The 72,089-nt window shown below is 41.7% G+C and overlaps 1 protein-coding gene across 1 annotated transcript; it reads left to right on the top strand.

Moving 5' to 3' along the window:
- Positions 1 to 26,236: 26,236 nt before the first annotated feature.
- On the top strand, positions 26,237 to 27,905 carry LOC145089032 (uncharacterized). Its single transcript, XM_079027531.1, has 3 exons — positions 26,237 to 27,044; positions 27,116 to 27,367; positions 27,421 to 27,905. Exons 1-3 carry the CDS (start codon positions 26,237 to 26,239, stop codon positions 27,903 to 27,905), a joined length of 1,545 nt encoding a protein of 514 aa, XP_078883657.1.
- Positions 27,906 to 72,089: the final 44,184 nt, after the last annotated feature.

Here is a 72,089-nt window from a genome sequence, read left to right on the forward strand (position 1 = left end):
CGTGTCATCGTTCCCACCATCAGTGTTGTATCCCCTCATCTGAGATACATCGGGCACCATCAAGCATCTTCCTCCACTGCTCTCTTCTTTCGCCACATAAGCCTTTCCATGAGAAGGCTTCCTCACTTCATCATCTTCAGAGTCGGGTGACCAGACCTCCACGCCTCCAAACTCATCATCAGCTACCGAACCCTGCACAATTAACGCATTCATAGAAGGGTTAGCAGTAGATTTCTTCTTCTTGATTTCATCTAGCTTTTTTTGCAACAAAGCTTCTTCATCCTTTTCCTCATCCTTCTCTGCCATCTTTTTGAGGACACAATCCTTTGCATAGTGGTTCTTTCCTCCACAATAGTAGCAGCTTACTCCGGAATCTCCTCCAGCCTTCAGTTCCTTATTTGATTCTTCAGCCTTCGGTTCTTCTTTGACTTTTTCTGAGCTATAACTCCCCTGCCAGTTTCGGTTCTTGTTAGTGGGGAATCTCTTCTTGATGAACCTCTTGGGGTTCGATACCATCATAGCAAAGTCCTCAGAAGTGAGGTCATAGTCCTCCAAGTTGAGGTCTTCTTTATCCATCACAGCTTTACTTTTGGACAGGAGGGCCAATGAACCTAGGCTAGAAACCACACTTTTCTCCTGTAGCACGATCTTTTCTTGAGATTTTAGGATGCCCACCAGTTTCGCCAAAGAATAGGATTTAAATTGCTCGTGGGCTTTAACTGTGGACACAACTGCTCTCCACTCTGATCTGAGACCGTTCAAAAATGTAACCTTCTACTCAATAAGCTTCCTTTCGATGTCGTGTTTGATCATCTTGCTAAGAAGATGATTGAAGCGATCGAACGTTTGAGTCACAGTTTCTTCGGCTCCTTGCTTGAATTCACCAAACTCGGACAAGAGTAAGGTTTGAATGGAGTGTTCAAGATCTTCATCTGTAGAGTACAATTCTCGTAACCTGTCCCATATTTCTTTTGCCGTCGTGCATGAACTCACCAGCCTGAAAGTATCGGACTGAAGGGCGAATCTGATCAACCTTAACGCTTTGATATTGCACTGAAATTTATCTTTTTCGTCTTGCGCAATATCTTTAACATCTTTCAGAAGATCATTATACTCCTTTTGAGTTTTAATAATCCTTGAAGTTGCTGAATGAGAAAAGGGTCTAGAAACGATTGCTTCCCAGATGAGGTATCCATTATCCTCAGATCCTATAACATAATCTTCAAAGTGATGCGCCCAGACTTCATAATCATGGGTGTACAGGATGGGAATCTTCGTTGTTGATCCAATGTTGTTCGAAATATTAATAGGATTGGATTGCGACTGTTCCATAATTGATCGAATAACCTATTCAAAGATCAGACTTGTAATATATCAAATTAGGGCAAAAACAATAAATATCAAGATACGTCAATTATGAGATGATGGCTCAATAAATATCAATAAATGCGGAATAACCCTAATCGAAACCTTTTTCACAAAAAAGAAGTGTATTGATTACACAGAAAAGAAGTGTATCGATTACACAGCCTCCCGCATGGTAAGTTGCAGCCGTTGGAGGTTCCCGAGCGGAAGTGGGAACAAATTACCATGGATTTTATCACCAAATTGCCAAGCACTGCTAGGGGAGTCGATGCAATTTGGGTGATTGTGGACAGGTTGAGAAAGAGCGCCTACTTCCTTTCTATCAATGAGGGCTCTTCCGCAGAGAAGTTGGCAGAGATATACGTGAGGGAAGTGGTATCGCGACATGGAGTGCCAATCTCAATTGTCTCAGACCGAGATGTGTATTTCACTTCCAGATTCTGGAAGAAATTTCATGAGGAATTGGGTACTAGGCTGCATTTTAGTACCGCATACCACCCCCTGACTGATGGACAGAGCGAGCAGACGATTCAGACGCTCGAGGATATGCTCTGGGCATGTGTGTTGGATTTCGGCAGGAGTTGGGACACGTATTTGCCCTTGGCAGAGTTTTCCTACAACAACATCCATCATTCGAGCATTGGTATGCCACCCTTTGAGGTGTTGTATGGGAGAAGGTGTCGGACCCCCATTTGCTGGGGAGAAGTCGGGCAGCGTGTGATAGGTAGTACATAGATCGTGCTTCAGACGACTGAGCAGATACAACAGGTCAGACAGAGGTTATTGACCGCTCAGAGTCGTCAGAATAGTTATGCGGACAGGCACCGGTCCGAGCTCGAGTTCCAGGTTGGCAAATTTGTACTCCTGAAGGTCTCTCCTTGGAAATGAGTGATCCGATTCAGGAAGAGGGGCAAGTTGGGGCCTCGATATATCGGTCCTTTTAGGGTGATCACGAGGGTAGGCAGGGTAACCTACCGGTTGGAGCTACCTGCAGAGCTGGGTCAGATTCATGACACTTTCCACGTGTCGCAGTTGCGAAAGTCTATAGCCGATGTGTCAGCAGTAGTGTCGTTAGACGATATTCAGGTGGATGTGGGCCTGAACTACGTTGAGAGACCGGTGGCAATTCGGGATCGAAAGATCAAGGTTCTTGAGACTCGGCGAGTAGGGTTAGGGTTTCACATAAATTACTTAGTGAGTAGAATTGCCGAGTTGGGGGACGACTCAGTGAGTCAAAAGGGGTTAGAGGACTAGAGTTCAAGGCGGTACTCACCGAGTTGTTCTTGAGACTCGGCGAGTTGAGTCAGGGTGGCCCCGTGATTCATGCCTGGTATGACTCGTCGAGCATAGGGAGGGACTCGGCGTGCCAAGCAAGACAAAGAGTTAGTGGACATGTGTGAACTCGCCAAGTCACCAGAGTGCACTCGGTGAGTAGGGTCAAAGTGTGACCGTTGACTTTTGTTGACTTTTAGGGTTTGGTCAACAATGGAGTCCTTGTGTCAAGAGGGGGGTAAAATAGTCTTTTACCATTCTGAGGGTGCCAATGGAAGGTTGAGTCTAGTCTCGAGAGTTATATTTAAGAGAGTATTTACTTTATGTGAATAGCAGAGGCTAGGCAATATTTCTACCGAGTGAGAGATTTACCGAGAAGCTTGAGGTGAGTCTTCTCACTATACTTTACCTAGAGTGGCAACAGGGTTATGTGTAAGTTGTGACATCCCCAAAATCACGGCCAGAAAAGACCGGTTTTGTTTATACTTTATTTCAAAAATCAGAGTAATCTTTTAATAAAAGAGTTGCGGAATTTGTCCCAAAACAATATTATGATAAAGATTTATCAATAGCTTTTCCTTAGAAATGTATTTCATTAAAAGACTCGAGATGTCATGTTCGATACAGTACATAAGTATAAACAATACAGTATAAGCCTTACTACATTATTTCATATCTACAAGCCTATATCCACAATCCCTCGTCCAAAACATCACATCTATGCTCATGCGCCACTACCTGTAATACAAGAAACTGAGTGTGTCAGGCTTGGGAGCCTGGTGAGCACATAGGGTTTTCAACCCACAATAAATAATTTTATTAACTTTATCAAATCAAACAAACTCGATTACCCGTTCCCGTTATCCTCACTTTACGTCCCTAAAACATCTAACACAAGGGACCTAGTCTAAGGACTATCATCGGGATGGACACTACTGCTAAGGGGATCCCTCAGCAATAAATGTCCTTAAGGCAACCAAGTGGGGGATGGAGTACATTTGGTGAGCACACAGTCAAATAAACACACAGTTCGAATAAACACCTACAGGTAGCGAGCCTACTAGTGTTCCACTGGACTGTCTAGAATAGTCCGTGGTCGTCATCAATACTCCGCTAGATGACTAGATCATCAATAACATCTATAATGAGGCCTCTCATTATTTCATTTTATCACACAGCAACTAATACATCTACCCATGTTTTACCCCAACATTTTCGTAGATATAAAATAAATCTACAGTTTAAATCATTGAAAACATGTATAAAAATGTTCATCCAGCATAGATAGCAAGTATTCAGGTAATATGCAAACTGAAGAGTTAAGAAACTCTTTGATCCTTTAGATCTTTGAACAGGTTAAACACAAAAACTTTAAACAGTAATATCAAGCACAAGAATGAATCAAAATATGTCGAATGATTCAATAGATTCAAGCCTCAGCAGAACTCGACAAAGAACTTCTGCTGTAGAGGCTGTTAGGGTTACAAGTAATAAAGATAATATCTTTCAAAGAATTGACTTCCAAATCTTACGTACTAAGATGCATGCAAGCATCTATAAATACTAAACCCTAGAAATAACTCACGGATTGTGACAACCGTCAAAATTCGAGTTAGTTCTAGATTTGAATAAACTTTGTTACACATATAGGCACTACACATATTAGACTTAGTAACTAGCAGCTAAGTTATAACCTAGTAGAATCTTGGAAATAGATAGAGACAATGGATAATGTGCTTGGATTTCACATTGGTATGTGAATTCTACAACTACTTAATTGTAATGAGTATCCATATTCGGGTTACTCTTTGACTCAAACAACATTTCATGAATCATATACACACATCATGCACTTGACCTAGAAGTAGAAGTTAGTTCAAAGTCTCATAGAAACTTAAGTCAAAGTTGAAGACTAGGACTAGTATACTTGATTCCTTAATTTCGCTTGAATCTTGGAATCACCACATAGAATGCCAATAGACCGATAAAAATAAATTACAAACATTATTTATAACTATAAAAGAGTTATAATACCATAAGATAATTTGAAGTCTCAAATATTCAATTTATTTTGATATTCAAAGTTTATTAAACTCCAAAGCCCTAAAACCTAAATTTTATAAAATTTGACATCAAGAATTCTATAAAAATAGTTATGAAACTTATAATATTATCTTAAAACAATTAAATTCAGGGAAATATAATCAAGAAAAATAAAAATTTAAGTCATTAACATTCATCCTTAATTTATAAGTCAAAAATCAAGGTTTCATGAATAAAAACTTGATTTTAGTGCACATTTTATATAAAATTTAGATAGTTTATAAAATAACTTAAATTTTATAAAACAAAATGAATGAGAAAGGGTTATTATACTCAAAATTTCGGACCCCTCTCTTCCCATATATCTCTCTCACACTCTCACTCTCCAACACACACACACATCTCTCTTCTTTCTCTCTCTAGAAAACTCTCTCTACCTTCTCTCTAATTTTTTTTCTCCAAACACCACAACCATAGCCTCTTAACCACGAAATTATGGAGATTCATAAGGTTTTTTCAAGCCACAAATAAATTTATGGTAAAGAACATACATCTGTTGAAGATCCACAACAATGATTTAAGCTATGCATGTGCATTTTACTTCAAAAACCGACTTCTACTTCTTCATCTTCTTCAAACTTGTTTTCTTTTTGTTAAAATGGTTTTTAGAACATCATGGATGTGTTCTAACACCATGCATGTATGATAAACAAGGTTGCATGTTCATGATCTTAGTGTAAAAATCGATTTTAAGGACTAAAACATCAAACTCAAGTTAAGAGTTTTTGAGAAACAAAATTTTGTTCATAAATGCATGTATACATTTTGATAAGTTTTAATCTTTTGATCTCTAGAAACATGACTAGAATATGAATTTATCATGATATATTTAAATTATTTCAAAATATTTACTCAAGGAAATGATGAAAACTCACTTTTCTAACCAATCATCATGCATGCAATCTGCCAGATTTCTTTACCTTACATTAAACTGTCATATCTCACTCATTTCTTAACCAAAATTCGTAATTCTTTTTCTGAAATATAATATTTTGAGTTAGCTTTCAAACCCATCTGACCTCACTGGAAAATTCAAATATTTAGATTTTTTGCAATTTTTACAAAACCGTTACTCAATCAGCACCTTTTTGTGAATACTAGTTTTGTATTGCATGTTCAAAGATCTTATTAATAACTAAAAATCAAGGAAAAATTTATTTGAGCACTTAACATCATGTATTAAGAGGTATAAAAATATCTTGATTCAAAAGCTTTTGAAACATGTTGCAAAAATTCTCAAAGTATCATCAATAATTTTTACCAAAATCACAAGAATCAAGTTTTCTCTATAATTGTTTCAGTCTTTAGGCATGTTTTTCGACATCAAAAATAAGAAAACAATTTTTCATTGTTATTAAATTGCTTGAATTTGCATTCTGGAAATTTTCAGCTCAATATATATTTTCTTTATTATTATATGAAAATAATAAGAAAATAGAGTGTTAACTCATATAAAATACTTACACTAGCAAATGAATTCTGGGAAAAATTCTTGGATGATTATTTAAGTTAATAAACATCTCCCATGAAGTTTCAATGACTTTTGTTACTTTTTAGTATGGTTTTTAATTTTCTTTTTATTTATCTCTAATAAATCATAAAACAACTTTAGGGAAAGTGAAAATATTATTTCTTATTTTTCGCAGCTTTTACCCTGTATTTAAGAGTCAGAAAAATATTTTGGGCATTTTTCACAATGTATATCTATTTTTCCATGATTTTTGTGTTTATAATGGACTAAAAACAGGAAAAATAGTTCTACTCTTCCAAAATTCATGAAAATTTACCAGAACACATTGTAGTACATTAGGATGCTACATAAATTTTTTTTATGATTTTTCTCTTCTGTATACTATTTGTCTCCTATTTTCTAAGATTGAATACATTTAAATATACAAAATCGGATTTTAGTATATAAAAACCACACTTGGTATTTTTCCAGCATTATTTACTCAGTAAATGAAGTGTAAAAAGTTTTTGGTAATTTACTTTAACTATTTAATAATTATTCTCCAATTAGTGATTATTTAAGAGGATAAAACAAAGAAAAATAGAAAGACTAATTGAAAAATAACTTTTATATTTTTCACAGCTTCTACATGTATAATAAAAGTGTTACGAAAACATTCGGTAATTTTGGAAACTGTTTCTTATTTATTTCAATTTTTATTAGAATAAATGCTCAAAAATCATACAATTTGGTTAAACAGTTTATAAATTCATTTTAATATTTTTCCCAGCTTAATTATGTGTAATTACATTACTATAAAAAGTTTGGGGTATTTTACAAACTGATTTATATTTTTCATGAATCTGTATCTATTTAGAGAATTAAATATAATAAAAATGGTTATGCATATCTATAATCCATGAAAATTTATCTGGAAGTCTCTTAATGTAGTTAGAAGCAAAATCTGAAGTTTGGTAAATTTTATTAATTGTGTAGTATTTTTCATTATTTTATGGTTATTCATGAAACTAAAACCGTGAAAAATAGTCCGACAAATCAAAAATTCAAGAAAATTAATCTTGAGGTCTTTGACTTCAATTAAAACTAAAATCCAAACTTTGGGAAGTTTTAGAGCTAAATTAATTTATTGTTTGAATATTTAATCATTGGAACATCTTTTAAAATGATAAATATTAGCATTTCAATAATGGGAAATTTCCACTTAAATTGCTATATAACAAATGATTCATTGAAATTAAATTTTCACAGAAAAATGTTTGTAACTTTTCAATATTAAATTTTGACACATTATTGGCATAATTCTATTGTAGTAGGAAGTATACTAGTGTTAGATTTCGATCAGAGACTCACTAGCGAATATCATTATTGTAGGAAAATGATAGTGGTACGAGTGGAGCGTAGGTCAAGGCACCATTTGCATCACCTCAATGCATTGTGAGTATTCACGCACTCCCCTATTTTCAGTTTTTATGTTCTAGGGTGGAAAAGCATGTCCAGAAAAACTAGTATTTGCATGTTGTATTTAAATTGATTTGTATCAAACACGATTGCTATTGTATTGCTATGTCTCTCTATGTATGTCTATGCAACACGGAACAAGAGAAATTATCGTACTAAGGCCTTTCCCTTATCTCTAATCATTAACTCTTTGAGCCAATGGTCATTATGGATACCGCTATTAGGAATTGACAACTCCTCACTCGTCCTATTGCTGGAATGCATGATACCATATTCATCTATGGAACGATAAGCATAGATCTCGATAGGGCTTCAGTCATAGGTTTGGTTGAGACTCATTGTTTTCTCATACACATACAAACTCGTTTCTCGTTATAGCAATAAACTTGTTATCAATAATAGCAATCAACTTTGTTTCTCATTAAAGCAATGTACTTGTATTTATGAAAAGCCTTATTCTAAATCTTGATTTTATAAACTTGTGAACTCACCAACTATTTTTATAGTTGACGCTTGTTTTACATGCTTTTTCAGGAATCATCGAGTAAGTGGCACTTAGGGACACTTCACTTTTAGGAGCATTCGCATGTGTTGTATTTCAATTTACATTGTAATTTCTTTTAAAAGTTGTTCAAACCCATTGTAAATTTATAATGATTTTTAATACTATGGTTGGTGTTGTCTTTAAACTTTTGCTATGAAACCCTTTGTACTGCCACGCCTCGTGTTTCCACTTTAGCGGGGTGTGACATGGATGGACAGGCCCAATCCGGAGACAAAATGGACTAAAGAGCGAGCCCAAGACGCAACACCCATCGGACCCTACAATCTTCCCCTTTGTATCAATTGGAGTGAGATTTCTACTTCGGCTTACTGGGTCCAGCTGCAGGAACTTTCTTTGTGGTTTCAAAAAGACGTGGAATGAGAGCAAGGATCGTCTGTCTGAGGCGAATGTACCACTGGATCATGTCGTCAAAATATTTCTTGTCATCTGCTGAATTCTGCTTGCATCGATGAATGATCCACATAACATGTTCCAAGCACGCGGTGGTGTATAGGTGCTTATCTGCCAAGTCGAACAGCCGTTTTTGGCCTTCATTCCTTGTGAACAAGACAGAGTTCCTCTTCGGGTCTATTCTTCCCATCTTCATCATATTTAAATCACTTGCAGAACCAACAGGAGAGATAGTACGCTTTTTCTTGAAGATACTTGCAATCTCCTGATCAATCTTGGCAACCTCCATGATGTAGCATACAAGCATCCTTTTGAAATGATCGATGATTTTCCCATACTCAGCTTCGTTGGTGAGGAGGATGTTATGCAAAATAATCCAATCATGTGGATTCAGGTTGGGACGATCAGCCAGCAATATACCATGTTCAGTTTTAGCAGAATCCCTCAGCACTTTGAACCGAACGTTCGTGAAGTTCCCCTCACGAAACGGTTTGAGGACCCGAACATTGATGATCTTCTGAGCACTCCAAGTCTGATACTGAGGTTGAGCAGACCTCATATAAAATTCGACAAGCTCCCTATCAACCTTTGGGTGAGGATGAGGGACATCAGCAATATTATCAAAAGCATGGAAGATGAAGGCCTTTCGGGTCAGTGGCATATCGAACTGAGAGTCGACAGAGTTGATCCAATCCAAAGAAATCACTGGTTCGAGCCACAAGATGCTGGGAGTTTCAATTGCTTCTTTTATAAGCTTCTCAAGAGTCCATGGAGGAAAAAGAGTTTTTCTACTCTCAAGAAGACCATGAGCCTCCTTCATTTTTCGTTGATTCGCCTCGGCCTCTCTGGCAACGCGAGCGCTCATGTCAGCATCCTTTTCCCGTTCTTGTTTCTTCAAGAGATCAGCGATGGTCTCTTTATCATCATCATCACTGTCTTCAGCAATCCTCTTCCCTTTGTCTTTGACACCCGAACCTGAGGCTTGACCTGCTGGAGGAGGTTCGGTTGCTTTAGTTGCTGTGGATGGGCCACAAACTCAAGAATCCCTTCAAGTTTGCTTAGTAGGGCAAGGGCAAGAGCAAGCTTCTCTGCTAGAGTGCGCCTCACTGAGTAGTTCAGGATAGGATCATGTGCTTCGATGATGTTGGAGAGGGCAGCATGGACATCCGAAACACACGATGAGATAACCGCACGCTCAGATCGAAGAGATGCAACTTCTTTTTCAGATTGGAAAAGATGAAGAGTCTTGACCTTAAGAGCAGTGGTCTTGCGAGCAAGAGCATCCATTACGGAGTTCTCTGAAGCGAGATCCTCTTGCAGCTTCGTTAGGCGCTCCTCAACAATCGCCTGGAATGATTTGTTGTCATCGTTGAGAGACTGACGAAGACTAGCAAAGGACTGCAGTTCGGAGGCAACTGAAGTGGCCAGCTTCTCAACAAGAGAGTCAAGCTTCGTGTGACAACCCGAAATTCCATTTGTACGAACCTCATCTATTCAATAGAAGCTAGTTCAGTTTCAGTGATTTTCATACTTTTCCAAACAAGTCTGTGTACATTAGGGTTTATGTTTTAGACGATATCAGGAGAATGGATACTCCTGGTTTTGTTAAACTTGGGCATTTCAAGTTTCATAATGTTACAGTCCAATATCAGGAATAAAAATATTTTCTGCCAAAATATTCCAGGACTATAAATAGTTTTCTGAATTAAATTAATTCATTATTCACAATTCCAAATAGAGAAAAGCCATATTCTCTCTGACGGATCTTCGGGTTTTCATCCCATATTGTGAGTTTACTTTTCTATATGTGCTTCAATACTTGTTAGGTGCTTATTAACATAAATTACATGTTTAGATTACAAGATCCGGGAGTTTACCGCCCAAGAACGTTCTTGGGGAGTAAACTCCAAAATGGAACTTTAATGCTTTCTAGACCCATCCCCATGTTAGGCAACTTATCAAGGACATTGTGTATGATCTTTATAGGCTAGAAATCATCCAAGGAACACAAGTTATTGTAGTTTACGGCCAAGGAACTTCCTTGGGCCGTAAACCCCTTTTGAAGGGCAATTAGTGCCCTAAACTTCCCCAAATGCTTAAGGACTTAAACCTTCAAATGCTTGTGCTTATTTAAGACATCAAAACCCTTCAAAATCATAATTTTGTAGGAGTTTACGGCCAAGAACCCCTCTTGGGCCGTAAACCCCTTTTTCTAGGGTAAAAAGCATTCCAAACTCACCTAAGGCCTTAAGACAATGTACCTTGAACACATGAGACTTGAATGGAGAGTTAAGCACATAATAATCACTCCTTGAAAGGAGTTTACGGCCAAGGAACATATCTTGGGCCGTAAACTCCAAGTGAAGGCACAAAAGTGTGCCTCTTGTCCCCATTAGCCTTAGATAAATTCATGGAAGACATCCTTGATGTTTAAGAGCCTCAAAACAATTAAAAGCCATCACCCCATAGGAGTTTACGGCCGTAAACTCTAGGGTGAATGGACTTTAGGCCGTAAACTCCACTATGGAGCATTCTAGGGACTTAAACTACTTCATGTGTTATTCCAACAAAGCTAGGAGTGTTCTAGGACCAAGATTGCACCACAAAACACCCAAAACCACCATTTGAGGAGTTCACGGCCATAAACCCATGAGTTTATGGCCGTAAACTCCAAGGTGTGGGGTTTGTTGGATGGTGAACTCCTATGCAAGGCCATTTGATGTTTCAAACCCTTTTGCCTTGTCCCGTAGCAACTTAGATGCAACCATTTGAACCTTAAACACTCATAAGAGTGTTTACATGTTTTCTAAGTGTCTTAAGTTATTTATTTAAGTTATTATTTGTCTAATTAGTTATATATATTCTTATTATATGATAACTAGGCTCGTGCGTGTAAACCAGTCTCCGTTTGCCACCTAGCACGGTATCCGACACTGCAATTCAAACGGCTCACCACAAGTGAGTTCATACCCCTTGAATCAACCTTTGAAATGATTTTAAATGTTTTAAAACACTTTATGGGGGGGGAATACAAGTCAAATACTTATAGTTATTGTTTCAATCACGTGTGATTGCATTTAATCGCATGTGATTAATAACTAGGAAAACAACGATTTTTACCACTATTCAAACTGTTTATCAAACTGCTTTACTTTGAAATGTTTTACAAACTGTTTTACTATCCAAACTTACTTATAGACTGTGATTCAAACAAATGCTTCTTATACTTAAATTGTTTTGTCAACTTATGCCTTCAAATTGTTTTATAGATCGATATCAAGTCGATCTCCTCTGGAAATTATATTTATGCTTCAAATGTTTTATGAAAACTTATTTATGCTTTTATATATCCAATTGCAAGCCCATATATGTATAGATATATAAATAATGTTCACTGGGCTTAGGAAGGCCATCCGCCCTATTTCCTTTGTCTCGATTTGGATGTGGTCTGGTGGGATTTCGGGTGACCATCCAAAGGTCGTTTCCATATTACTTATATATCAAATATACATGTATATACATAAAAGTACATATACAGATATACTAGAAACAATACATATACAAATATACTAGAAACAATACATATACAGATATGCTAGAAACAAGTACATATACAGATATACTAGAAACAATACATATACAGATATACTAGAAACAAGTACATATAGAGATATACTAGAAACAATACATATACAGATATACTAGAAACAAGTACATATACAGATATACTAGAAACAATACATATACAGATATACTAGAAACAAGTACATATACAGATATACTAGAAACAAGTACATATACAGATATACTAGAAACAAGTACATATACAGATATACTAGAAACAAGTACATATACAGTTATACTAGAACGAGAAACATTACATATACATAAATACGTCGATAATCGTGATCCACTGTGTCGGAGCATGCCTTAAATGTCATGGCCCGATTTGTAGCCAGAATTCTCTTGGAGGGAGAGCGTGAGTTTGCGTATAGATCTATATTGGATTGACTATCCTACACCTTGCTGCTAGCTACAGCCGGACCTGCAGGTCTGCGGGTGCCAAACGTCATTTCTTTTATTACGACCAATCATTATGTCATTGTTACCAGTCGATAGCATGGTGCAATTTATCACATTATACCTTAATATAAATCCGGTTTAAGGTAGTAGTATTTAGTACCATAGTAGTCTTATTATACAAAGCTACAATACTACAATGATTTACCCATTACATATTTTAGTGATAACCTCACTTAAGCATTAATGTACAAACTATATTTTTATCAAATGATAGTTATACTTGGGAAATTACACACTTTTACAACAGACAAGTTACAAAACAGTTTAGCCTTGGGAGAAGGTTACTTTAATAGAAAATATAGGTTTTTCCGAGAGATTCAAACTTTTACAAACACTTTCAAACATTTACTTACATTTTCACAAACTTATACATTGAGACAGGTTCAAACGTTTTTACAAGAAACATTGACACTAAAATACTTATGAACTCACCAGCTTAATGCTGATAAACTCTTTCAAAATAACTTGTATTCTCAGGTCATCAGTAGACAGGTACCGAGGCCACCTTTTGAGAAGATGGAGTGCATTCAAGACTCATCTCATATTATTTTGTGTTACATTATTTTTGGTGTCTATAACTATACAGAACACACTTGTATTAAAAATATATATTTAATGCAATGGATGATGTTGTTTGCTTATTTACATTTACTGTGTTGTGATACTATACATGACGTCATCCGCCCCAGAACGTTTCCGCCGTTCTTGGTTTTGGGGTGTGACTGATTGGTATCAGAGCATTGTTTATAGTGAATCAAGTATATCAACCCATAAAGGATATACTAATCTATAAACCCAAATGGGATTAAAACACTCTGACCAAGAATCTATACTTTAAATAATAAAATATTTAATTAAGTATACTAGTCTGCATTCATACTAAAATCAGTGTCATAATGACAAGAACAAAAGTATTACGATTGTTGAATATCACAAGTGAGCTCGGGGATGTATGGTCAGTCCTGGGAATGGCATAGCCTGATCAACTATGCTGGTCCTAGGAGTGATTAGCATATGCCCTAGAATGGTTGTGATATGTTAACAAGTCTAAAAACTTACCAACTATACCACAAGAAGATCAGTAGAACTTAAACTTAAAATACTATAGGTGTATTTTGTGCTACTAGTTACACGTATACTATATTCTTATACCTCTCTTCTCGCGTAGATCTAAATGGCTGGATTCCATCATGGCGACCCGTACTTTCCCAATGAAGGCAATGCCGGGGGGATCGATGAAGAGCCCGAAGATGATCATCCAATCCCTTTGGATGATCACCTCGCAGAAGGCTTTTCAGATGGATCTGACCCCGAGCCAGAAGTCAACAACCTACTGCTTGTAGGTCAAGCCCCGAACAACAACCCTCGACCAGCGTTTCCAGGTCCTACTCCCATGTGGGCAAACGACTTAAATCGCTGGAGTGATGAGCAGGGTCAGCCCTTACCATACTTCTGGGACCGAACCTTCTACAACATTAGCGATGGTGGCTCTGCTGACAGGGCGCTGCCGGTAATCATCCGCAGAGTGGCTCGTAATGTAGAGCAAGGTCGAGCAGCCATCGACCGGGTCATGGAGGTTGATGCCAACTCATGTGTCAATACAGTCCGCATCCACCGTCTTGAATAAGACATGGAACGGACCCGGAGAACCAACGAAACTCTGCAGCAACAGCTGGCTGCCTCCCGTGCTGAATTCTTAGAACTTCGAGCTCGTCAGAGAACTCAGGACCGACACCTTCAAGAGGTGTTTCGCCAAGTGTCCGACCTCAGGGCTCGCCCGAGGAATTCCCATCGCCATTAGATGATGTCTAGTACATCTCTGTCTTTTGATTTAGGGATAGCCTTGAACTTATGTGCTCTAAGTAGCGCTTGTTTGTAAAATATTCCTAACTTTCGATACTCTAATTAGGAATCTAGGACTGTCAGTCTTGTCCTTATGGTATGATGTAAGACCTACTGTTAGGTCGATTTTCCTTGAACTTATTACATCAGTAATACCCGTACTATTGAAATCTATCTAATCTGTGGGAAAAATTTGTACACTTGTGTATTCCTACTAATGTTTCTTATTGTGATTTCAAACACTCATTCAAACTGTTGGGCTATGGTTAGTTAGTCCATGGGTCACTCTCGCGTTGCTTACAAATTGATTCTTACCATCTTTCTTATCTTTATAAACTTATAGCTGAAGGATGCCTCCTCGCAAATCTCCCAGGAATAGGAATAATCCTGCACCTCCACCGCCTCCACCACCTGCGGTCATCGATACTGCAGCTCTGAATGCTGCCGTAGCTGCAGTAGTCGCAACTGCCATGGCTCAGTATCACTCATCAGATGCCAGCAGAGGTGGAACCCCTGTTGAATCTATTCCAGTCAAAATCCCGGTGCGCTCAAGGGAGTGCTCTTACAAGGATTTCACAAACTGCAAGCCGAAGCCTTTCTATGGCACCGGCGGAGTCATTGCTCTCTCGCAATGGTTCGAGAAGACTGAATCAGTCTTCGAAATCTGTTCGTGCCCTGCTGCATTTAAAGTGAAATATGCCGCATGCACCTTCGAAGATAAAGCCCTAACGTGGTGGAACGGCCACGTCAAAGCCCTAACTCTCGTTGTGGCTAACAGCATGGGCTGGGAAACGATGAAGGACCTCATGACTGAGGAATACTGCCCGAGGGGCGAAGTCCAGAAGTTAGAACATGAACTCTCGAATCTGACCATGAAGGGCACCAACGTGATCGCTTACACTGCCCGCTTTAGCGAACTGGTGGCCCTATGCCCCAATATGGTTCCCACTGAAGGGAAAAAGATTGAACGGTATGTATGGGCGCTAATGCCTCCGTACCAGGGGAATGTCTTAGCATCCAACCCCGCTACCTTCGACAGTGCCAAGCGACTGGCACAAAGACTCATTGACCATGGAGTCAAGACCCCTGCAGCCACAGCCACCCTAGCCACCCCAGAACCCTCCAAACCCGCTAGCACCAAGCGGAAGTTTTGGGATGAGAAGAAGAGGCAGCGAGCTGCGAAGAAACAACAAATCGTGGCAGTGCATGCCGCGGTAAACCCTACTGCTGTTACTGCTCCGGGGAAGCAGTATGCTGGAAGTTTGCCGAAGTGCAACAAATGCAACTTCCACCACAACGGCGCCTGCCGTGAAATGCAGTGTACTAACTGCCACAGAAAAGGACACACCGTCCGATTCTGCAAGTTCCCGACGCAACCGATCTCCCAAGTTCCTGGCTCTGGCGCGAGCCCAACTTGCTATGGATGTGGCGAAGCAGGCCTCTTTAAAAGGGACTGCCCCAAGGCGAGGAATACTGGAGGAGCAGGGAGGATACTAGCAATAGGCCACGGGGAAGCAGTCGCTAACCCGACAGTGGTGACTGGTAAGTTCCTCCTTGATAACTCCTATACATGCATTCTGTTCGATAGTGGAGCGGGGCGAAGCTTTGTAAACCACAACTTTGCTCGCATGCTTAAGCAACAACCACACGCACTTAATGAACAATTCACAGTAGAAATGGCCAATGGAAAAACTGAAAGTACTAATAGCATATACTTAGGTTGTTTTCTAACCTTAGATAACCATTCATTCCCAATCGACCTTATGCCGGTCTCAATAAAATGTTTCGACGTTATTATCGGCATGGATTGGTTAAGTCTTCATCGCGCCGACATCATGTGCTACGAGAAAGCAGTCCGGCTAAACCTCCCGTCTAACGAGACCCTTATAGTCTACGGCGACAAACCTGGTGCGAGTCTTCGCATTATATCTAGTATTCAAGCACAGAAATATCTGCACAAAGAATACCACGCATTCCTTGCTCACGTCGTCGACACGAACCTAGAAACGAAAGAACTAAAGAGCCTCCCAGTAGTGAGCGACTTCCCCGACATTTTCCCAAAAGAACTACCCGGGTTACCTCCGCAATGACAAGTCGAGTTCAGAATCGACTTAGTCCCAGGAGCTACCCCAGTAGCCAAGTCGCCCTACCGTTTAGCACCGGCCGAGATGCAAGAACTCTCTGGTCAACTTAACGAACTGCTCAGCAAGGGCTTTATAAGACCAAGTTTCTCACCTTAGGGAGAACCGGTCTTGTTCGTTATGAAGAAAGACGGATCATTCTAGATGTGTATTGACTACAGAGAACTCAACAAATTGACGATCAAAAATCGTTACCCTCTGCCACGCATAGATGATCTATTCGACCAACTGCAAGGGGTGAACTATTTTTCCAAGATTGATCTGAGATCTGGATATCACCAGTTATGAGTGCTAGAGGAGGATGTACCGAAGACAGCCTTCCGAACTCGTTACGGACACTACGAGTTCGTGGTGATGCCATTCGGATTGACCAATGCGCCCGCAGTCTTCATGGATCTGATGAATAGAGTATGCCGACCTTACTTAGATCAGTTCGTCATCGTTTTCATTGACGACATCCTGATCTACTCCCGAAGTAAGAAAGAGCATGGTGATCATCTGCGACAAGTTCTAGAGACATTACGAAAGGAGAAACTTTATGCGAAGTTCTTGAAATGTGAATTTTGGATCCGAAGAGTCGAATTCTTAGGACACGTGGTAAGCGAAGAGGGAATCCACGTGGACCCATCCAAAATAAAAGCCATTGAGACCTGGTCAACACCAAAGACGCCTACAGAAATTCGTCAATTTCTAGGTCTCGCTGGCTACTACCGTAGGTTCATTCAGAACTTCTCACGAATAGCGAAGCCTCTTACGACCCTGACCCAGAAAGGCGTGGCCTTTGACTGGGAAGAGAAGCAAGAAAGAGCGTTCCAAACGCTCAAACGAGCGTTGTGCACCGCACCAATACTATCCCTTCCAGAAGGAATAGAAGACTTCGTAGTCTATTTCGATGCATCCAATCAAGGACTCGGATGTGTTCTGATGCAGCGAGGTAAGGTCATCGCCTACGCCTCGATACAGTTGAAGACACATGAGGTTAACTACACGACCCACGATCTTGAACTAGGAGCAGTAGTGTTTGCTCTGAAGATATGGAGACATTACTTGTATGGAACGAAGAGTACTATCTTTACCGACCACAAGAGTTTACAACACATTTTCGATTAGAAGGAGCTCAACATGAGACAACGACGGTAGGTCGAGCTACTCAGTGACTACGAATGCGATATTCGTTATCATCCGGGTAAAGCCAACATAGTAGCAGACGCCCTAAGTCGGAAAGAATATTCTGGTCGCAAGGTCAAGTCATTATCAATAACCATCCATTCACACCTGACTAAGCAAATTCAGGCGGCTCAACTTGAGGCCATGAAACCTGAAAATGTGTCGAGTGAATCCCTTAGGGGAATGGACAAAAACTTCGAAGCCAAGGGTGACGGAGCTTTATATTTCATGAACCGGACATGGACACCAAAACACGGTGGTTTCCGAGACTTGGTCATGACCGAGGCGCACAACACTCGGTATTCCGTCCACCCAGGTTCAGATAAGATGTATCTGGATCTTAAAAAGCTATACTGGTGGCCTAATATGAAAGCAGATATTGCTACCTTCGTAAGTAAATGCCTTACTTGCACAAAGGTTAAGGTCGAGTACCAGAAGCCCTCTGGTTTACTGCAACAACCAGAGATTCCCGAATGGAAGTGGGAGCGGATCACTATGGATTTCATAACCAAGTTGCCCAAGACGACGGGTGGACTTGACACCATATGGGTCATCGTTGATAGATTGACCAAGTCTGCACACTTCTTGCCTATCAAAGAAACCGACAAGATGGAGAGACTTACAAAAACATACATTAGGAAAATTGTACGGTTGCATGGTGTACCTATTTCCATTATCTCCGATAGAGATAGTAGGTTCACCTCAAGATTTTGGCAATCACTACAACATTCCCTAGGAACAAGGTTGGACATGAGCACAACCTACCATCCACAGACCGACGGACAGAGTGAGAGGACCATCCAAACACTGGAAGATATGTTGCGAGCCTGTGTGATTGATTTTGGAAAGGCATGGGATACTCACTTACCCCTTGTCGAATTTTCCTATAATAATAGTTATCACACGAGCATCAAGGCTGCTCCATTCGAAGCTCTCTACGGCCGAAAGTGCAGATCCCCTCTGTGCTGGGCTGAGGTGGGTGATACCCAATTAGCAGGAGGGCAAGCTTCCGACAGTACTCTCACCAGTCCGGAAATCATTCGGGAAACGACAGAGAAAATCGTTCAGATCCGTGAACGATTGAAAGCCTCTAGAGACCGACAGAAGAGCTACGCCGATAAACGGAAAAAACCTTTGGAATTTCAGGTGGGAGACCGAGTCCTTCTCAAAGTCTCACCCTGGAAAGGCTTGATACGCTTCGGCAAGCGTGGGAAGCTTAATCCGAGGTACATAGGGCCTTTCGAGATTCTTGCCAGAGTCGGCCCCGTAGCTTACAAACTCGACCTACCCGACACACTCCGTAACGTACATTCTAAATTCCACGTATCTAACTTGAAAAAGTGTCTGTCTGACGAGACTCTCGTAATCCCACTCGACGAGATCGAGATCAACGAGAGCCTCAACTTCGTGGAAGAACCTGTAGAGATCATGGACCGTGAGGTCAAGCAGACGAAACAAAGCCGTATCCCTATCGTGAAGGTTCGCTGGAACGCCAAGCGAGGACCGGAATTCACTTGGGAACGCGAGGATTAGATGAAGTCGAAATACCCTCATCTTTTCGCTTAATTGTTTGTAACTTTTATTTGCTTAAATTCTAATTTCGGGACGAAATTCCCTCTAACAGGGGGATGATGTGACAACCCGAAATTTCCATTTGTACGAACCTCATCTATTCAATAGAAGCTAGTTCAGTTTCAGTGATTTTCATACTTTTCTGTACAAGTCTGTGTACATTAGGGTTTATGTTTTAGACGATATCAGGAGAATGGATACTCCTGGTTTTGTGAAACTTGGGCATTTCAAGTTTCATAATGTTACAGTCCAATATCAGGAATAAAAATATTTTCTGCCAAAATATTACAGGACTATAAATAGTTTTCTGAATTAAATTAATTCATTATTCACAATTCCAAATAGAGAAAAGCCATATTCTCTCTGACGGATCTTCGGGTTTTCATCCCATATTGTGAGTTTACTTTTCTATATGTGTTTCAATACTTGTTAGGTGCTTATTAACATAAAATACATGTTTAGATTACAAGATCTGGGAGTTTACCGCCCAAGAACGTTCTTGGGGAGTAAGCTCCAAAATGGAACTTTAATGCTTTCTAGACCCATCCCCATGTTAGGCAACTTATCAACGACATTGTGTATGATCTTTATAGGCTAGAAATCATCCAAGGAACACAAGTTATTGGAGTTTACGGCCAAGGAACTTCCTTGGGCCGTAAACCCCTTTTAAAGGGCAATTAGTGCCCTAAACTTCCCCAAATGCTTAAGGACTTAAACCTTCAAATGCTTGTGCTTATTTGAGACATCAAAACCCTTCAAAATCATAATTTTGTAGGAGTTTACAGCCAAGAACCCCTCTTGGGCCGTAAACCCCTTTTTCTAGGGTAAAAAGCATTCCAAACTCACCTAAGGCCTTAAGACAATTTACCTTGAACACATGAGACTTGAATGGAGAGTTAAGCACATAATAATCACTCCTTGAAAGGAGTTTACGGCCAAGGAACATATCTTGGGCCGTAAACTCCAAGTGAAGGCACAAAAGTGTGCCTCTTGTCCCCATTAGCCTTAGATAAATTCATGGAAGCCATCCTTGATGTTTAAGAGCCTCAAAACAATTAAAAGCCATCACCCCACAGGAGCTTACGGCCGTAAACTCTAGGGTGAATGGACTTTAGGCCGTAAACTCCACTATGGAGCATTCTAGGGCCTTAAACTACTTCATGTGTTATTCCAACAAAGCTAGGAGTGTTCTAGGACAAAGATAGCACCACAAAACACCCAAAACCACCATTTGAGGAGTTCACGGCTATAAACCCATGAGTTTACAGCCGTAAACTCCAAGGTGTGGGGTTTGTTGGATGGTGAACTCCTATGCAAGGCCATTTGATGTTTCAAACCCTTTTGCCTTGTCCCGTAGCAACTTAGATGCAACCATTTGAACCTTAAACACTCATAAGAGTGTTTACATGTTTTCTAAGTGTCTTAAGTTATTTATTTAAGTTATTATTTGTCTAATTAGTTATATATATTCTTATTATATGATAACTAGGCTCGTGCGTGTAAACCAGTCTCCGTTTGCCACCTAGCACGGTATCCGACACTGCAATTCAAACGACTCACCACAAGTGAGTTCATACCCCTTGAATCAACCTTCGAAATGATTTTAAATGTTTTAAAACACTTTATGGGGGGGAATACAAGTCAAATACTTATAGTTATTGTTTGAATCACATGTGATTGCATTTAATCACATGTGATTAATAACTAGGAAAACAACGATTTTTACCACTATTCAAACTGTTTATCAAACTGCTTTACTTTGAAATGTTTTACAAACTGTTTTACTATCCAAAGTTACTTATAGACTGTGATTCAAACAAATGCTTCTTATACTTAAATTGTTTTGTCAACTTATGCCTTCAAATTGTTTTATAGATTGACATCAAGTCGATCTCCTCTGGAAATTATATTTATGCTTCAAATGTTTTATGAAAACTTATTTATGCTTTTATATATCCAATTGCATGCCCATATATGTATAGATATATAAATAATGTTCAAAGGGCTTAGGAAGGCCATCCGCCCTATTTCCTTTTTCTCGATTTGGATGTGGTCTGGTGGGATTTCGGGTGACCATCCGAAGGTCGTTTTTATATTACTTATATATCAAATATACATGTATAGACATAAAAGTACATATACAGATATACTAGAAACAATACATATACATATATACTAGAAACAATACATATACATATATACTAGAAACAAGTACATATACAGATATACTAGAAACAATACATATACAGATATACTAGAAACAAGTACATATAGAGATATACTAGAAACAATACATATACAGATATACTAGAAACAAGTACATATACAGATATACTAGAAACAATACATATACAGATATACTATAAACAAGTACATATACATATATACTAGAAACAAGTACATATACAGATATACTAGAAACAAGTACATATACAGATATACTAGAAACAAGTACATATACAGTTATACTAGAACGAGAAACATTACATATACATAAATACGTCGATAATCGTGATCCACTGTGTCGGAGCATGCCTTAAATGTCATGGCCCGAGTTGTAGCCAGAATTCTCTTGGAGGGAGAGCGTGAGTTTGCGTATAGATCTATACTGGATTGACTATCCTACACCTTGCTGCTAGCTACAGTCGGACCTGCAGGTCTGCTGGTGCCAAACGTCATTTCTTTTATTACGACCAATCATTATGTCGTTGTTACCAGTCGATAGCATGGTGCAATTTATCACATTGTACCTTAATATAAATCCGGTTTAAGGTAGTAGTATTTAGTACCATAGTAGTCTTATTATACAAAGCTACAGTACTACAATGATTTACCCATTACATATTTTAGTGATAACCTCACTTAAGCATTAATGTACAAACTATATTTTTATCAAATGATAGTTATACTTGGGAAATTACACACTTTTACAACAGACAAGTTACAAAACAGTTTAGCCTTGGGAGAAGGTTACTTTAATAGAAAATATAGGTTTTTCTGAGAGATTCAAACTTTTACAAACACTTTCAAACATTTACTTACATTTTCACAAACTTATACATTGAGATAGGTTCAAACGTTTTTACAAGAAACATTGACACTAAAATACTTATGAACTCACCAGCTTAATGCTGATAAACTCTTTCAAAATAACTTGTATTCTCAGGTCATCATTAGACAGGTACCGAGGCCAGCTTTTGAGAAGATGGAGTGCATTCAAGACTCATCTCATATTATTTTGTGTTACATTATTTTTGGTGTCTATAACTGTACAGAACACACTTGTATTAAAAATATATATTTAATGCAATGGATGATGTTGTTTGCTTATTTACATTTACTGTGTTGTGATACTATACATGACGTCCTCCGCCCCAGAACGTTTCCGCCATTCTTGGTTTTGGGGTGTGACACTTCGTTGCATTGGAATCAGTGGCTCCCTGTAAAGACTGCAAAAGAGAATTAGCATCAACAAATAGTTTTTCGACTTTTTCGGTCGCAGCAGCACACGCCTTGGTAGAGGCGTCGATAGCAGCAGTAGGAGAGTTGATAGAAGCTTCATGAGCCTTGGTGAACGTATCAATTAGTCCCTTAATAGCAGCCTCTGAGATAGTGGACCAAGAGGAAGAGGAGGAGGAAGCAATGAGACTATCTATTTTCTCATGAAGTTCCTTGAGATGCTTCTTGGTGACTGGAACATCATCGTCATCATCACTTTGTACTTGATACGGACTGTAGTAGACCGAGTCAAACGTCATGTCCTCTCCTCCAAGAAAAGGTTCTTCATCTTCTGCTGAGTGATGGGGAGATGAAGGCGAGGGTGGAGGTTCGGTTGTGGTAGTGGGTTCGGGTGCGGATGTATGTTCGGTAGTGGGAGTGGGTTCGGGTGCTGAAGTAAGAGCCTCGGTATCAGATACGTTGGTTCAAACGTCAGCGGTGGTCATTGTGGTAGCTTCTGTGAAAATAGGAGGTGGTACAGGGATAGAGGTGGGTGGTGTTTGAGTAGTGGAGGTTATGGGGGAAATAGAAATAGAAATGGAGATTGGGGGAGGAGAGACAGGTTTAGAGGAAATAGGAACCTCAGGTGAAGGCGAACGTGGAGGAGTATTACCTCAAAGTGATTCTTCTGAGTCTGAACTCTCTTCCTTAGATTCACTAGAGGAGGAGGCAAGAATGAGTTTACGCCTGGGCTGAGTCTTCCTCTTCTTTGGTGGAGGGGATTGAGATGCCTTGGAAGGTTTGCGCTTCTTTGGAGAAGGACCATTCGCTCCTTTGACAATGTAACGTCCCGGGTTTTCTCGGTACGTTTGGTTATTTTAATTTAATTATCCTTGTAACCTTGGGTTAATTTATTTAACCAATGTCTGATTTCTTATGTTATTGGACTCTTTTGATCATCTTGTAAACTCCTTTTATTGAAGTCCATGGGCTATGGGCCTATTTGCAAAGTCCATCTAGTTAATAGTACTTAATGTGTAAATTGATTCATTTGGAAGACACACAAGGGGCTGTTTGGAGCTTAATTCTTGTTCATTTCCAGCCTTGATTCGTATTGGTATGAACCTCCTTATCCTTTCTTACAACTTGATTCATAACCTTGTTCTAGTTTTATGATTTCATCTTCACATCTTCTCCTTCTTATTTTATTTGTAATTGTATGTTATAAATCATCTCAAGATCCTATCTTCACCCCATATATGGTGGATGATGGATCTAGGGGATTACATGTGGCAAAAGATCATGGAAACCCTAAAAGGGAGAACGACGATTTTATGTGCTTATGTTTATTTTCATGTTGATTAGTATTACATCCTTGTGGCTAAATGAAATCCTAATGATCCCTAACCCTTTTTAGTACCACCATTATCATGGGGACTGAATTGGAATGATGAACACATCTTAAAATGTGTTTCAAAAGGAGAAGGATGGATAAGCCAAAAAGGAATCACGGGTGGCTACGATTCTGTTTTCCATCAGATCTGTAGTTATTTTGTAAAAATCATAACTGGAGCTCTAAAACTCCAACGGACACCAAACCAGTTCCAAACGTTCACAAATTGAGTTGGATAACTTTCTTAAGAAGGCCAACCTCACTGATAAGGGCTTTATCTATGTGAAAGAATGGGATCTTTGCTGTTAGGTCTTATCCGGGTCTGTTCTGATATGTCATTTTGTCTTCATCATTTCTAAGGCTTGGAAAAGGATCCAGAGTGATTCCAAGTTTCTATATGTTCCTTATATTATGAATTTAAGATCTGGAGAATATGGGGTGTTATTTCAAATTATAAATTGGTTAGAATGGATCCACACTCCAGGTCAGTGGGCAGTTACCAGCTTTTGCTAGTGCTGTGATTGTCCACAATGAGAATTTTATATCTGGAGTTTGAGAAACGATTTTCATTCAATTCCAACTCTGAGACTTTCACTTGTATGTCCTTTACTTCTCTTAATTTTCTTTTGGACTAATTCTACTCACAAGTTGGGTAGAATTGGCCAACATCACTTGACTATATTGTTGGAGATAGAAGTGATACACCTTTTTGTAAAATTCATATTTAATTCATCTTTTGGAGTTAGAATGAGTTCTTTATTGTTGTGGAATGCAGATCAATCATAGTTTCCTATAAAATTTAGTTAAAGCTATGTTTCTGTTTTAGATTTTGGAGTAAATCCGTTTTGAACAGCAGGTCTGTTTCAGAGACCTTGCTGTGATTACTCTTTTCTCAACTCATAGCTTCATTACTTCTCCTTTCTAACCTTTAGTCCTTCTTCGGTGAGGTCTTGAAGTTTGCTCAATCTTGGTAGCATTATTTAATTGTTAGCCATCCTTAATACTCACTCAAGGTGAGTTCTCTCACACTGTTGTATTGATGATTGTGTTTGCTAGTTAGCTCGTGTGTGATTATTTGAATTTATTATAAAAGCATGCTATATAAGTATTGTTTTAATTCGTACATGTGCACTGTATGTAACTTATTATGGATATGGGGACACCACCAAAGGATACGGATTTACCGGTGCGGTGGGTAGGTAAGATCACCAACGTAATACTCTTCGTGAGGTGCGGTGATTAGGGCCAAATGATACGGGATCTTCTCGGTGCGGTTCAAACCTACAAGTCCTTCTCGTAATATAGACATTGATTCGTTCTTTGCCTTTATCATTATAATTGGAAAATGGATTAGGGCTAGTAAATATGAATGTTAGTACAATGTCTGTGTTTGAATTCACTAAGCTTCGTGCTTACGTTTTTCCCTTATAACTTTTCAGGTGTTAAGATTAAAGAGGCTAAGGCTTGACGTGGAGCATCGGGACATCGCTAGTAGTTATTTTGTTGGGACCTTATTATTATTATTACTTCCACACTTATTTTATATGATTATTAAGTTGGTGGATTATGTTATGACTATTTCAGTTGTTTTAATTTAGTTTAAGATGGGTTTTAATAGTTTAAGTCGGCCAGCCAAGTAAGCCTTATTTCTTATGTTAAATGATTATGTTAAATTGTTGACTATGAATTGGATTCTACTAGTCTTAAAATGCTAGATTACACATTTATTTAATGTTAACACGTGAGAGAGATGTAAAATTAACGGCTAGAGCGAGTTGGAAATTTTGAAACTAGACGCGATTGCGAAATTGGAACTTGTGTGGAAGATAGTAGAAGGGCCCCTACTATTTGAAACATCGGTGCCGGTTTCGGGTCGGGGCAAGGTTGAGAAATTTTCGGCAAGCTGAGTGTTTCGTCTTCCTAGAAATATCTAGGCTGAATTATTTCTAAATATTTTCCTCTTCCTACGGATACAGATGGCTCCGCCTGCTTGCCTTAATCAGCTCCAAATGGAGCAAGTTAGGAATATTGTCGCTGAGGAATTCAATAACGCTTTCAATGAACTAATCCCGGGTGTGACCAATGACATAATCAACCAGGTCAAAGCCCTTCTGGATGAACGCCTCGCAGCTATTCCCGGGGGAGCATTATCGGCTCCGCCCGTTTGGGATTCGACATACTACTTCGAGAAGTTCAGCAAGTGTAGCCCTCCTCTTTGGAATGGTGAATCCGACCCAGTTGCTGCTAAGCATTCGGTGTCAGATGTTGAGGGCGCCTTCATGACTGTTGGGTGTCCGGACCAGTGCAAAGTTGTGATCGCCATGAATCAGCTGCGAAAAAGGGGAAAGACATGGTGGAACACCATCACCGCTCTATTAAACGAGGAAGAAGTGAGGGCCATGTCTTGGGCCCAATTTGTGGAGAGGTTCGAGGCACAATATGTGCCCAAGGTGGAGCAACAGCGGATGCAGCAAGAGTTCATGGCCGTACAGCAAACTACCGAGTCTGTTAGCGACCTGAATGCCAAGTTCTTGGAGATGCTATCTTTTTGTCCCTCATTTGCTGGGAACGAGGCATGGTTGGTCAGCCAATACACTACCATTCTACGTACCGAGATTCGGGAATTCGTTAGCATGCAGGAGTCCCGACTTTATCCGCAATCATGGATGCAACGAGGAGGAGGGAAATCGAGTTGCAGACCCAGACCAAGAGGAAGGCCAATGATACCTACTCCAAGACATCCGGAGATGCCCAGAAAAAGCAAAATCAGGGTGGTAAGTCAAGGTATGAGTACAGGCCGTCTTCAGGTCAGGGCGAGAAAAATTCGTTGATATGCTACAACTGTAAAAAGCCAGGGCATCATTGGAAGAATTGTAGGGCTCCCCCTGCGAGTGCAGTTCCTCAGATTACTTCTGCTGCTCCCGTTTGCTATCACTGCAACGAGACGGGACACAAGAAGCCCAAATGCCCGAAGTTGAAGGCTGGTAAAGGAAGCGGGGGTACAAATCCTGCAATTGCATCGTCTTCTAAGGGACCCACTATGGTGACACGAGGTCATGCTCACCAGATGACTGTAGATGAGCCGGTGATTACCGCGACAGTGGCAGGTAAATTTCTTTTTTTTTTCTTTTCTCTTCTGCCATTATTTAATAAATGGTAGTTAGAATTGTTTACATGATTGTATGTGGTAAATCAAGCACTTATTTGCTAGATTCCGAGCCTGCTGTTGTTATGTTTGATAGCGGTGCTACCCATTCTTTTGTATCTCGCACGTTTATTAATCGTCTGGGGTGTAGTATCGAAAAATTGGCTCGCCTAATGGTTGTCGAAGTTGCCGACAACCGCACTATTTATGTCATCGATGTCTATCGGGGTTGCACTCTCGAGTTTTCTGGAGTTGAATTCCCTATTGATCTTATCCCTATTGCGATGCGAGAGCTCTGCGTTATCGTAGGCATGGATTGGCTTGATGCATTTGATGCGGAAATCCACTGTCGTAAGAAGCAAGTTCGTGTTCGAAACCCTAGAGGTGGAGAACTTATTATTCAGGAGGACATTCCCCGCCTGGCTATGGCTTCTTGCTCTTCTGCTATAGCACTAGACGACGTTCCTATCGTTTTCGACTTCAGCGATGTCTTTCCGTAGGAACTCCCTGGCTTGCCACCTGTTCGGCAAGTGGAGTTTCGCATTGATTTGGTGCCTGGTGCGACTCCGGTAGCGAAATCTCCTTACCGATTGGCACCACCTGAAATGAAAGAGCTCCAAGATCAACTTCAAGAACTAAGTGATAAAGGGTTTATACGGCCAAGATGCTCGCCTTGGGGTGCTCATATTCTCTTTGTGAAGAAGAAAGATGGATCCCAGCGAATGTGTATTGATTATAGGGAGCTAAACAAGCGCACGATAAAGAATAGGTACCCGTTGCCACGTATTGACGATCTTTTCGATCAGCTTCAGGGAGCATCTTGGTTTTCCAAGATTGATTTACGTTCCGGTTACCATCAGATGTGTGTTCGTGAAGGAGACATTGAGAAAACAGCATTCCGTACTCGATATGGGCACTTTGAATTCATGGTGATGCCTTTTGGGCTCACCAATGCACCCGCAGCGTTTATGGATCTCATGAACCGGGTGTGTAGCCTGATGCTTGACCGTTCAATCATAGTGTTTATAGATGATATCTTAGTCTATTCTAAGAGCAAAGAGGAGCATCAGCAACACCTTCGGGAGATTCTGGAAACTCTGGCAAGAGAAAGGCTTTATGCTAAATTTTCAAAATGTGAATTTTGGTTGGAAGAGGTTCAGTTCTTGGGGCATGTGGTAAACAAACACGGTATCAAGGTCGATCAAGCCAAGGTTGATACGGTTAAACAATGGAAGATTCCGAAAACACCTTCTGAAATTCGCAGTTTCTTGGGTTTAGCCGGTTATTACCGGAGGTTCATTGAAAATTTCTCTAAAATCGCCTTACCACTCACCCGATTGACCAAGAAATCAATGAATTCGTTTGGGGCCCGGAGCAGCAACTGGCGTTTGATGAGTTAAGGAAACGATTGTGTGAAGCTCTGATTTTGGCCTTACCTGATGGGGTTAGGGATATGGTGGTTTACTGTGATGCATCGCTTCAAGGTCTTGGTGCCGTGTTAATGCAACGAGATAGGGTGATAGCCTATGCCTCCCGACAGCTGAAACCCCACGAATGAAACTACCCCACTCATGATTTGGAGCTTGGGGCTGTTGTTTTCGCTCTTAAGATTTGGAGACACTATCTCTATGGAGTGAAGTTTATCATATACACTGACCATAAGAGTCTAAAATATTTGTTCGAGCAGCGGGATTTGAATATGAGTCAGATCCGATGGTTGGATGTGGTAAAAGATTATGATTGTGAAATTCACTACCACCCCGGTAAAGCTAATGTGGTAGCTGATGCTCTCAGTCGTAAACAATCTGCCGAACCGATTCGAGCTAAGTGTCTCCGAATCATGATGGTGTCGTCTTTGTTAGATCTAATCCGGGACGCCCAAAAGACGACAATACTGGAGGAAAACATCAGGCATGAGAAGATTGGGAAAGATTTGCCTAAGATGGAACGAGACGGGCGGGGTTTGTTGACTCGCTACGGTAGGGTTTGGGTTCCATATACCGGGGGAAATCGGAAAACCCTAATGGATGAGTCTCATAAGTCAAAATTTTCTATCCATCCTGGTGCTACTAAAATGTATCGGGACCTTCATAAGGCTTATTGGTGGCATGGAATGAAGAATGATGTGGCTCGATTTGTGGAAGAATGTATGACCTGTCGGAAGGTCAAGGCGGAACACCAGAAACCGCATGGGAAGTTGCAACCATTGGAGATTCCTGAATGGAAATGGGAGCATCTAACCATGGACTTCATTAGAAAACTTCCTAGAACTGCCCGAGGATCAGATACGATATGGGTGATTGTTGATCGTTTGACTAAGAGTGCTCACTTTCTGGCTATAAAGGAGAGCTCATCGGCGGAGAAATTAGCCGAGATCTTTGTTCGGGAGATTGTCTCATTACATGGGGTGCCCGTTTCTATCGTCTCCGATCGAGACACCCGATTTATCTCTTGGTTCTGGAGGAAGTTTCAAAAGGAATTGGGCACACGATTACATTTTAGTACCGCCTTCCATCCGCAGACAGACAGGCAGAGTGAGCGGACGATTCAGACCTTGGAGGACATGCTTAGGGCGTGTGCGATTGATTTTGGGGGTAGTTGGGATGACCATCTACATCTAGCTGAGTTTTCTTATAACAACAACTATCACTCGAGCATTAAAATGCCTCCGTATGAAGCCTTGTACGGGAGGAAGTGCAGGACGCCCGTTTGTTGGGGCGAGGTTGGGCAGAGGGTACTTGGGAGTACCGATATCGTGCTACAGACTACGGAGAAAATCCATGTGATTCGGGATCATTTGGTCATAGCGAGCAGTCGTCAGAAAAGTTATGCCGACAAAAGACGCTCTAATCTTGAGTTCCAGGTGGGAGATTATGTGTTGCTTCAAGTCTCCCCCTGGAAAGGGGTGATTCGATTTCGGAAGCGGGGAAAGCACGGACCCCGATTCATTGGACTCTACAAGGTCATAGCTCGTGTAGGGAAGGTGTCTTACCAGTTAGAGCTTCCTGACGAGCTTAGTCTAATTCATAATACGTTCCACGTGTCTCAGTTACGAAAATGCGTTGTTGATGAGACCGCTGTGATACCACTGGAGGACATACAAATTGACGAAAGCTTAGTCTAATTCATAATACGTTCCACGTGTCTCAGTTACGAACGAAAGACGAAAGCTCTCCGCAACAAGACTATAAACCTGGTTAAGGTGCAGTGGCAACATAGGAAGGGTTTAGAATGGACTTGGGAACCGGAATGCAAGATGCGGGCTCATTATCCAGATCTGTTTCTAGGTGCTGTCTTCGAGGACAAAGTCCGTTCTTAGTGGGGGAGAGTTGTAACGCCCCGGGTTTTCTCGGTATGTTTGGTTATTTTAATTTAATTATCCTTGTAACCTTGGGTTAATTTATTTAACCAATGTCTGATTTCTTATGTTATTGGACTCTTTTGATCATCTTGTAAACTCCTTTTATTGAAGTCCATGGGCTATGGGCCTATTTGCAAAGTCCATCTAGTTAATAGTACTTAATGTGTAAATTGATTCATTTGGAACACACACAAGGAAAACACTCTAAACCCTCCCGCTCTCTCAAAAATCGTCCCTCTCTCTCTCTTTGGGATCAAGAGCAGCCAAGGGGCTGTTTGGAGCTTAATTCTTGTTCATTTCCAGCCTTGATTCGTATTGGTATGAACCTCCTTATCCTTTCTTACAACTAGATTCATAACCTTGTTCTAGTTTTATGATTTCATCTTCACCTCTTCTCCTTCTTATTTTATTTGTAATTGTATGTTATAAATCATCTCAAGATCCTATCTTCACCCCATATATGGTGGATGATGGATCTAGGGGATTACATATGGCAAAAGATCATGGAAACCCTAAAAGGGAGAACGACGATTTTATGTGCTTATGTTTATTTTCATGTTGATTAGTATTACATCCTTGTGGCTAAATGAAATCCTAATGATCCCTAACCCTTTTTAGTACCACCATTATCATGGGGACTGAATTGGAATGATGAACACATCTTAAAATGTGTTTCAAAAGGAGAAGGATGGATAAGCCAAAAAGGAATCACGGGTGGCTACGATTCTGTTTTCCATCAGATCTGTAGTCATTTTGTAAAAATCATATCTGGAGCTCTAGAACTCCAACGGACCCCAAACCAGTTCCAAACGTTCACAAATTGAGTTGGATAACTTTCTTAAGAAGGCCAACCTCACTGATAAGGGTTTTATCTATGTGAAAGAATGGCATCTTTGCTGTTAGGTCTGATCCGGGTCTGTTCTGATATGTCATTTTGTCTTCATCATTTCTAAGGCTTGGTAAAGTATCCAGAGTGATTCCAAGTTTTTATACGTTCCTTATATTATGAATTTAAGATCTGGAGAATATGGGGTGTTATTTCAAATTATAAATTGGTTAGAATGGATCCACACTCCAGGTCAGTGGGCAGTCACCAGCTTTTGCTAGTGCTGTGATTGTCCACAATGTGAATTTTATATCTGGAGTTTGAGAGATGATTTTCATTCAATTCCAACTCTGAGACTTTCACTTGTGTGTCCTTTACTTCTATTAATTTTCTTTTGGACGAATTCTACTCACATGTTGGGTAGAATTGGCCAACATCACTTGACTGTATTGTTGGAGACAGAAGTGATACACCATTTTGTAAAATTCATATTTAATTCATCTTTTGGAGTTAGAATGAGTTCTTTATAGTTGTGGAATCCAGAGCAATCATAGTTTCCTATAAAATTTAGTTAAAGCTATGTTTCTGTTTTAGATTTTGGAGTAAATCCGTTTTGAACAGCAGGTCTGTTTCAGAGACCTTGTTGTGATTACTCTTTTCTCAACTCATAGCTTCATTACTTCTCCTTTCTAACCTTTAGTCCTTCTTCGGTGAGGTCTTGAAGTTTGCTCAAGCTTGGTAGCATTATTTTATTGTTAGCCATCCTTAATACTCACTCAAGGTGAGTTCTCTCACACCGTTGTATTGATGATTGTGTTTGCTAGTTAGCTCGTGTGTGATTATTTGAATTTATTATAAAAGCATGCTATATAAGTATTGTTTTAATTCGTACATGTGCACTGTATGTAACTAATTATGGATATGGGGACACCACCAAAGGATACGGATTTACCGGTGCGGTGGGTAGGTAAGATCACCAACGTAATACTCTTCGTGAGGTGCGGTGATTAGGGCCAAATGATACGGGATCTTCTCGGTGCGGTTCAAACCTACAAGTCCTTCTCGTAATATAGACATTGATTCGTTCTTTGCCTTTATCATTATAATTGGAAAATGGATTAGGGCTAGTAAATATGAATGTTAGTACAATGTCTGTGTTTTAATTCACTAAGCTTCGTGCTTACGTTTTTCCCTTATAAGTTTTCAGGTGTTAAGATTAAAGAGGCTAAGGCTTGACGTGGAGCATCGGGACATCGCTACAAGTTATTTTGTTGGGACCTTATTATTATTATTACTTCCGCACTTATTTTATATGATTATTAAGTTGGTGGATTATGTTATGACTATTTCAGTTGTTTTAATTTAATTTAAGACGGGTTTTAAAAGTTTAAAATTTTTGCAAAAAAAAAAAACAAAAATGGGTGTCACAGACAATTTTCTTGTCTTTTCCCTTGTCTTGTTTCTTTCCCCTGGGAGCAGGCCTGTCAGCGTCATGGAATGATTGAATCATTTCAGGAGTGAGCTCTCTGGGACCTGAGTGACGAAACTCCTTGTAAGTTATGATGATGCGACTGTCTTTTGGAACACCCACAAACATTGACTCAGGGATTGAGCCAACGAACTGAAATTTGGAGGAATCAGACACTATGATCTTCGTAGTGTGGAAAGTTCCTATCAAGGAAGTGGAGAATCAGCAACAACCGGGACATGATACTTGTCCATCGCCCACTTTGTGACCAGCGTCCAGAATCTGGCTGTAACAGCCCAAAATCTCAAGTATTGTTAAGTTGCATTTTGGGGGTGTTTTAAAGGGGAGACTCGACGAGTTGGAGCCAGACTCCCCGAGTAGGGTCGCAGGTTTGGTCGCGGGTTCACGACTGGACTCGACGAGTCCAGATATGGACTCGGCGAGTCGACGCTGTTCAGCGGAAACCCTAGCCGTTCAGTATTGGGTCGTATATAAGGGTTATTATGCCGTCATTTCACGACTTTGGATCGATTGGGAAGAACCCTAGGCGACTGGGGCGGCTAGAGCAAGGATTGAAGATCATTGGTGATTTGAGGAAGTTATTGTCCAAGAAGGAGAAGGTTTTGGCTAATGGGACAGCAAGGGAATCACGTTTTGAGGCTTGGGGACACTGAGAGTGCATGATTCAGGTAACCTTTCGGATTATTTTCTGTTATGGGAATGTGTGCATGGATTTAGGGTTTGTGAAACCCATTTGGAGATTAGATGGATTGTTGTGTTGTTATTCAACGTTTATAACCCTGTATTAGTACCCCTTAGAGGTCCAGAAGGTCCTATGTTTGTATATTCGGGAAAATATGTATCTCAGGAAGCAGTTTGATCGACTGCATGGCGTGGACTCGCCGAGTCGGATGATCAGACTCGGCGAGTAGCTTGAAGATTCACTGGGACTCGCCGAGTTGTTCTTCAAACTCGGCGAGTGGAGTCAGGGTGGCCCCGCGATTCTTCCAGGAGTGACTCGTCGAGTCAAAGAGGATACTCGACGAGTAGAAAGGGATCATGCAGGTATTGGTGAGGACGACTAGACTCGCCGAGTCGCCAGGGTACTCGCCGAGTCCAGTCGAGATGGCCGTTGACCAGAGTTGACCTGTGTGTAACGTTATAGGGTCAGTTAACGTGGAAGATAGAAGTATTAAAAAGAGATATATGATGAGACAGGGAGCTTGTAGCTCGGAGGATCAAGTGCAAGAGATTTCAGGAGTTGCTATCTTCCAGTGTCCGCGAGGTGAGTCTTCTCACTATACTGTACCCGGAAGGGTTTGACTTTGTGACCGGAAGGTCGGATATGATATGTGATATGTATGCTATATGTGGTAAGTTATTTGTTATGTGTGCTATGTATGTTATGGGCCGGAAGGCGATTATATTATGGGCCGGAAGGCGATATGATGTGTGATGGACCGGAAGGTCGGCGTGGGTAAGGCCGGAAGGTTTACCCAGCAGGGACGGAAGTCCCCTGAGACACATGGACCGAAAGGTCGGGCCTGGAAAGGCGTATGTGCGTAAGGTATATTGGGGAACTCACTAAGCTTCGTGCTTACGTTGTTTATGTTATGTTGTTTCAGGTTCTTACAGTAACGCGGGATGGCAACGGTTCGATTGTACACACCGAAGAAAGAGTTGTGTTTTGGAGGATCCTGGTCTTCTATTATAACGAAAATGAAACTATGTTTTGTAATTCGAATGTGAATAAGATTTTAAACAAGTGTTTTAATATTAAATTGATTATTTAAATGAAAATTTTGTTTTTGGAAATCACGGTGTTACAATTGGTATCAGAGCCTTGGTTTGAGGGATTCGGACGCGCCTACAGGTGAGTCTGGACTCAAACTGAGGAATTAAGAAAAGGTTTTCAAATAAATAGTTTTCTAAAAGTGAATAAGAGTTCAAAGAGAAAGCAAGAAAGAGCAGTGTGTACAATCAGCCAGAGCCAAACGGTGATTTCCCAAAATACCCTTACTTTTGTATTATGAAGTATCTATTATGCACTTTATGAGATATTATTGCATGCTAGAGACAGGCTAGGTATTTCATATCTTAGGACTAGAGTGGCCTGATTTGTGATGCCTTAGCCTAGGGTTTGTTGTTATATGTGCGTTATGCTTTTCTGTGTATGTGATGAGTGAGAGTATCTAGTTAGAACGCGCAAGGGGTAAAGCTACGGGGTACAGAGGTACTTCCGAGGATGGACCGAGAAGGTGGAGCTACCACAGATGGGGAGTCCTATGTATGCTTCAATGCTCGAATGCTGCTTGCTTTGTGCTTTGTGGAGTTATCGATGATGGGAGTCAGCTACTAAGTGAGTATGACGATACTCAGGAGGTAGAGGGCTGGCATCATTAGGAACTCTTCAGCAGCTGATAGCAAAGAAGTGGGAGGACAGCGGAAGGGACTAGGGAGTAAACCTAGCCAGATGAGTGCGCTGGTAGAGTAGAGGATTTCGCTGGAAAGCGAGCACGCGCGATGAGATGGGTGAAAGAGCAGGTTTATCAGCTACTTAGGAAGTCTGGAATGGTCCGTGTGGAAAGTATGGGTAGATGTGGCAGGTAGTATGGGCCCGTACTACTGAAAGCAGAGGACCCATACTTGATACAGGGGGCATTCTGAAGGTCCTAAGGAGCAGATTGAGGGGTGATGTTATGGTTCGGATACCATACATCGGAGCGGATACAGAGTGATGTTATGGTCCGAGCACCATACATCGGAACGGATTGAGATAGATGTTGTGGTCCGAGTGCTATACATTGGAGCAGATTGAGGAGTGGTGCTATGGTTCAGGTACCATACACTGAAGCATGTTGAGGAGGAATGTCATGGGATGAGTACCATGGTTCGTAGTGGATGATGCTTGTGGCTATCTTGTTATCCGGTTATGACCGATGAGGTAGAGATTGGACGCTATGGGTTTCAGGCCTGTAGACCATGATTGAGTACGGAGAGGCGTTCCTCGAGGGGAAAGACAAGTGCCTATCAGAGTATTTTGGTAAGAGTCAAAGACAGGGGAGAATTTCAGTTGAGTCGAGCAATCAGACGACAGAGGAGAGGTCACCTTTTTGGGTGGGTAGTGTCATTTATGCTCGTGTGCAAGACGCGAGAGGTCTGGTGTTTCAGTTCTGGATTTGGGAGTACACCCTGCAGGTAGTTATCGATAATGACTTCCCTCAGAGCATCAGGTAGCGGGTGTACCGCGAGACAGAGATTTACCGTGAACAGACAGTCAGTTGGGGCTGAGGTAGTCGAGAACCACACCACACCTAATTGAGAATAACAGGTTGGGTTATAGTGGTAGCAGTGAAGAGTTCAGACGAGTTTTGCAGTGCGGAGAGTTGTCGTCTATGTTGAGAGTAAGTCCCTGTCCTTGGGACAAATCCGGCGTTGGATACGGGTTGATGAGCTGAGATGGGAGGAACGATGATGCTGCGGTGCAGTCTACGAGCCAGATATGTTCTCGAGCAGTGCAGGTGCTTAGTATTAGATCAGTATGGGATTTGGAACGATTAGAGGCAACCGTGATGAGAAGTTCTTGGAGAGTTAGCTAGAGGTTCAGAGTATAGGGGATTGATTGACTCCATAATGGGAGGGACTATCGGGTGTTGCACAGCACTTTTCTGGAGCAGGTACGACTTCGCTGGTGAAAGATAGTCGTGGGTTGATTGTATACTAATTGGTGTTGGTTCGAACCCTAGTGGGGGAGAACCGGGTGCAGTATGTAAGAAAGCAAGAATTGTCAGGAGTAGTAATAAGTGGAGTATAGAGATGCAGTAGGAAAGCATGAGACCATAGGTGTCGATGATCGAGTAAAAAGGGGTTACATCGGAGCTTGCGGGTCCGGTGGTGCATGCCGCAAGTGCGGAAAGGAGGGGCACTGTGCGCGGGATTGTTGGCAGTCAGTACCAATTCGGGATTTGAGGAGGATAGGATGGAGCGGAGCCCCAGAGGGCTCAGGGTCGTGTTTATCTGCGTGCGACAGAGGGAGACGGAACAGTGCCGGAAGCAGCTGCGGGTATGATGCTTTCATGATGTCTTAATTGTCTTGCATTGATTTGGGTATTGTTTGTGCTGGTATCTTGTATGGATTTCGATGAGGTATTCGTTGTTTCGCGGGTCTGGCATGGTTATGGATTGGTGCTTCAGGTTTTCGTTTTGGCATTCGTTATTCCCTGATGGTTGGGTATGGTTATAACTGGTGTTTTAGTGTCAGTAGTCTTGTGCGGTTTTCGATGTGGTGTTCATCCTTTGGGCAGATTGTGAGTTTGGTTATGGGTTATTGTCGAGGATTCCTTTGGTTATCGTTCGTGAGGGTTGTTAGGGGAGATGCGGCACTGGGTTGATCGTCGGGTAGCATCTACAGTCGTGGAGTGGATGATTGAAGGACTAGATTCTTGTGAGTGGGTTGATCAGGGAGGGGGTGTGTTTTGCTGAGGGTTGCTTGTGCTTGTGGGAAGCAGTCAGTGTGTAATTGTTCTCTTTGTACAGGATTGTTCTGTAAGGTCGTTAATGACGATCGGTGGCAGTTAGTCAGTGCTTTAGTGGGGGAAGAACTAGAAAATTTTCCGGGAGATCGATGAGTATATGAGGGTGCGTAGCTGCCGGGAATCAGCAGTGTTTGTCAGCGCAGAGTATAGGCCGACGAGAGCGAGTGTAGGGTATGCGGGGCGGGATACAGACCTAGGGCATTCGATTGTGGAGGCCTGAGAGAAGGTCGGGATCAAGCTTGAGTAAGTGACCGGGGTTATATGATCAGAGTATTGGTATGTTTGAGATACGTGATGGGTTGTACTGCATTAATCCCACGGGATTATGTTGTGCATGTTTCTAGAGCTGGAACCGGAAGGTTCCAGAGTTAGAACCTGAGGGTTCGCAGAGTTGGGTGTACGGACCCACAGAGATATAGCCTCGAGTGGCTAGTATGTGTTATGAGAGTCGGTCCAGTCATGCTGGAGACTCTGTTGGTATTGCTGGATCAGTTGAGATTACGGATGGTGTATGTGCAGTGTGATTACATTGGAAGGTCGGGCCCCTGGATTGGTGATCTTGTTTAGCTGAGGCAGTGATTTTGATGAGTGGAGGGAGTGCATGAGATTGAGAGTCCCTGCAATGAGAACCAGAGCATGTGGATAGCGGTTACGCAAAAAGGGGGTGTCGCTTGGGGCGAGCACCGTGGCACCGGTTGGAGTGGCATTATGGCCAAGAGGGTTCCTTGGAAAAAGGAAATGAGGAAGGTGTGTAACTCCGAAGGGGTGCAAGTTCACGAAAGTGAAAGCTGCAGAGCAGAGTTATGGTTAGAGTATTTCAAGTAGGGTTTCGAGCATCGTGTTTGCGGCAGTGAAGTAGGAACCCATCCGGGTTGGGATGACTGACGAGACTCAGAAAGGATGCAAGGGAATAGAGAATCTTGAATTCTCAGTATGTTCTGATCAGGGTATAGGACGGATATTAGTGGTTCATCTTGGGAGATGTTCAAGGATATCATCAGTGTATCGGGTTTTTCAACCTGCGAGTGTTGGGACTAGTTCAGTATGTGTATGTGATGGCAAGAGGGAACTTGTGAGAGTTGATCTGAGAGGGAGAATGGATCTCTCAGTCGGTCCGGAATGGGCAAAGTGGGCCTCGGATCGGGGATAGGATGGTTCAGGGTTCCCTAACCCTTATGGGTTGAGTGATCGTTGAGATTTGGAGCAGAGTGCATCTTGGGTAATTTCCGATTACAGAGAGTGATGAGCAGTTCAGAGTTCGTGCTTTAGTTGACAGAGCAGACTCAGCAGGTTAAAGAGAGTTAGTGATCGTCTAGAGTTATCAGGAAAGTTATGCAGGCAGACGCCGTTACAAGCATGTGATTCAGGTCGGCGACTTCGTATTTCTGACGGGGTGTTTCGATTTAGGAAGAGGGGTAAATGGGGGGCCCCGGTATGTTGGGTCTTTTCGTGAAGGTGCGAAGGTAGGAAGGGTGGCCTACCGATTGGAGCTGCCAACGGAATTGGGACGGATCCATAACACTTGTATGTGTCGCAATTGAAGAGGTGTATAGCGGATGAGTCAGCAGTGGTTCTACTAGAGAACGATTAGGTGAATGCGAGCCTGTGTTACGTCGAGAGGCCAGTGGCCGTCGGAGATCGGAAGATCAAGGTTCTGAGGAACAAGGAGGTACCTCTGGTATTGGTTCAGTGGCGGCCTCGGAAGAGATCGGTAGTGTCTGGGGAAGCCGAAACGTGAGATGCGGGAGCAGCAGCCAGAACTATTTTCAGAGTGAGACTTCGAGGGCGAAGTCTAATTCTAGTGGGGGAGAATTGTAACAACCCAAAATCTCAAGTATTGTTAAGTTGCATTTTGGGGGTGTTTTAAAGGGGAGACTCGACGAGTTGGAGCCAGACTCGCCGAGTAGGGTCGCAGGTTTGGTCGCGGGTTCACGACTGGACTCGACGAGTCCAGATATGGACTCGGCGAGTCGATGCTGTTCAGCGGAAACCCTAGCCGTTCAGTATTGGGTCGTATATAAGGGTTATTATGCCGTCATTTCACGACTTTGGATCGATTGGGAAGAACCCTAGGCGACTGGGGCGGCTAGAGCAAGGATTGAAGATCATTGGTGATTTGAGGAAGTTATTGTCCAAGAAGGAGAAGGTTTTGGCTAATGGGACAGCAAGGGAATCACATTTTGAGGCTTGGGGACACTGAGAGTGCATGATTCAGGTAACCTTTCGGATTATTTTCTGTTATGGGAATGTGTGCATGGATTTAGGGTTTGTGAAACCCATTTGGAGATTAGATGGATTGTTGTGTTGTTATTCAACGTTTATAACCCTGTATTAGTACCCCTTAGAGGTCCAGAAGGTCCTATGTTTGTATATTCGGGAAAATATGTATCTCAGGAAGCAGTTTGATCGACTGCATGGCGTGGACTCGCCGAGTCGGATGATCAGACTCGGCGAGTAGCTTGAAGATTCACTGGGACTCGCCGAGTTGTTCTTCAGACTCGGCGAGTGGAGTCGGGGTGGCCCCGCGATTCTTCCAGGAGTGACTCGTCGAGTCAAAGAGGATACTCGACGAGTAGAAAGGGATCATGCAGGTATTGGTGAGGACGACTAGACTCGCCGAGTCGCCAGGGTACTCGCCGAGTCCAGTCGAGATGGCCGTTGACCAGAGTTGACCTGTGTGTAACGTTATAGGGTCAGTTAACGTGGAAGATAGAAGTATTAAAAAGAGATATATGATGAGACAGGGAGCTTGTAGCTCGGAGGATCAAGTGCAAGAGATTTCAGGAGTTGCTATCTTCCAGTGTCCGCGAGGTGAGTCTTCTCACTATACTGTACCCGGAAGGGTTTGACTGTGTGACCGGAAGGTCGGATATGATATGTGATATGTATGATATATGTGGTAAGTTATTTGTTATGTGTGCTATGTATGTTATGGGCCGGAAGGCGATTATATTATGGGCCGGAAGGCGATATGATGTGTGATGGACCGGAAGGTCGGCGTGGGTAAGGCCGGAAGGTTTACCCAGCAGGGACGGAAGTCCCCTGAGACACATGGACCGAAAGGTCGGGCCTGGAAAGGCGTATGTGCGTAAGGTATATTGGGGAACTCACTAAGCTTCGTGCTTACGTTGTTTATGTTATGTTGTTTCAGGTTCTTACAGTAACGCGGGATGGCAACGGTTCGATTGTACACACCGAAGAAAGAGTTGTGTTTTGGAGGATCCTGGTCTTCTATTATAACGAAAATGAAACTATGTTTTGTAATTCGAATGTGAATAAGATTTTAAACAAGTGTTTTAATATTAAATTGATTATTTAAATGAAAATTTTGTTTTTGGAAATCACGGTGTTACACTGGCATAGGAGGTCTCAGAATGGCGAGAAGTAGACGCAAGGCTCTGAATCAGTTGATTCCATAAGACCGATCCATAATCGAGGTTGATGTCGTGGTACAGTCCATAGAGAATCGTCATAAACAGTTGGCTCGCCCCATCTGAACCTACACTTCGTTCCGATAGCCCTTTGAACAACACAGTGAAGAAGCCATTCCACTGAGGAGGTAAGCTTGATTTCTTGAACATTTTCACGGTGGTCAGAATCTCAGTGTAACCCATGTTGTAAAAAATAGAGAACAACTGTCCCACAGGAATAGATTCAGGGTTAACCCTAGACTCATCAGGTTCAAACCCTAGAAGCAAACAGATTCGCTGTTTGGAGACTGAGGTCTTGGTATCAAGAATGTCGAAGAAGATTCGATCGACAGACTTGTCATAGTGGGCTGTTGAGAAAATTTGTGACAAACACTCCATTGGAACTAGTTCGACCTTGGTTAGTGCTAGAACCAGTGGAGAGAACTTGAGACACTCCACGATTGGGAACATGAAAGCATCTTAGACTTGTGGGGTGAGATCGATGATCAGGCTTTGCTTAGGGCGAATAGGCAGAATGTGGGAGGTAGCATGAACTGAAGAGGAGTCCGCCATTGAAGAGAAGTTCTTGGGGAAGATGATGAACAGTAGGAGAAATTGATCGTTTCTTGCTCTCTGAATATTTGGTGCAGTAAAGTGGTAAAAGACTGTGGAGTTTACCTTTTAATATCGTGGTTAGAAGAGAGAGAAGAATCTGTTCCCAAATCTTCAAAAAAAAATGAAGCGTTTCCTTAGGTGATTGACGCATGACGGTTCAGAACCCCGATGATTACACAGGAGAGAGAAAGATTGTTCCGTTTCACACGCCTTCCCATCAAGCGCCATTTGAAATACCAAAAACGATTCCGCTTCACAAGCCTTCCCATCAAGCGCCGTTTGAAATACCAAAAACGATTCCGCTTCACAAGCCTTCCCATCAAGCACCGTTTAAAATGTTAAGGCGATAAGACTTTCGGCTGAGTCAGCAACTTATCCTTTTAATATGAGCTGTCGTCATATATCAAGAGAGGCACGTGTAACATTACTAACCACATCTCGTTTATAACATTGAATCCCATAGCTAAAAATAGCTTATAATTAACGAAACCAGATTTATGGAAAATCAAAAAGATTTTCGTGCATAGAGTGTCAAAGAGAAAGAAATAAAGCAACACATATGTGGGAAATTGTGATGTCAATAAAGACACGAAACAGTGGATCTCGGGCACGAATCTCTTCCTTCAAAGTCAAGAGAGACCTTAAAGTGTTTGTGTGGTTTCCCGTTGAATTACGATCAATAAGTAATTAAGAAGTGTTAAAAGGCATCTTTTAATCAGGTTTATTTGGGAGGCTTTCGCTTCAGTTCAGAATTCCTAATCTTGATATAAGACAGAAATCGACTGAAGTACTTGTGAGACCAATGTGGTCTGTTGAACAAGTACGTGTGAAGTATATTTATGTGACATGTTGAAAATACTTTTAGGTGAAATCTCAAAAAGAAAAAAATTAAAACTGGATTCTAAGGGAAGAAATGTTATGGTATTTAACAATTTCATAGGAATCACACAAAAAGAAAAATTAGAGATTTCATGGTACAACCACTTAGGTGAATTCGTTAATTCATGAGTGAAAACTAGAGCAAATTTAATTGTTCACAGTCAATGCATAAGAGGTATTGAATTGTGGATTTCACTTAGCACGTAGTGGCACGAAGTTAAGATCATAAACACAGAAATTGTGTAACCATAAACCTCAGTGGTAATTTCTGAGAGTCTCGAGGGTTACTTGTATGAAGGAAATATGATGGACGAAAATATTTGAGATGGTGTAAAGAAACCAAAGTACCTCTGCTATAAAAGGAGTGACCAAGCAGAAAACTCTTATCTCATATGAGAAGAGAGCAAGGTAGCTCATGAATAGAATAAGTATAGTAGCCTAATTGGGAAGACAAGGTTTGTATATACCAAGTCAGTAAGGCTTTATTCAGAATTAGTTGAGGCTTGGGACAACATGCATCAGCATGCTTCTAGGGACACTTAGCTAGAAAAAGTGTGAGAATTATACATGCCCCATCGATCATCCTCAAACGGTAAACACAAACAGAAGTAAAGATAAAAAATATTTTTGGATTTTATTAAATTTTGATTCAAAGAAAAACAAAAACAAAACAAAATAACAAAAACAAAAAATTTTTTTGGAACCGAAACCGAAATAGACCGAACGCTTGGTTCATTTCGGTTTGAAAAAAAATCTTGAAATAATAAAAAAACTTTGTAAATAAGTGTACAAAAAGTTTACAACCAAAGAAACTACCTTTCAGAGATAAGCGAAGACAAGTGTAATAGGACCGAACCCGAGCGTTCGGTTTATTTCGGTACCCATGTGAACCGAACCCGAACTTTCGATTCATTTCGCTTCCAACTTTTTGTTTTGAGAAGGTGTTTTTGGTATTGACTCCGATTCCATCAATACCGAGTCCTTGTAGAATTTGATTAAAACTTGCTTCAGGAAGGGCTTTGGTGAAGATGTCAGCCAGTTGATCAGTAGTTCGAACAAAGTGAATCTCTACGTTTCCGTCTTCCACATGATCCTTGATGAAGTGATACCTCAATGCAATATGTTTGGTTTTGGAATGTTGCACTGGGTTATGACAGATCCTAATTGCACTTTCTGAGTCACAATATAGTGGGATCTTTTTCATATTGAGTCCATAATCCCGGAGTTGGCTTTGGATCCAAATCACTTGAGATGTGCAAGAGGCGGCTGCAATGTACTCTGCTTCGGCTGTTGACAGAGAAACACATGTTTGTTTCTTAGATTGCCAGCTCACCAACTTCCCGTTGAGGAATTGACAGCCTCCAGTAGTGCTTTTCCTGTCTAAACCACATCCTCCAAGGTCTGTATCTGAGTAGGCTTGAACAAAGAAACTTGAGTTTGAGGGATACCAGAGACCGAGAGAGGTAGTTCGCTTCAAGTACCGGAGTATATTTTTCACTGCCAGTATGTGTGGTTCACGAGGATTCGCTTGAAACCTAGCACAATATCACACAGAAAACACTATATCGGGCCTGCTAGCTGTGAGGTACATCAGGGAACCAATCATTTGGTGGTATAGCGTTATGTCGACTGCCGGTTTTTCCAAGGATGGTGTGAGCTTGGTGCCGAACAACATAGGGACTTTGACCTTTGAATCTCCCATCATGCCGAATTTAGCAAGAAGAGTCTTTGTATATGCTTCCTGGTTGATAAAGATGCCTTCGGGTCCCTGTCTAATGTTTAAACCAAGGAAAAAGTTAGTCGGACCCATTGAGCTCATTTCAAATTTTGTCTCCATCAGCTTTTTGAATTCAACTGTTAAGCTTAGATTCGTTAAGCCAAATCTGAACTATCATAAGGTGGTTACCTTCCTTTTTACGAAAGAAGGTTGGGTCTATGGGGTTTTGAGCATTCTAACACTCCTAAGTGTACATGCAACCCTAAATACCTTGGATCTATGTTTTCTCTATTATACATGCAAATAAGAACTTCCAAGGTATTATCCTAATCTAGCATACAAAACAATGACTATAGCAAGATACAATACATACCTCTTTGCTGTAGAAAGTCTTCATGAAGCTTGAGTGCCTAGTGCCCCAAGTGTGACACCTCAAATGGTTCACACAACACCAAATACAAATGGAAAGACTTGAGAGAATTCTACACTTCATGAAAATCGGCTAACCCTTTCTTACTCTCTCTAGTGGCCGATTTTTCCCATGAATGTGATCTTTATATAGTGTTACAATTAGGGTAAACCCTTAATTGTCATGGCTTTCCATTTCCTTGGATCCATGGGTTCAAATACACCATGGAGCATCCATGGACCATCCTATGGGTTTTAGCCTAACTTGATTATCCATGGAGCATTAGCCCACTATATAAGTATGGATGATTTACACAATCAACCCATATATTTAATTAGTCTTCTTTTGATCACTTAATTAATCCTAGATTAATTCTTGATCAATACAAATTAAATAATCTGTGACAACCCGATATTTCAACTCTTTGTAACGACCAAAATGGGTCAAGTATTGTAACCACTTCTGAATAATAAAAATTTACTTTCATAATAAAATGTACAAATAAGTTCTATTTAATTTTCCTTCTATGATTAAATGTCTTTGAACCATGATCGTACGTGAAAAGAACGCCCAAATCCGACTTCATATAGCGAAGTTATGATTTTTCCAAGTTCGGCTTAGCACCAGACAGCTAAAAAAAAACTCGAATCGGAGATCGAGCGACTTTTGGCCGGAATGACCTAAACGAGAATCGAAGGTCTCGACAATGGTATTCCAGCGGTAAAGAGTCTGTGTAACAACTCAAATTTTTCAAACAAATTTTCATTTTTAAAACATAATTTATTCCATTTAAAACAAGGCATAAATAGTTAAGTACTCTGTCAAATACATTTATTCAAAATCCCAAGATCATAAAGACAATCTTCAGTGTGTATCGATCATGCCGGCGCCTTCCCACGGTCCTCGCTAGTACCTGAAATACATGCACAACAACTGTAAGCATAAATGCTTAGTGAGTTCCCCAATATACAACTTACGCACATACGCCTTTCCAGGCCCGACCTTCCGGTCCATGTGTCTCAGGGGACTTCCGTCCCTGCTGGGTAAACCTTCCGGCCTTACCCACGCCGACCTTCCGGTCCATCACACATCATATCGCCTTCCGGCCCATAATATAATCGCCTTCCGGCCCATAACATACATAGCACACATAACAAATAACTTACCACAAATAGCATACATATCACATATCATATCCGACCTTCTGGTCACACAGTCAAACCCTTCCGGGTACAGTATAGTGAGAAGACTCACCTCGTAAACGCTGAAAGCTAGCAACTCCTGAAATCACCCGTGCACAATCCAACGAGCTACAACCCTCCTATAACATTACATATCTCATTAGCACTCATATCTTCTAAGTGTGACTATCCCTAAGAAGTCAGACTTAGTTCAACTCTGGTCAACGGTCAACGGTCAGCTCGACCGGACTCGGCGAGTACCTTGGCGACTCGGCGAGTCTAGCCGTCCTCCAACTTTCTGAGATTCCTTATCTACTCGTCGAGTACCCACCTCGACCCGACGAGTTACTCCTGGAAGAATCGTGGGGCCACCCCGACTCCACTCGCCGAGTCTGAAGAACAACTCGGCGAGTCCCAGTAAATCTTCAAGCTACTCGCCGAGTATGAAGAACAACTCGGCGAGTCCATGCCATGCAGACGAGTAACTGCTTCCTGAGATAGGTCTCGTCCCGAATTTCACATGCATGGGACCTGCTGGACCTCTAAAGGTCCTACTACAAGATTATAATCGTGGGTAACAGGGCACTACTTCATCTAATCACTAAATGGGTTCTATAAACCCTAATTTCATAAATACATCAATATAGCAGAGCACACACGAATTCTTACCTGGATGATGTATTCTCTGTATTCCCAATCCTCAGAATGTGACCCCTTGCTGCTCCTTTAGCCAATCCTTTCTCTTCCTTGCACAACCACTCTTCTATAACCAACAATGGCCTAAGATCCTTGCTCCAGCTGCACCCAATCGATCTAGGGTTCTTCTCAGAAGGCTAAAACGAACAATGACGGCCAATGAGTCCCTTTTATACGTCCCAAACCTGAACGGTTAGGGTTTCCGCTAAACAGCGTCGACTCGCCGAGTCCATACCTGGACTCATCGAGTCCAGTCGCGATCCCGCGACCAAGTCTGCGATCCTACTCGGCGAGTCTAGGCCCCAACTCGCCGAGTCCCCTCTTAATTCACCCAAAAACATAATTTAAACAATACCTGAGATTTCGGCTGTTACAACTCTCCCCCACTTGGATTAGACTTCGCCCTCGAAGTCTCACTCCGCAAATAGTTCCGGATGCTGCTCCCGCATCTCGCGTTCCGGTTCCCAAGTCATTTCCGATCCCTTATGGTGTTGCCATTGAACCAACACCAAGGGTACCTCCTTGTTCCTCAGAACCTTGATCTTCCGATCTCTGATCGCCACTGGTCTCTCCGCGTAATTCAGGCTCGCATCCACCTGAATAGCCTCCAATGGAACCACTGCCGACTCATCGGCTATGCACTTCCTCAGCTGCGACACATGAAAAGTGTCATGGATCTGACCCAACTCTGCTGGCAATTCTAACCGATAAGCTACCCGGCCTATCCTTGCAATCACACGAAATGGCCCAATATACCGGGGCCCCAACTTGCCTCTCTTCCTGAACCGAATCACTCCTTTCCAAGGAGAGACCTTCAGGAGAACGAAGTCGCCGACCTGGAATTCAAGTTCGGATCGGCGCCTGTCTGCATAACTCTTCTGTCGGCTCTGGGCAGTCAATAATCTTTGCCTCACTCGCTGAATCTGCTCTGTCGTCTGTAGCACGATCTCCGTGCTGCCCATCACTCTTTGTCCCACCTCTCCCCAACAAATGGGAGTCCGACACCTCCTACCATACAACAGCTCGAAAGGTGGCATACCAATGCTCGAATGGTGGCTGTTGTTGTAGGAAAACTCTGCCAATGGCAAATACGCATCCCAACTACCCCCGAAGTCTAACACACACGCCCGGAACATGTCCTCCAGCGTCTGAATCGTCCGCTCGCTCTGACCGTCTGTCTGGGGATGGTATGCGGTACTAAAATGCAATTTAGTACCCAGCTCCTCATGGAATTTCTTCCAGAACCTGGAAGTGAAGCGCACATCGCGGTCTGACACAATCGAAATCGGCACCCCGTGCCGAGATACCACCTCTCTCACGTATATCTCCGCTAACTTTTCCGCTGAAGAACTCTCACTGATGGCAAGGAAGTGTGCACTCTTCGTCAACCTATCCACAATCACCCAAATTGCGTCAACTCCCCTAGCAGTCCTTGGCAATTTGGTGATAAAATCCATAGTGATCTGTTCCCACTTCCACTCGGGGATCTCCAATGGCTGCAACTTGCCATGCGGTCTCTGGTGTTCGGCCTTAACCCTACGGCAGGTCAAGCACCTCTCAACGAACCATGCTACGTCCCTCTTCATACCGAGCCACCAATAATCCTTCCTTAAATCCAAATACATCTTTGTAGCACCGGGATGGATCGAGAATTTCGATTTATGAGCCTCTTCCATCAACGTAACACGCGTACCGCCCACGAACGGCACCCAAATCCGACCCTGAAACGTCATAAGGCCTCGACTATCCTTGACAAACTCTGAGATTAATCCCACAACCCGCTCTTTCTTCCGCATTTCTGGTCGCACAGCCTCTGCCTGGGCTCCACGAATAGCGTCCAACACTGGAGTCATCACAGTCAGTCTCAAACATACATCTCGCAATGGAGTGCTCTCCGCCCTGCGGCTCAATGCATCGGCTACCACATTAGCCTTGCCTGGGTGGTACAGGATCTCACAATCATAATCCTTGACCACATCCAACCACCTCCTCTGACGCATATTTAGGTTGGGCTGATCCATCAAATACTTCAAACTCTTATGGTCCGTGTAAATCGTACATCGAACTCCATACAAGTAGTGACGCCAAATCTTGAGAGCGAACACTACTGCCCCCAATTCTAAATCGTGCGTGGGATATCTCGTCTCATGAGGCTTCAGCTGCCTCGACGCATAAGCTATCACATGACCCCTCTGCATCAACACTGCACCCAATCCCGAAATCGATGCGTCGCAATATACCACGAAATCTCCCATCCCTTCTGGGAGAGCTAATACCGGGGCTTCGCACAATCTCTGGCGAAGTGCCTCAAAGGAGGTCTGCTGCTCGGGCCCCCACGAGAATGCCACACCCTTCCGGGTCAATCTGGTGAGTGGCACTGCGATCTTGGAGAAATCCTTGATAAATCTCCGATAATACCCTGCTAACCCAAGAAAACTTCTGATCTCAGAGGGTGACTTCGGCACCTCCCAACTCATCACCGCCTCAACCTTGGTTGGATCGACCAATATCCCTTTCTGATTAACCACATGTCCTAGAAATTGGACCTCCCGCAACCAGAAGTCACATTTGGAGAACTTTGCATAAAGCTTCTCCGTCCTCAATACCTTCAGGACCTCCCTCAAATGCTCCTCATGCTGCTCTCTAGTTCTTGAATACACCAGAATGTCGTCGATAAATACGATCACTGACCGATCCAACATCGGCCTGCAAACCCTGTTCATGAGATCCATGAACACAGCCGGGGCATTGGTGAGTCCAAAAGGCATCACCACAAACTCATAATGCCCATATCACGTCCTAAACGCTGTCTTCTGGACGTCCTCTTCCCGTACCCTCACCTGATGGTATCCTGATCTCAGATCGATCTTGGAAAACCAAGATGCTCCCTGCAACTGATCGAATAAATCATCGATCCTAGGCAATGGGTAACGGTTCTTGACCGTTAGCTTGTTCAACTCCCGGTAATCAATACACATCCGGTGTGAACCATCCTTCTTCTTGACGAACAGAATGGGTGCTCCCCATGGCGAGCTGCTCGGCCGAATGAATCCCTTTCCCAGCAACTCCTGGAGTTGCGAGGACAACTCTTGCATCTCTGGAGGTGCAAGACGATAGGGCACTTTAGCAATAGGCGCGGCCCCCGGAACCAGATCGATACCAAACTCTACTTGCCTCACAGGAGGTACTCCCGGCAGTTCCTCGGGAAAAACATCTGAAAACTCACGCACCACAGGAACCTCCTTAACTGACTTCGGTCTCTCGGAAACCTCCCGCGTATCCGTCACATACGCCACAAAACCCTTACAGCCCTGCTGTAGACACTGCCTCGCCCTAGCGGCCGAACAAAAAGCTGATCCTGAACGGGTACCCTCACCGTATACCGAAAGAACTCCCCCACTATGGTCTCGTATGGTCACCAACTGACGCTCGCAGTCGATGACAGCGCCGAATCGGCTCAACCAGTCCATGCCCACGATAACACAGACATCCCCCATCGCAATAGGAATCAGGTCAATCGGGAATTCAACCCCGAAAATCTCTAGTACACATCCCCGAAGAACCTCCGTAGCACGAATCACTTTCTTGTCAGCTATAGAAACTCGCAAAGGTCGACTCAACGACTCCCGACTAACGCCGATCTGCTGACTAAAGGCTAAGGACACAAAGGACCTACTCGCACCCGAGTCAAATAATACTAAGGCAGGCACAGAGTTCACAAGGAAAGTACCTACGCGCATAATAATATAAGCATAACATATCGACATTAAAATAATTACATGAATTACAACATACCTGCCACAACATCGGGCGCAGCGCGGACCTCTTCCGCAGTCAGCTGAAAGGCTCTTCCCCGAGCCCTCGGGGCCTCGGCCTTCACCGGTCGAGTCGCAGTAACTCCGGCAGCAGGTGCAGATCCCTGAAGAAGCTGAGGGCACTCGGCCTTCCTATGGCCAGTCTGGTTGCAATGAAAGCAAACCGTAAATCCCTTGGGACACTCCCTAGCAATGTGCCCCTCCTTGCCACACTTGTAGCAAGCACCTGATCGACATACTCCATCATGACTCTTGCCGCACTTCCCGCAAGTGCGACTCTTCGAACCTCCCGTCCTCGAATTAGCGGATTTGGTCCGCTTGGCTGCCGGCTGGGACTGAGCCGGTCGCCGGTCCACCCGCTGAATCTCAGCCTCCTCCCGAGCCTGGGTCTCCAACTCGATCTCACGCTTCCTGGCATTCGCCTGAAGCTCAGCAAAAGTATGGTAAGTGGAGTTTGACACAAACTCCCGGATCTCCCTCCTCAGAACACCCAAGTACCGGCTCATCCGAGCCTGCTCTGTGGCCACCAGCTCGGGGCAAAACATCGCCCTCTCATGGAACTTCCGCGTGATCGCCGCCACCGAATCAGTACCCTGCTTGAGGGTTAAGAACTCCTGAACCAATCGTTCCCGCTCCACCGGGGGAACGTACTCATCCCTGAACATGGTAGTGAACCCCTCCCATGTCACTGCCGCAGTCTCTGCCAAAGTGAAGTTCGCCGTCACGAACTTCCACCAGTCCTTTGCTCCCAGACGGAGCTGGTTCAAAGCGAACCGTACCCTCAGGTGCTCCGGGCATGAACAAGTGTAGAAGCACCCCTCTATATCTGCGATCCACCTCATCGCAGCAATCGGATCCTGCGACCCATCGAACTCTGGTGGCTTCGTGTTGCTGAACTCTCGGAACAGCAATGAATCACCCCCCTGTGGCCTAGCAGCGGCCACAGCTGCGGTAGCTGCAGCGGTTGCAGCCTCAGTCAATGCGGCGTACCGCTCGTCGAACGTCTCCATCAGGGTGGTCTTGATAGACCCAAACATCTCCGGGATCTCAGCCCGGATCGCCGCCGCCACCTCCTCGTGGATCATCTGACGAATATCCTCGTCACTCACACCGCTCGTACTTGCTCCGTGACGCGGTCTAACCATGATATCTCTGAAATACAACATAAAACTATAAGAGATTCTACCGAGTATAATCGTACTTGACACGCAACCCTACTCAATCCCAGATATCCAGGGATTCTTACTTGGGCCTCCCACTGACCCGGTGTCCTCGGTAGTACGGGCCCAATACTACCGACCACACCGCATCAATGTTCATCCCAAGTCCTCCCCAAACTCCGGATAGTGAGTACTCTACTTCTGATACGCTCTATCTACCCGCATACTAGCAGAGCATCTCATATAGGCAACTTCCCTAGACTAAGGCATCACAAATCAGGCCACTCTAGTCCTATCATGAATACCTAGTCTTCTAGCATGCATAACAATTCACATCATATAATATTGTAAGGTATTTTGGGGAATCTTTACCGTTCGGGCGCTGACTGATCGTACACACTGCTTCTTTCTTGCTTACCACAAAACCATTTACAAAAGTTTATGCCTTTATTTGAAAAGCTTCCTCAAATCCTCGGTTTGAGTTCAGTTACCCCCTAAGGTGCACCCGAATCTCTCAAACCAAGGCTCTGATACCAATTGTAACAACTCAAATTTTTCAAACAAATTTTCATTTTTAAAACATAATTTATTCCATTTAAAACAAGGCATAAATAGTTAAGTACTCTGTCAAATACATTTATTCAAAATCCCAAGATCATAAAGACAATCTTCAGTGTGTATCGATCATGCCGGCGCCTTCCCACGGTCCTCGCTAGTACCTGAAATACATGCACAACAACTGTAAGCATAAATGCTTAGTGAGTTCCCCAATATACAACTTACGCACATACGCCTTTCCAGGCCCGACCTTCCGGTCCATGTGTCTCAGGGGACTTCCGTCCCTGCTGGGTAAACCTTCCGGCCTTACCCACGCCGACCTTCCGGTCCATCACACATCATATCGCCTTCCGGCCCATAATATAATCGCCTTCCGGCCCATAACATACATAGCACACATAACAAATAACTTACCACAAATAGTATACATATCACATATCATATCCGACCTTCCGGTCACACAGTCAAACCCTTCCGGGTACAGTATAGTGAGAAGACTCACCTCGTAAACGCTGAAAGCTAGCAACTCCTGAAATCACCCGTGCACAATCCAACGAGCTACAACCCTCCTATAACATTACATATCTCATTAGCACTCATATCTTCTAAGTGTGACTATCCCTAAGAAGTCAGACTTAGTTCAACTCTGGTCAACGGTCAACGGTCAGCTCGACCGGACTCGGCGAGTACCTTGGCGACTCGGCGAGTCTAGCCGTCCTCCAACTTTCTGAGATTCCTTATCTACTCGTCGAGTACCCACCTCGACCCGACGAGTTACTCCTGGAAGAATCGTGGGGCCACCCCGACTCCACTCGCCGAGTCTGAAGAACAACTCGGCGAGTCCCAGTAAATCTTCAAGCTACTCGCCGAGTCTGAAGAACAACTCGGCGAGTCCATGCCATGCAGACGAGTAACTGCTTCCTGAGATAGGTCTCGTCCCGAATTTCACATGCATGGGACCTGCTGGACCTCTAAAGGTCCTACTACAAGATTATAATCGTGGGTAACAGGGCACTACTTCATCTAATCACTAAATGGGTTCTATAAACCCTAATTTCATAAATACATCAATATAGCAGAGCACACACGAATTCTTACCTGGATGATGTATTCTCTGTATTCCCAATCCTCAGAATGTGACCCCTTGCTGCTCCTTTAGCCAATCCTTTCTCTTCCTTGCACAACCACTCTTCTATAACCAACAATGGCCTAAGATCCTTGCTCCAGCTGCACCCAATCGATCTAGGGTTCTTCTCAGAAGGCTAAAACGAACAATGACGGCCAATGAGTCCCTTTTATACGTCCCAAACCTGAACGGTTAGGGTTTCCGCTAAACAGCGTCGACTCGCCGAGTCCATACCTGGACTCGTCGAGTCCAGTCGCGATCCCGCGACCAAATCTGCGATCCTACTCGGCGAGTCTAGGCCCCAACTCGCCGAGTCCCCTCTTAATTCACCCAAAAACATAATTTAAACAATACCTGAGATTTCAGCTGTTACAGTCTGGCAAAAACCGACATCAGATAAAGAAGTTATGAATTTTCAAAGAAATTCCTTAAACACGATGGGTTTTTAATATAATAAAAAAAAAATAATTTCGGAATTTGCCGACGGAGTCTAAACGAAAGTTGTAGAGCGTAGTCTCACCTACGCGAGGATATAAAGACCATCGAAAACGGAGTTCGTATGAAGAAGATATGAAATTTTGAAGTTTATTAAATAAATTAATTATTTATTTAATTCAAAATTCGGATATTATCCGAAGGGGAGTCAGCATCTTCCTCCGAGGTACGCGCTGCGTACCCCTGTACGCCCCGCGTAACTGAGAGGATTGGCCTCTGATCGTCCACGTCGCGCTATCCGAAGAAACCGACCCATCCGACCCGTCCGAAGCCCCGACCCGTCCGACCCGACGTCCCATCCGACCCGGCGTCCCATCCGACCCGCGTACCCAGCAACCCGTCCCATCCGAACCGAGGTAGTCAAGGCTTATGTCATGCATGACGTACGCGTACGCGCAGCGTACGAGCGTACGCCCCGCGTACCGAGGCAGACCAGCCTTACTATAAATAGGATGCGAGGGTTTCCAAAGAAAGGGTTCATTTCTCTTCTCTCTCTCTCAACTTTGCCTCGTTTTCCGTGTCCGTTCAAACCCGAAGCTCTGGTCTTTTTGGCTCAAGTCCCGAAGGTCGATTTTACTTCCGAGATTCCCGAGAATCCCGAGGAAAATCCGTTTCCCGAGACGAAACTCTGCCCGGTTTTCCATCTCGCTATCTCCAAAACTTTCAAGTGAGTTTCATACCCCTTAATCAACCTTTTTAATTATTCTAAATACTTTTATATGCTTTCAAGGGGGGGATTACAAGTAAAACACACGAGTATTATCGTGTGTTACATGAAGAAACTCTTTTATATACTGGTATATATTCAAATCACATGCGATTTATAAACATTTAAAGGAACTTTTATATATATATAACATATGTCACAATAGCATTTTACCTTTTAAAATATAATGTTGTTGTAATGCATGTATAAACTAAACTGTTCTTAGATTTTTCTTGTCTATCCTAGACTCTACACCAAAAATCTATACTTTCATAAACAAGTGATTCCTTTTCTCAATAATTCTAAACAAACAAGACACGCTTTTTGGAAACTATAATAGGTATAGTTTTACGAACAAATTTCTAACTCTTATGTACTAGAAACACATATTTCAAGAAGTTTACTTTCGTATACAAGAACAAACGTAACATTTTAACAAGTAGATCTGTTTTTATACCACGGTTTTGTGAGACACTAACTTCATGTACGTTCGAGTACACATTTCAAGTCCTGTATTATATACCAGAATCCCTTGGAGGGGGAGCATGGTGTTTGTGTATAGATCTATACGGGCTTGACAACCCGCGCCCTGACTGTTAGCTGCAGTCCACCGTTTGGGGTGACAAACGTCATAACATTCCAACGCCTGAAGAACGTTGTGTATAGGCATTCAGAGTCAATAGTATGGTTATAAAACTCACAAGGGGTATTAAAAATGCATTGATTTACAAGGTTTTCAAACTCATTGGTTATTTTACATTTACATACATTTTGGAAACAAACATTGGTCTTGAGTGAAGGCTACTTTTATACTAGTAGAAAATATAGGATTTTCTTAACACAAACAAACAAAGATAAAACATTTCATTTCATTCAAACATTGTCACTTAAATACTTATGAAATTCACCAGCTTAAATGCTGATCTACTCTTTCAAAATTACTTGTATGTCCCAGGAAATCAGTAATTTCAGGTATTCATTTCGCTTTTGATGAAGGGATGCTGCGGCGCCAGTTTAATCTCGTATTTTGACATCATATTGTAATTGAGTTTTGAACATGTAACTTTTGACAAATGTAAACTTTCAATTATATATATGATGGTTGTATTGCTTTCTTTACTATGTATTCATTTGTTACACTACCACATGAAGTCATCCGCCCCCGAACGTTTCCGCCGTTCAGGTTTGGGGGTGTGACAGATTGGTATCAGAGCAATGTTTATAGTGAACTAAGTATATCGAACCACATAAGATATACAAACTATAAATTCTTAAGGGACTAATACTCTCTGACAAAACAAATTTTCTTTTTACACTTAAGCAGCATTTCGTTCAACTTAATTTGATAATTCATTTAAGTACAATTACATGCATACCACAAACTATTTTTCATGTATACAACTATACGAATATTTAGACAAGTTGACACTACGATTGAGACTCGATATATGTAATCAGATTGTGGACAAATATAGCGTGATCAACTATATTTGCCCAAGATTGGACCAACGTATGTCGAGGAATGATCGTAGTAAGCAACAAGTCAAAACTTACCAAACCATTACAAGAATCAAACACAAGAACTTAAATACTATAGGAGTATTTGCTATCTAAACTAGTTAAACTTACATGTTTTACATGTTCCGACTTTATTCAATTCTTATAACCCCATTTCTCGTACAGTCAAATGGCTGGATTTCACCACCCTGGCGACCCCTACTTTCCCAACCAAGGCAACGGAGGATGGATCCAAGATGATCCCGAAGAGGACGAGGAACCCATAGAAGTGGGTGATGACTCCGGTACCGACTCAGAGCCGGAAGTTATCGATCCACCACCCATTCAGCCTCCCGTCTTCGTAAGGAACTTTCAAGGACCGACTCCTGTCTGGGGAAGTCACCTCCACCATTGGAGCCAACAGCAAAACCTACGCCCTCCCTACGGCATGTGCCGGGACTTCTATGATGTCCGCGGCGGAGGTTCGGCTGATCGAGCACTCCCGGTAATGGTGGGTAAGTTAGCCAATCAGTCCTATCAGTCTGGAGTACAAGCTAGTTGACTCCGGGATATCAACGTAGAAGTGCAGGTTCACACTTCGGACATCCATAGGCTGGACAAGATGCAAGACAACGCCCAATTCCAAGCTGAAGCGTTTCAAGCGCAAATGATTGCAGCCCTCGCCGAACTAAGGGAACAACAAGCCACTTTCGATAGGCGTCTAATGGAGTCAAAGCAATCAGATATGGAGTCAAGCTCCAAGCGCAACCTTCGACGCAAGTAGTGCTTGTCTAGGACTCAAATTTTGTTATAGCTTAGGACCTCGGCTAAAAGTCTTTAAATTTCTCGAACTTTGTAATCGGAGACCCTTATAGGGGTCAAATTTTCATGATCGTTGTAACAACTTTTATATTAATATAAGTGGCACTATTACTACTATGTTGAGTATTTCGAACCTAGAATGGTCTTTGTGAACCCAAATACTTGTTTCATACCTTCAGTCTTACAAATAACTTTCATTCTTCTATTTTAAGACTCATAATATCATCTGTTGTTGAACTATAGCGATTTAGTTCATGAGACACATACATTTTCCATTCTATGAAATTCTTATCCTTGTCTTTTCAATCTATAGTTGAAGGATGCTTCCGCGTAGGAATCTAAGGCGAAACAACGGTGAGGAAGCACCTATACCACCACCACCTCCACCACCCCAATTTGATGCTGTAATGTTTCAAGCAGCAGTCACCGCAGCGGTGGCAGCTGCCATGTCACAGATCAATAACTCAAGTGCTAATGGCTCGGGATCTGGCACACACCCATCCAACCATGGCGAGAGTCATGGACCACCTCGAGAATGCACCTATAAGGACTTCACTAATGCCAAGCCCCGGATGTTTCATGGTACTGGTGGTGTGATGGCCCTGAGGCAGTGGATTGAAAGGACGGAGGCAGTCTTTGAAATCTGCTCCTGCCCCGAGCACAGCAAGGTTAAATTTGCAACTTTCACCCTTCTCGATAAAGCTGTAACTTGGTGGAATGGCCACGTTAAAGTACTTACCCTAATTGTGGCGAACTCCATAAGCTGGGAGAGCTTGAAGGCCATGATGATGAGAGAATACTGCCCACGGGGAGAAATTCAAAAGCTTGAACACGAGCTATGGACTCTCGGAATGGTGGGTACCGACATCGCTACTTATACCAACAGATTCTGCGAACTGGCAATCCTTTGTCCAGATATGATTGCTCCCGAGAGCAAGAAGATAGAAAGGTACATCTGGGGACTGACGCCCCAAATGCGATCAAGCGTGTTAGCTTCTAAACCTGACACCTTTGAAAGTGCTATGGATATGGCACAATCTCTGATCGACTACGGAGGTCATCAGAACTCAACCACTTCTACACCAGCACCACAGAAAGGAAACAACAACAACAACAACTACAACAACAACAGCAACAACAACAACAATGGCAGGAAGAGAGCGTGGATTAAAGGTAAGGGTGGGTCTTCCCAAGAATCTGCAAAGAAACAACTGGTGTCAGTAAATGCTGCCATTGTACCTGCTACAGCCCCTATAAATACCTACCCAACAAAGCCTTATATAGGCAACCTCCCAAAATGCACCAAATGCAATTACCACCACCATGGACCTTGTCGAGATATGCAGTGCGCCAACTACAGCAGGAAAGGACACACAACCCGTTTCTGCAAGGAACCCGCAAAGCCGATCACTCAAGTTCCTGGTGCGGGTGTAGGGCAGGCTTGCTACGGTTGTGGCGAGGTGGGCCACTACAAGAGAAACTGTCCTAAGGCAGCAGGCACCGGAGGTGTGGGACGAGTTTTGGCAATAGGCCACGACGAAGCTGTAGCTGACCCAACTATAGTTGCTGGTACGTTCCTTCTCGATAATTCATACGCATGCATATTATTCGATAGTGGAGCGGAGAGAAGCTTCGTGAGTCAACACTTTATTCATTTACTTAAACCTAAACCTAGCAAGTTAGAAAATTCATTCACTGTAGAGATGGCCAATGGAAAAACCGAAAACACAAATTGCATATACATGGGCTGTACGTTAACATTAGACAGCCATTCTTTCCCAATCAATCTCATGCCTGTTCAAATTAAAAGTTTCGACGTCATAGTCGGCATGGATTGGTTGAGTCTTCTTCGCGCCGACATCATGTGCTTTGAGAAAGCAGTCCGTCTTAACCTCCCTAACAACGAAACATTAGTTATCTACGGCGACAAATCCAGTGCAAACCTTCACATCATTTCGTGCATCCAAGCTCGAAAGTGCTTGCGGAAGGATTGTCGAGCATTCCTAGCGCACATCGTCGATACAAGTCAAGAACTGAAGGACATCAAGAACATCTCGGTAGTACGCGACTTTCCCGATATCTTTCCAGAAGAACTACCAGGATTACCACCACAACGCCAAGTCGAGTTCAGAATCGACTTAATTCCAGGAGCTACCCCAGTAGCGAAGTCGCCTTATCGTCTTGCTCCAGCAGAGATGCAGGAACTTTCCAGTCAGCTTAATGAACTCCTTCACAAAGGATTCATAAGACCAAGTTTCTCACCTTGGGGAGCACCGGTCTTGTTTGTAAAGAAGAAAGACGGATCGTTCCGTATGTGCATCGACTACAGAGAGCTGAACAAACTTACTGTCAAGAATCGCTATCCTCTACCCCGTATTGATGACCTATTCGATCAACTTCAAGGGGCGAACTACTTCTCCAAAATAGACCTGCGATCCGGATATCACCAATTACGAGTTCTAGAGGGGGACATTCCAAAGACAGCTTTCCGAACTCGTTATGGACACTACGAATTCGTGGTGATGCCGTTCCGATTAATCAATGCACCAACATTATTTATGGACCTAATGAATAGGGTATGCCGCCCTTACTTGGATCAGTTCGTCATCGTCTTTATCGATGATATACTTATCTACTCTCGAAGTAAGGAAGAGCATAGTCAACACCTACGAAAAGTCCTAGAAACACTGCGAACGGAGAAACTCTATGCAAAGTTCTCTAAATGCGAATTTTGGATTCGAAGAGTCGAATTTTTAGGTCACGTTGTTAGCGAGGAAGGTATACACGTGGACCCCTCCAAAATTAAGGCTATTGAGAACTGGTCGGCACCAAAGACACCTACAGAAATTCGTCAATTTCTAGGTCTAGCTGGCTACTATCGCAGATTCATAAAGAACTTTTTGAGCATTGCGAAACCTCTTACTTCATTAACCCAGAAAGGTGTGGCCTTTGACTGGGAAGCGAAACAAGAGAAGGCATTCTAGACACTAAAGCAGGCCTTGTGCACCGCACCGATACTATCCCTCCCCGAAGGGATAGAAGACTTCGTAGTGTATTGCGATGCTTCAAACCAAGGACTTGGATGTGTTCTTATGCAGAGAGGGAAGGTTATCGCTTATGCCTCCCGACAGCTTAAGACACACGAAGTGAACTATACGACACACGACCTCGAGTTAGGAGCAGTGGTATTTTCTCTGAAGATCTGGAGGCACTACTTATACGGAACAAAGAGTACTATATTCACCGATCACAAGAGCCTTCAACACATTTTCAATCAGAAGGAACTCAACATGCGACAACGACGATGGGTTGAGTTACTGAATGACTACGAATGCGAAATTCGTTATTATCCTGGCAAGGCCAACGTAGTAGCCGACGCCCTCAGTCGAAAGGAATACACTGGTCGGAGGGTCAAATCTCTGACCATGACTATCCATTCCCACTTATCCACACAAATTAAGGAAGCACAAATGGAAGCTTTACAACCTAAAAATGTGGCGGGTGAATCCCTGCGAGGAATGGAGAAGAATTTAGAAGTCAAGGGTGGCGGAGCCTACTATCTCATGGACCGAATCTGGACCCCAAATCATGGTGGTTTCAGAAACGTAGTCATGACCGAGGCTCACAACTCAAGATATTCCGTTCAACCGGGTTCAGATAAAATGTATCTGGATCTTAAGAAACTGTACTGGTGGCCTAACATGAAAGCAGAAATTGCTACCTTCGTGAGTAAATGTCTTACTTGCGCTAAGGTTAAGGTCGAGTATCAGAATCCGTCAGGACTACTACAACAACCAGAGATACCGGAATGGAAATGGGAGCGGATTACTATGGACTTCATAACCAAGTTACCCAAGACGACAAGTGGACTCGATACCATATGGGTCATTGTCGACAGATTGACCAAATCCGCACATTTCCTACCCATCAAGGAGACTGACAAAATGGAGAAGCTTACAAGAACTTACATAAGGGAAGTAGTGCGACTGCATGGTGTTCCGATATCCACTATCTCCGATCGAGATAGTAGATTCACTTCAAGATTCTGGCAGTCACTACAAAGTTCCCTGGGAACTAGGCTAGACATGAGTACAACCTACCACCCACAGACAGACGGACAAAGTGAGAGAACAATACAAACTTTAGAAGACATGCTGAGAGCTTGCGTGATTGACTTTGGAAAGGCATGGGATATTCATTTACCCCTTGTCGAATTTTCATACAACAATAGTTATCATACAAGCATAAAGGCTGCTCCGTTTGAAGCCCTCTATGGTCAAAAGTGCAGATCCCCTCTGTGCTGGACTGAAGTTGGCGATACCCAGTTAGCTAGAGGAAGAGTTCCTGAAAGCACTCTCACAGGTCCGGAGATCATACGTGAAACAACAGAGAAGATCGTTCAGATTCGTGAACGATTGAATGCCTCAAGAGACCGACAGAAAAGCTACGCTGACCAAAGGAGGAAACCTTTGGAATTCCAGGTAGGAGACCACGTCTTATTAAAGGTCTCACCGTGGAAGGGTTTAATACGATTTGGAAAGTGTGGGAAACTAAATCCAAGATACATAGGGCCTTTCGAGATTCTTGCCAGAATCGGCCCTGTGGCTTACAAGCTTAACCTACCGCGCGAACTTAGTAACATCCATCCAACCTTCCACGTCTCAAACTTGAAAAAGTGCCTGTCCGACGAGACTCTTGTTATTCCACTCGACGAGATAGAGATCAACGAGAGCCTCAACTTTGTGGAAGAACCAGTAGAAATCATGGACCGAGAGGTCAAACAAACAAAACAAAGTCGCATACCCATCGTGAAGGTTCGCTGGAACGCCAAGCGGGGACCCGAATTCACATGGGAACGCGAGGATCAGATGAAACAAAAGTACCCTCATCTCTTTCTTGTTCACTAGTATCTTTATTACTTTAAATTTCGGGACGAAATTCTCTCTAACGGGGGGATGATGTGACAACCCGATATTTCAACTCTTTGTAACGACCAAAATGGGTCAAGTATTGTAACCACTTCTGAATAATAAAAATTTACTTTCATAATAAAATGTACAAATAAGTTCTATTTAATTTTCCTTCTATGATTAAATGTCTTTGAACCATGATCGTACGTGAAAAGAACGCCCAAATCCGACTTCATATAGCGAAGTTATGATTTTTCCAAGTTCGGCTTAGCAACAGACAGCTAAAAAAAAAACTCGAATCGGAGATCGAGCGACTTTTGGCCGGAATGACCTAAACGAGAATCGAAGGTCTCGACAATGGTATTCCAGCGGTAAAGAGTCTGGCAAAAACCGACATCAGATAAAGAAGTTATGAATTTTCAAAGAAATTCCTTAAACACGATGGGTTTTTAATATAATAAAAAAAAATAATAATTTCGGAATTTGCCGATGGAGTCTAAACGAAAGTTGTAGAGCGTAGTCTCACCTACGCGAGGATATAAAGACCATCGAAAACGGAGTTCGTATGAAGAAGATATGAAATTTTGAAGTTTATTAAATAAATTAATTATTTATTTAATTCAAAATTCGGATATTATCCGAAGGGGAGTCAGCATCCTCCTCCGAGGTACGCGCTACGTACCCCTGTACGCCCCGCGTAACTGAGAGGATTGGCCTCTGATCGTCCACGTCGCGCTATCCGAAGAAACCGACCCATCCGACCCGTCCGAAGCCCCGACCCGTCCGACCCGACGTCCCATCCGACCCGCATACCCAGCAACCCGTCCCATCCGAACCGAGGCAGTCGAGGCTTCGGTCATGCATGACGTACGCGTACGCGCTGCGTACGAGCGTACGCCCCGCGTACCGAGGCATACCAGCCTTACTATAAATAGGATGCGAGGGTTTCCAAAGAAAGGGTTCATTTCTCTTCTCTCTCTCTCAACTTTGCCTCGTTTTCCATGTCCGTTCAAACCCAAAGCTCTGGTCTTTTTGGCTCAAGTCCCGAAGGTCGATTTTACTCCCGAGATTCCCGAGAATCCCGAGGAAAATCCGTTTCCCGAGACGAAACTCTGCCCGGTTTTCCATCTCGCTATCTCCAAAACATTCAAGTGAGCTTCATACCCCTTAATCAACCTTTTTAATTATTCTAAATACTTTTATATGCTTTCAAGGGGGGGATTACAAGTAAAACACACGAGTATTATCGTGTGTTACATGAAGAAACTCTTTTATATACTGTTATATATTCAAATCACATGCGATTTATAAACATTTAAAGGAACTTTTATATATATATAACATATGTCACAATAGCATTTTACCTTTTAAAATATAATGTTGTTGTAATGCATGTATAAACTAAACTGTTCTTAGATTTTTCTTGTCTATCCTAGACTCTACACCAAAAATCTATACTTTCATAAACAAGTGATTCCTTTTCTCAATAATTCTAAACAAACAAGACACACTTTTTGGAAACTATAATAGGTATAGTTTTACGAACAGATTTCTAACTCTTATGTACTAGAAACACATATTTCAAGAAGTTTACTTTCGTATACAAGAACAAACGTAACATTTTAACAAGTAGATCTGTTTTTATACCACGGTTTTGTGAGACACTAACTTCATGTCCGTTCGAGTACACATTTCGAGTCCTGTATTATATACCAGAATCCCTTGGAGGGGGAGCATGGTGTTTGTGTATAGATCTATACGGGCTTGACAACCCGCGCCCTGACTGTTAGCTGCAGTCCACCGTTTGGGGTGACAAACGTCATAACATTCCAACGCCTGAAGAACGTTGTGTATAGGCATTCAGAGTCAATAGTATGGTTATAAAACTCACAAGGGGTATTAAAAATGCATTGATTTACAAGGTTTTCAAACTCATTGGTTATTTTACATTTACATACATTTTGGAAACAAACATTGGTCTTGAGTGAAGGCTACTTTTATACTAGTAGAAAATATAGGATTTTCTAAACACAAACAAACAAAGATAAAACATTTCATTTCATTCAAACATTGTCACTTAAATACTTATGAAATTCACCAGCTTAAATGCTGATCTACTCTTTCAAAATTACTTGTATGTCCCAGGAAATCAGTAATTTCAGGTATTCATTTCGCTTTTGATGAATGGATGCTGCGGCGCCAGTTTAATCTCGTATTTTGACATCATATTGTAATTGAGTTTTGAACATGTAACTTTTGACAAATGTAAACTTTCAATTATATATATGATGGTTGTATTGCTTTCTTTACTATGTATTCATTTGTTACGCTACCACATGAAGTCATCCGCCCCCGAACGTTTCCGCCGTTCAGGTTTGGGGGTGTGACATAATCTCATTATTCTTATTATTAATATACTAGAACTTATAATATATTAATAACCATAAGTGTCTTATTTCTCTCATTATAGTCTATCCAAATGCATGATGCCATGCAACCCAAATGGACCATGCGGGGTCGGGTCAAGTCTTACCAATTATAGTTATGGACTTAGACATTAATCCAACAGTCTCCCACTTGGATAAGTCTAAAACTATTATTGCGTATGACTTCAGGAACCAACTGGCAATCGTAGCTCTCAAAAGCTTCTGTCGAACTGTGACCTTGTCGATGAACTCTGACCTTTGTCAATGACTTGTCCATTAGATAAGGGATCATATATTCCTCCATTCTAGATATCATATGGACTGAGACATGGATTATAATCATTCTCTCTGTCCATTTCTTGTTTCCCGATTTCCGATTTATGACGACTGACTAATTGAACAAATCAAATCAGTCCTGGCCCGACCGAGCACTTCCATTTGTCATCATCAAATCATCGAGGGGCCCACAGATATCGCTTTTATCCCGAAGGTAAAAGGAATGGATAAACTTCGACTCATATGGCTTGTTCTACTACTTGTTGAATCATACACAAAGGCACGTTTTATAGCACCGAGTTACCAAATGCGTTTTCGTGCAATCAATGTACAACCAACTCATAGTAACAACTCATATCTCTAGGTTTGAAGAATATAAGATATTATCATCTCATGATCACTCGTGATAAAATCCATGAAGTGATTCCAATGAGCGCGGGTTGAATCCAATACTCAGAACTTATGAGCACTCATGAGTGTTGTAGCCCTTTGTCCAACACCTTAGACCTCTACAAGCCAACACATGACAGTCTTGATTCATATCTACTTCCAACATATGACCGACTGTGGATGGTTTGAATAACTTAGTCATTCCGGAAGAATAACCTAGTTTATTCGGGAAGTCAAAACATGCAAAGTGAAACACAATAATAATTGAATCCAATATGGTATCAAAACCTATGAACATAAATAAAACACCTTTTATTTATCACCATATGATTACACATTATTCATTGTATACTGTTTCAGCTATCAACTTTATTCTTGAATTTAAAACAATAGTTGTCCCATGCTCCAAGCATGTACACTATGTTTTCTAAACACTAGTCATGCCACACACCAAGTATGCATACTATGTTTGTCTGTGATCTTTACTTTGTGAACTAGATCAATTGAACATAACTTCAATGATTCTCTTTTCTCACTCCCAAATCCTTACTGGAAATGCAAGAATTCCAAATTCATGCCATTTACTGAAATCTTGTTAGATTCTAAACTTATATGCATTGATCCTCTTGTAATGATTATGCACAAAGTCATAAAGACTTGACAATAATCATTACTGAGCATTCCAAAGGAGATCAGCTCCTTAGAAACATCCTTCTTGCATTAATTTTCCTAATCTTACATAGATGGAATAATTTCTAACTTTGAAACATTTCCAGATTCCATTTTGACTTATCACTTCTGAATAAGAGTTGCGTCCTTACAGACTATGTCAATATGGTCCTTCCAGAATTATCACTATACTTCCAACTGTCCTTGAGCAACCAATCTTTGGTAAACCTTAGATTGTCCTCGACAATTTTTTAATCCTTTTAGTCACATCCAGTTCTAAACCTTTTCCCTTCTTAATGCCCCATGCATTTGGAAAATTTTAGAAAGGATGAATATAGCACATGTAATCGATCCTATATCCGAAGCATATGGGACACGATTCATGATGTCTCACATAAAGACTAAACCAGTCTTTTGCTATAACATTTCCATTTCTATTTTCCAAGTTCTCATAATTCAGATTATGAAAAGGGATGCCGTAATCATAATCGAATTTTAGAACGCAAATAATGGACCCATATACAGAATTTCCTTATGTTGAGCCATTCCAACATGAAATTCATATATATATCCTTGACTAAATGATTGACTAAATGATTAAAACCTCACGATCTAAGCCTATAGATTTGAGATGAAGTATAATTTCCTCTCCCTTAATTATAGCAAAACAACTCTTTCCCAGTTGAAACTTTTATTTTCTATAAATAACATTGCTAACTTGCAATACTCATCATAATTATGATGCTCCTACTAACATGATGATTAGCATAACACTTATGATCCCACTAGCTCTGACATGTACTCATAAATTAACTGACTTTCTTACCAAAGTTCAGATTTATGATACTACATTGTTTTGATAAAACTTTATCAAAATCATACACCTTCCCTTAGATAGCACACTTGTGTGTCTAAACAATTATGAAGAGGGATGCCGTAATCATAATGGTTAGACCTTTTTGCCACTTCTGACAAGTCCAGGTTAGTGTGCCAGTAAACCACACACGCTCCACTAACGACTTTGAGAATGCAAATATCACAATTGCTATCTAGCTAAAATCTACTTAGTGAAGGTGTTTCCTCACCATCATTTTCATGAATCGGAGAGAAACCTGATGACACTTATATTTGCTGGTGTATGTGTTCTTATCCATGTGAATTGTCATAACCATAGTCACAAGACAAGGATAATGACAAATCCAAACTAATATGGATTGAACTCAATCTTAATTTCTTGCCACCTGGCAGCTCAAGGGCCTGCCATTGCTTCCAAGTTGTTGTGTAACAAATTGAGAACTCTAAGAACTCATATCCAAAGCCAACTTTAACTGGAATGGGCATAGAATAAGTCAACATGATAGGTTATAAACCTCAAGTCGTGTGTTAGTGAAGAACTTCAGGTTTTATTCTTGATTAGTTCTTGAGACTTTCAAGACCTTTAAGACTCCCACTGTCCTCTTGACATATAAGACTCTCTTGTAAGATATTCAAGAGATACTGTGGATTCTAATCAAGAAAAACACTTCACACAATTGGCCTAAGTTGGTCTTTGTTTTATCCAAAACATCACAACTTACCAATTTCAAATGTACAAGAGTAGGAAACTTTTACTCTTACATTTGACAAGTGTTTTAAACCTTCTTTAAGTCATGTCACTCAAGTTACAATCTTGGAGTATGACTCTAAGACTTGTATTGGAACAAAGTATGACTCATCTTCTTGATTTAACCATTTCAACAATTCAAGTTCCTCTTCTTAGTCATAAGAATGCACTAAGATTTCCTTAGAGAACTAATTTTGATATGGTTTCTTAATCACTAAGATGATCACAAAAACTAATACTAAAGTACTCTCCCATCTTTTCAGATTTGAGAAACTTTTATCCTTCTTCCTAATTTGATTCTTCTTATTCGCTCTGTCATACATTGGAACCTTTTTCCAATGTCTGAGAAATACACTTAAGCTTGTAAGTATAATCATATTTACTGAGCTTTAGTAAACTATGACGAATAGTTTTATCAATCTTTTGTGGTGGACTAGACCAGTGCACAAGAATGTGTACTCGATCGCTTAGTCCTTTAGTTGACTCACACATCCATGTGAACAAGTAATTAGTCTTAATTTTCCAATACTTGAAGGTTCTCCTTCATCATGCTATACAACTTGCATGATTCCAAGTTCCGGTCCAATTGAAACTTGGCTGATGAGAATATTTCCTTATTTGGTAAATCTAGACATTACCACAAAAGAAAGAATCAATTTCATATTTCCACTCTTGCTACTAATGGAATCATCTAAGCAACAATTTTTCCTCAAATGCCATTGTAAGGATATTTTTAAAATAAATAAAATCAAAAATTTTCTTTTATTTTAAAACTTTGCGGAAAAACTTATCCTTACAATCCATATGAAAACTTCTTGTTATCTATTCCTAAGCAATATCTCATAACTCCTAAGAAGTAGCTCAAGAATCCGATCTTCAAACTACACGATAGAAATCCATCTACGCGATCAGATTCAGCATATTCTTTCTTTATGTTCTTCACTTTTCTTTGATTCTTAAAACATCACCATGTGACCCAGTCACATCATGTATCAAGAATCTCTGAATAGAAACTTAACAGAGTTAGATAGTGGACTTTACCTGAAGTAGAGTCAAACTTATTGACTTTAACACCCTTAGGTAAATTTGGCAGCTTCGCAACCAATGCCCTTCCTTTGGCAATATAAACATATGGACCATTTGATAATCGTACACGGGACTATCACAGACTTAGTTTTTTCTCTTTACCATTTGGTCAACCGAGTTGACTATGGCCGGTCCCTTTCCATTGGGAAGAGAATGCTTTTCTGGATTTCCTGTGTCACTATTGTCAATGTCCATCAAGTTTTAAGGAAGTTGATCTTAACAAATAGATAAGATCATTAAGGGTCTTGTCCTAGTCTGTTTCATAGGTGTTCCAAAGGAACTCACTGTGTGACTTAGAAAGTAGTTGAACCACCAACTTTCTCAAGACTTTGACACCCAACTCTCCCGGCTTTTCAATATGTGACTACATCTCTAAGATGTGATCACACCTAGACCTTGCCTTGCCAATAGGGCTTGAGTGACCGTAAACTTTTTCAAGAACTTGTGGGTTAGGGAGAATAACTGGAGGAGGAGAAAGAAGTATGATATCCATGGGACATCATCTTCATTAGGAAAGCTTGTTTCAAGAGATTTGGGAAGATCATAAATGTCTAAACCAGACATGTTTTGGGAGATATTCAAGATAGTTGATTGAAAGTCCTTAATATGACACCCAATATGAAATATTAAGGCTAGGACCCAACAAACTATTTTATAACTTAGAAGAGGGATGCCATAATCCAAGCTGTAAAATATTTGAAGGTAGGTGAATGACGATTCACCAATTTCCACCAAGATAAATGAAATGTATTATTAGGTTTTAAAAGGTTTTGAAACTCCTAGATCTTTGAGATTCATTGAACTGTTCAAAGGCATGTTTCAATCTCGAGTGTGCCCTTCAGGTTTTGTGACTGGGATGTCGGGGATCACAAAACAAGGTGTGAAGTAACCATGCATATTACTTGGTACCCTTAAGTGTTTACCCCTTAATCGATGTGCCGGTTAACCACACACGCTCCATCGATACTATGATAAACATTAAGTTACCCTTTGCCTACATTGTTAAATACGAGTTAGTGTGCCGGTTAACCACACACGCTCCACTAACCGACTTAAACAAAGTGCAAAGTGTAATTTCATGGATTAGCACCTTATTCACTTTTTCCTAAGTAACTAAGATTGGGTATTTATTAAGAGTTTAGTTACTTAGTATTTATCATTAATACTTTTAATGAAGGGAGAATTATAGTCATGTCAAACCCGTTCGGCTAACGACCCTCCACCGGTCAAGCAAGCGGTGGGTGAGCGTGGACACCCATTAAGTTGCCATTTTATAGGCAACAACCATATACCCACCTTATAGACCGACTTCGTGAATGACCCATTAAGTTGCCATTTTAAAATTCTAAGGGCTAACTTGGAATTAAAGTATTCATAAGTGAACACTTTTTCAAATTCCAAAACTTGAGGGCAAGTTTTGAAACTATTCAAAACTAATTAATTCCATAACTTATGTGTTTAAAGTAGTTTTAATCCAAAAACTCTTCAAGTTCTATAACTTGAGGACAAGTTATGGAAGACTTTAAACTAATAAAAGAATTAACTTTTCTATATTTTATAACTTATGAAATTAATTAAGGTTACATATTTTATTACTTAATGAAGTGACTCTTGTACCTCCATAACTTAAGGACAAGACTCTTCATCTTTTGTAACCATTGCCAACTTTTATGAGTTTTATGAAACTTAAATGTGACTTTTCATATAACTTGAGGAGAAGTTACAAAAACACATTTTAGAATCAACTCTTAGATTAATTAGAGTTGAAGACAACTATTTCACTCAACTTTTCTATTAATCTAAGCTACTCATAAGAACAAGATAATTCAAATCAAACTTTTTCATGTAATTAGTCTAAACCTTAAACTAATACAAAACATGAATATATTGACAATTATCTCTGAAATTGGATTAGCATGAACATTACCACATCAAAAACAAGTTTATAAGTTCAAAAACATCTTAGGGTAATGTTCCTAGTCCAATTCCAGCCAAAAAAGTCGAATTTATGCTGTCTGGGGGTCCAACTCGTCGAGTGTATGAACCAACTCAGCGAGTTGGATCGATTTGATCACTTTTTAGGCATGGACTCGCCGAGTCTCCTGATGGAGTCGCCAAGTCTGATGATCAGACAGCAACAACTTCGATTTTTTAAGCAGTTTTGCAGGTATAACAAGAAAACAAGCCTAGGCTCTGATACCACTGTTGGGTTTTGAGCATTCTAACACTCCTAAGTGTACATGCAACCCTAAATACCTTGGATCTATGTTTTCTCTATTATACATGCAAATAAGAACTTCCAAGGTATTATCCTAATCTAGCATACAAAACAATGACTATAGCAAGATAGAATACATACCTCTTTGGTGTAGAAAGTCTTCATGAAGCTTGAGTGCCTAGTGCCCCAAGTGTGACACCTCAAATGGTTCACACAACACCAAATACAAATGGAAAGACTTGAGAGAATTCTACACTTCATGAAAATCGGCTAGCCCTTTCTTACTCTCTCTAGTGGCCGATTTTTCCCATGAATGTGATCTTTATATAGTGTTACAATTAGGGTAAACCCTTAATTGTCATGGCTTTCCATTTCCTTGAATCCATGGACCATCCTGTGGGTTTTAGCCCAACTTGATTATCCATGGAGCATTATCCCACTATACAAGTACGGATGATTTACACAATCAACCCATATATTTAATTAGTCTTCTTTTGATCACTTAATTAATCCTAGATTAATTCTTGATCAATACTATTTAAATAATCTCATTATTCTTATTATTAATATACTAGAACTTATAATATATTAATAACCATAAGTGTCTTATTTCTCTCATTTTAGTCTATCCAAATGCATGATGCCATGCAACACAAATGGACTATGCCGGGTCGGGTCAAGTCTTACCAATTATAGTTATGGACTTAGACATTAATCCAACAGGGTCAACCGAACCTTGTTTGATTTTAGACATCTTTAAAAACTTAGTTAGTGTTTCATACCATGCCCTAGGTGCTTGTTTCAGACCATAAACTGCCTTATCTAGAATCTAGCAGTGATTTGGATGCTTTTCATTCACGAAACCAGGAGGTTGCTCCACCTAAACCGTTTCTTCAAGTTCCCCATTCAGAAAAGCGCACTTCACATCCATTTGGTAGACCTTGAAGTTCTTGTGTGCAGCATAGGCAAGAAATATTCGAACAGATTCCAGCCTTGCTACCGGAGCAAATATTTCTTCGTAATCAATTCCTTCTTCCTGGCAGTATCCTTTTACCACAAGACGAGCCTTATTTCGAATCACATTACCCTCCTTATCCATTTTGTTTCTGAATACCCATTTGAGACCAACGACTGAGGCATCTTTCGGTGTTGGGATGAGATGCCAGACCTTATTTCTTTCGAACTCATTGAGTTTGTCTTGCATTGCTTGAACACAATCAGAATGATCGAGGGAAATATTGACAGTCTTTGGCTCAATTTTGGACACGAAAGAATTAAACATGCAAAACTCTACATTGGAGAATAGGGAAGTTTGCTTTGCCTTCACTTGAGATCGGGTTAGGACTTTTTCAGATACATTACCCACTATCTGAGATACAGGATGATCTCTGGTCCATTTGGTGAGTGGAGGATAGTTTGGATGATAGGAAGGATCCAATTCAACATTGACTATTTCTTCCAACTCTGATTGAATATCATCATCATAGAACATATCGGAATTCTCCCCCTCGACAGATGATGAATCGTTTGGATCTTCAGGTTGATTTGAACCTTTGGGTGCTACTGAGCTTTCGGGTGTAGCCAGGCTTTCGGGTGCTACAGGACTTTCGGGTGTAGCCGGGCTTTCGGGTGCTACAGGACTTTCGGGTGTAGCCGGGCTTTCGGGTGCTACAAAGATTGGATTCTCCCCCTGAATATGTGAGTCCTGTTGATTTGAAGAGAATTGATTCTCCCCCTCAACCGAAGTACCGCTCTGAGGAGGTTCGTTTCGAACTGGTTCTCCTTCTCCCATTTGTTTGGCTGCATCTTCGATAATCTGCTTCAGATGAT

Source organism: Lactuca serriola, chromosome 2 (genome assembly GCF_051521515.1).
Source record: "Lactuca serriola cultivar US96UC23 chromosome 2, Lser_US96UC23_V15, whole genome shotgun sequence".
NCBI classification, from domain to species: Eukaryota; Viridiplantae; Streptophyta; class Magnoliopsida; order Asterales; family Asteraceae; genus Lactuca; species Lactuca serriola.

Coding starts and splice junctions, on each gene's coding strand:
- LOC145089032 (XM_079027531.1), top strand. CDS start 26,237: ATGGCTCCGCCTGCTTGCCTTAATCAGCTCCAAATGGAGCAAGTTAGG. Junction 27,045..27,115: donor AATCAGGGTGGTAAGTCAAG/GTATGAGTACAG, acceptor GTAAAAAGCCAG/GGCATCATTGGAAGAATTGT. Junction 27,368..27,420: donor GATTACCGCGACAGTGGCAG/GTAAATTTCTTT, acceptor AATAAATGGTAG/TTAGAATTGTTTACATGATT.